The 50,747-nt window shown below is 37.9% G+C and overlaps 3 protein-coding genes across 9 annotated transcripts; 1 reads left to right on the forward strand and 2 right to left on the reverse strand.

Annotated features, from left to right (window-relative positions):
• Window positions 1-9,359: 9,359 nt before the first annotated feature.
• LOC118814546 (PH and SEC7 domain-containing protein 2) lies at window positions 9,360-24,171 on the reverse strand. Of its 3 annotated transcripts, none has more exons than XM_036580195.1 (17): window positions 24,042-24,171; window positions 22,473-22,538; window positions 22,089-22,237; window positions 20,977-21,598; window positions 19,500-19,575; window positions 18,803-19,069; window positions 17,493-18,591; window positions 17,339-17,419; window positions 17,032-17,203; window positions 16,623-16,712; window positions 15,276-15,319; window positions 14,995-15,167; window positions 13,818-13,888; window positions 13,567-13,712; window positions 13,326-13,470; window positions 12,037-12,183; window positions 9,360-10,494 (listed from the first exon to the last, which is right to left on the reverse strand). In XM_036580195.1, exons 4-17 carry the CDS (start codon window positions 21,472-21,474, stop codon window positions 10,195-10,197), a joined length of 3,309 nt encoding a protein of 1,102 aa, XP_036436088.1. In that variant the 5' UTR covers window positions 21,475-21,598; window positions 22,089-22,237; window positions 22,473-22,538; window positions 24,042-24,171; the 3' UTR covers window positions 9,360-10,194. The 3 variants fall into 3 exon arrangements, with proteins under 3 accessions (XP_036436088.1, XP_036436086.1, XP_036436087.1); XM_036580193.1 differs by lacking the exon at window positions 24,042-24,171 and adding an exon at window positions 22,661-22,801 and having other exon boundaries at window positions 10,195-10,494; XM_036580194.1 differs by lacking the exons at window positions 22,473-22,538; window positions 24,042-24,171 and adding an exon at window positions 22,364-22,438 and having other exon boundaries at window positions 10,195-10,494.
• Window positions 24,172-26,395: 2,224 nt separating this feature from the next.
• Window positions 26,396-30,266, forward strand: LOC118814547 (zinc finger protein 436). 5 transcript variants are annotated; one of them, XM_036580199.1, is made up of 3 exons: window positions 26,396-26,547; window positions 27,455-27,806; window positions 28,438-30,266. In XM_036580199.1, exons 2-3 carry the CDS (start codon window positions 27,605-27,607, stop codon window positions 29,931-29,933), a joined length of 1,698 nt encoding a protein of 565 aa, XP_036436092.1. In that variant the 5' UTR covers window positions 26,396-26,547; window positions 27,455-27,604; the 3' UTR covers window positions 29,934-30,266. The 5 variants fall into 5 exon arrangements, with proteins under 5 accessions (XP_036436092.1, XP_036436091.1, XP_036436089.1 ...); XM_036580198.1 differs by lacking the exon at window positions 26,396-26,547 and adding an exon at window positions 26,594-26,750; XM_036580197.1 differs by lacking the exon at window positions 26,396-26,547 and adding an exon at window positions 26,696-26,759.
• Window positions 30,267-36,483: 6,217 nt separating this feature from the next.
• LOC118815071 (proteinase-activated receptor 3) lies at window positions 36,484-41,873 on the reverse strand. The gene is made up of 2 exons (XM_036581004.1): window positions 41,706-41,873; window positions 36,484-37,454 (listed from the first exon to the last, which is right to left on the reverse strand). Exon 2 carries the CDS (start codon window positions 37,420-37,422, stop codon window positions 36,484-36,486), a length of 939 nt encoding a protein of 312 aa, XP_036436897.1. The 5' UTR covers window positions 37,423-37,454; window positions 41,706-41,873.
• Window positions 41,874-50,747: the final 8,874 nt, after the last annotated feature.

Consider the following 50,747-nt stretch of genomic DNA (forward strand, 5'->3'; position numbering starts at 1 on the left):
AGCTCTCATACAACAATGAAGAGCAGCAGTTCTCTATCCTGGTCTTTGAGTGCCACTGCATTGCACAATTTACAATCTTTCAACATGCCTGATGCCACTAATTAACAAGCCCTTCCTGAGGTGAGCTAGATGTGTTAGAGCAGGGGAAACACTACAATATGTAGGACAGAGGTTCTTCAGGATCAGGGTTGGGAGCCTGTGATGTAGTGCAATGAGTGGATATGTAAATGTGATTTACTTTCATTACTGTTAGTCCTTTTAAGATATTTTTTTCATTAATCTGCCCACCTTATATACATTTCCAAGTAATTACCAAAGGTGAGTAGTAGCTGGTTACATTTACTCAGCTAGTCAAATACAATTTTGATGAATCTGTACTTTGAGTATTTTCAAATTATAATACTTTTGTTTGCACTCAGTAACATTATGGCCATTAACATTTAGTTACTATTTTCTTATTTATGTTTCATTCTGTTGTTTCAGTACTTGCTTTGCTGTTGCTCACAAAACTGACTTTTGAGGTTCTTTTTATTTTACGTCAAAATTGCAAACCAAAAAAGTTGAGACAGTTTGTGAAATGCTAATAAAAACAGAAAGCAAGGTTAGTCAATTCTGTTTTACATTCAGAATGTGCTGCTTGCCTGTGCTAGTTGTCTAAAAGGCAGCATATATTGCTCTAAAATGTAAATATCTTTCAGCACTAATTGTGCCTTCAAAGATGTGCCGTTTACTCACTAATACACTTACATACCATAACATATCCTGCACTTTACACTGGTAATAATCTGGATGATCCTTTTCTTCTTTGGCTTAACAACACAACAGCCATTGTTTCTATAAACAGTCTGAAAGGTTTACTTGTCTATACTCACTCGTCAATACACGTTTCTATGGTGCATCAGTCAATTTCAGATCAGCTCAAGCCCAGAGAAGTCGGCAGCATTTCTGGACATTGACATATGACTTCTATTGTGCATAGCACAGTTTTAACTTGCAATTCTGGATGCAGTAGCAAGCGGTGTTAATTGACAACTGTTTGTCAAAGTATTCCTGAGCCGATGTGGTGATATCTATCACAGAAGTATGACAGTTTTTAATGCAGTGGTTTAAGAGACCAAAGGTCACAAACATTCAGTTGTGTTTTTTGGCCCTTAACACACAGAGATTTCTCCAGATTCCCTGAATCTTTTGATGATATTATACGCTGTAGAGGGTGAAATATGTAAAATCCTCGTAATTGCTTGTTGAGGAATGTATATTTACAAAAACAGTGATGTTGATAAGGTCAAACATGAAATATCTTGAAATCATGAAAAATCTCAGGTCAAAGTGGATTTGCAAATCTGCTTTCTGTTTTTGCATTACACATGCTATCTTAACGTTTTTGAAATTGAGGTTTGTAGTTCTATGAATAGTTTGTATTTCTACTGTAGTTGTTTTTAGGAAAACTAATTATTGTCCTTGTCATAATTTTATTGAAGCAGCAATATTTTTACTTTGTAATGGGTTTAGGCTACTCTACCCACCTCTGATAAATACAAAAGCCAAACTTTGTTATTATGATAGTGCTGTAGAGTTTATCCACATTTTAGAAAGCTGTACTGCATCCCTAGTTGCAATAAGTGAGCCATCTATCTGTATACATGAGACTTTATCATGGCATACTTCGTTCACATAAAGTGCCTTTACTATGTTCCTTCCAGGCATGCTAATGTCTCTACACTATAGACTGTGTCTGCAGGATGCTTTCAATTCGACCTGTCTCTCCAGGAACAAAGCAAAACACAGTGTGGTGTCTGTGTCGGGTACGTCTGTGACGCACTGGAGCTCACTCCAGGCAATGTTGTCAGTGGAAGAAGGGTAGCCAAGTGGCGAGGGCAATCTCGGGTCAGGAGCTGTGATGCCCCTGAGCAAAGCAGGCACTTCATGTAAACTGCTTCACTGTGACTGCTAGAGGTCTGGCTATGAAAAGAGGTATTCTGGAGCTAGCATCACAAACAAGTGGGTTAGACTGTCTGCTTAGCAAATAAAATGGAGTTCAATGAAAAAAGGAACTAAAAATGTAAACTGAGCAGATCATGTTCAGTCCAAGTTCTCTCCATGGTTTGTGTTTTGGAGCACAGGCAAGAGGTATGAAAGACCCGAAAGTCAAGTGGACGCCAAAGGAGCAAGTCTATTAGAAATCCTGAGAGCACTTGTAGTGTTAGAGATGTTCCAGGAATTCCACTGATTTTTCAATAATAATAATTGAATTGTCAAGATGTAAACAGTGATTCAGGGTGGTTTGATGTGAAATGGTGCATTGTGGAGAAACGTACCTACTCAGATTTCATTACAGAGTTGGTGATAAGAGAAATATAGCCATTTCGTTTACTATCCAAAATGATCAGTGAAGCCACACCTGTCTTCTGGAAAAATAAGTTTTCTTTGCGGACTACACATCTTCTGGAATTTTGCCTTATGGCAGCCTGCATGCACCTCCCCACCAGACTTTATCTTAAAAACTCATAAAACAAACTTTCATGTAATAACTTTCTGTGAGGTAACTTTTATAGGAATTAAAATTTTCGGATGTCTAGTTCCTTTCATCACCACTGTGAACAATTCTGATTTGGTAAGTTTCTCTAGAAAATTCATTTCACATCAAAACAATCTGAATGGCTTTCTTTACCTGAAAGACTCAGCCTCTCTATGATGCTCTTTTTATACCAAATCATGATACCTGGCCTGTTGACAATTAACCTAATTAGTTGTGAGATGTTCTACCAGGTTTTTTAGCATTACACAACTTTACCAGACTTTTGTTGCCTCTGTCCCAACTTTTTTTTAAACATGTTGCTCGCATCAATTAAAAATGGGCATATATTTAAAAAAAAATAATGAAATTTTTCAGTTTCAACATTTAAAAGATGTGCACATCATTGCATTCTGTTTTATTTACATGCACAGCATGTTTATTTAAAAATTTAAAACACTTTCTAAAGGTATGAGTTTGGTATATGTAAACTCTCTCATGTCCAGTTATCAAGTCAGATGACCAACAGACAAAAAATCAACCAAGGGAATGGTTGTGGACTAGAAAATAGCCCAAATAGTGAATGTATGCAGAAAGGGATTACCTATGGCTAAAGATAAAAAGTAACTCATAAAATGTTCCGGTCGTCAGTACCAGATGGAGAATGTGTGGCAGGGGAGTCATAGAGGCCCTTCACAACTGAAACAAAAAGGGGGGCATGCAGAAGCATACACAAGTGTGCAAAATACTAAAGTACTGATGGCTGAATGCTGAATACATTGTCCTAAATGTGTTCAGTGACATATTCTGTTACAGTACTTAAAAAAGTAATGTATTCAGAATACAGTTACAGTATTCAGAATACATCTTGATGAGGCAGATGGGGAAAAAATCTGTTTATTTTTAATTAATTCACACTCTTCCTCACTGTTACTGATTGGCAAGAAGCAGTTCTGTTAATGTTTAATTAAAAAATTGCTCTTCATGAATGAACTTGAAAATTCTCAACTTCTTTTTATTATGTGCTTCAGTCCACTTCTGCACCCACTATCCCCTGAGCAGGACTGCAGCCTGTCTCAAAAACTCAGCATTTTTTGGAAAGTGTTCTAGGCGACCCACATAAAAGCCATATACTCATATTCTCTGTGTCTTTGTGAGTTGTCATATTATTATTTTCCTTAAATGTAAAAAATATTTTATAAATATTTTCTATAAACAATTCACCATATCCCAGCAACACCATCTCACAAATTTGACTATAAAATGGGTAGCTTTGCGATGTTCACTTTTCTTTTTTATCTACTTCCTTTTTCATTTCCTCAGTAACGGCTTGTTTAAAGCTACACATCCTTTTAGACTTGCACGTTGAGATTTCTTCTCACAGTGGAAGGATGGACAGAACAGCCGTTTTTCAAATGGGAAAAACACAAGTGTTCTGTCCATTCTTTCCCATAGATGTTCCCCTAAAATCTTTTAATACTGTTTATCTGACTGTAACAGTTTTGGTGATCAGATGGTTGTTAGGAACCCACTTTCTCTGTATCTTTTGATCATTTTTGAACTCAGTTTTGGAAACTCCTGTTTTTTCACTTTTTTTCTTTAACTTTCCTCTTCTTTAGGAAAATGAATTATTATAATGGCTGTTTTAACTGCAAATTAAATAAACAAAGGGTGTTCTCTGACTTTTGCACAGTATTGCCAATAAACTGGCACATCACATTTCAGTGTGCTCATGCTTAAGTATGAACATATGAAAGTATTGTAAAGCTATTCTACATACTGCCTTTTCAAAATCAAATGTGAACTGATTACAGATGATTCATTTCCATATACTGAATACATTTTTCCAGTGTTTGTATTTTTTTTTTCACCTCATCCCTGAGCATACAGTTCAGTTTTGGCAACTTTTGTGTACCCGAGTCAGCTTCACAAGAGAAAATTATGACCGAATAACAAAAAGACGAATGTAGGCAGCAGTAAAGCAAGGTTGGGGACAGCAGGGCACAATACAGTTTGCTTTTTGTTTAATGATTTTAAAAATATTTGAGCAAGATTAATGGTTGTTTTTTACAGTCAAACTGCTCATCTCTGCTACAAATGAAAACATAAACTTAATTTCCAGTTCCTATGGTTTGTAAACAATTCAATTGAAAGTATAGCAAGTGCAAACACCCAAGTGCAAACACCAAGTCTTTAAAAAGTCTAGTAAATTGGAAAAACACAAAATGGAATTAATTCAATAGAAATCTAAGTAGTTTGAACCATTCCAACCTAAATACATCAAAACAAAAATTTATTAGAGAAAAGAGAGTGGGTCAAACAGCAAATATTAGCCCAATATAATTGAAGTGTATGTTACTTACACAGCATTTTTAGTATGTTCTTGATGAATCTGTGCATACAAACGTTTTTTTTTTTAATGTGTATGGGGCACATATGGACATGTCCCATTGTTTTGGGAGACATTTATAAGTCTGCTTTACCACTAACCCTGCAGTGACTAGCCTGGCCTGCTCGGTGAGATTTGCTATATTACAGACTCCAAGATACTGAAATATTATAGTTGTGAATATCAGTAAATTAAAAACATTTACGATGAAAAAAGTCGCTTTTATGATATTAAACAAAGTCTTCAGGGAGAAACTGGAGAGATATCTGTCTGATCCTAGTCAAAATTCGTGGATGACGTAGCTATGGGGTTGCAAGAACATGACTAAAAGTACGTTCTACTGGAACCCACTTAACTATAAACTATAAATATTACATAAAATATCCATGTTACATTTTACCCCATGTTAGTTTGCTCATCCCTGTAGAAGCCATCGTTAGGAATTTTTCAAGACGGGCAGATTAGCCGGGAGCCAGAGAGGTAGAGGTAGCGCAAAAGAATGTCAGTGGAGCTTGTTTGCAGTGGCTAAGTGCTGGCCAAGGCCCTTAATGAAGGCAAACCTCTGCTTGCCTTTTTAATTACTCAACCAGGCCTGACAGGCTACCACAAAGCTCTTCAGCCAAGCAGACTAGGGTGAACAAAAACAGGGCCCTCATAGGCTTAGCACCGGCCCAGACTCCCTGCAATCACACAAGGCCGTGTTGGCCTCTTCCACAGTCATGGCCACTATATGAGTGGAGAAGAGCAGTCAGATGGCACTCAGAGGCAGCGGAGCAGTCACGCTTCGCAGGTCCTGCATAGAGCCTTGGTCATGACCTTATGCTAAGACCACAGTGAGGAGGCTGCTTCTACTGTAGGACCACTTCATATAGGCTAAACACAAGCATGAACATAGCCGAGGTGTAGAAAAAAAGCACTTTTTAATCAGGATGAGTGATAATTGTGAATGCCAGTTGTAATGAGCTTTGTTTCTTAATGAGCTTTTAATGACATCAGTTGTGATTCTGTATTTTGACATGGAATGTTCAGAATGCTGCGTTTATCCTTATTTTTCGAACCCTCCTGTGCTTCAGAATATTTCAGCATCCTACAGCAGTTGTGTTTACAGTCTAGTAGCTTGCCATACTATGTCAATTATTAACTTTGTATTTATGCTTCAATTAGTGTTTGTGTTTACTCATCAGAGAGTAAAACCAGAAGTGCGTATATTTATCTTCAGGAGTCATTTTCTGACTCATTGAGGACGTGATGGTGCCTTTCCTCAAGATGTGTTTATACATCAACAGCCTGCATTTAGCTTATCTGATATTGAGCCCTGAGATCTTTATCGTCCTGACACATCCTGAACAATGCCACAGCCTACAGGTACAATCAATCATTCCTTCAATTAAACAAGGCAGCATCTAAAGCATCAGATCCTAATGGCAGGTTGTCAGTCAAATGAAAGGATATGAGTCTCTTCCCTGGACATACAGTGGATCCTTTCACATATTACAGTGACATCCACAAAAACCTATTTGATCCTGGCCCTGCTGTCACAGCAAAGAAAATATATCAGATTTAAGAAAAGCCTGTGTTACTTAGTTTCTTCTTAGGGACTGCTATTAAAAAGATACAAAGCAGTTTGTCACATTGCCTATCTATGGCCTGCCTAAAAACAGACCACCTCTCATGAGGGATACACCGCATAGTTCTTAAAGGGGAATTCCACCAATTTTTCAACATTTCTTTATGGTTCAATTGTCAAGATGTCAACAAAGTAATTCAGAGTGGTTTGATGTAAAATAGTTCTTTGTCGAGAAATATTATTTCTGTACAGCAGTGGTGACCAGAGCCAGGGGTTGCGATGTCTACAATGCAGGCCTAGCCATTTTATTTAGCATCTTAAATGACGAGTGAATCTACACGTTCTCTGAGTTTTTATATGTATTATTGATATTGATAATGGTAAAATTGTGGAAAATCTGAAAAATGTTCTCTTTGGGAACTATCTTGCCTTACAACGTCCTACATGTAGATCTCCACCATAAATAGAAAAATAAATAATAAGACCAAAGCCTTATCTCAAAACTACAACAAATAATGTTTTGTAGGGATGCACCATAAAATTAAGGCCATGCTGGTATGTAATATTTTTCATGTACATATCCACAACACCAATACATAGTATTTATAAAATGTAACAACTGGAACTACATCTACCTGGATTAACATTACAGAGAAATATGTCATTTATTATTCTTTACTCTTGAAAAAGATGACATATTTTGTTTTTGCCACAGAAGAACCATTTTTTGGTCCCTAAAGAACCATGTTTATAAAAAAAAAGGAGATTTGTGAGTATGAAGAACCAAAGTAGTTATTCCATGGCATCACACAAAGAACCCTTTCAAACACCTCTATTTTTTAAGAGTGTAGGGTTACAAAGCTCTAAAATGAATATAATAGACACTTAAGCACAGTAGCCCAACATCACCTAAACATTCTGCTTTTCTGAAGAACAACGTATCAGTCAAAGTGTCAGTCAAATCTAAACATCTGTCTGATATATCATTTTTGGTAAATATCTGCCAATACTGATTTGAATCCAGTATCACCGTTGATTCCTAATGTTTTGACCAAACAAATAATTGGAGGCAGCTTTTATAATCATCTTCATCTGCCTTTAATGAATGAGGATTTAATATGTAAGAATTTGGAATATATATATATATACATATATATGTGTAGGCTATGGAACTGAACCACAGAGTCTAGAGGATAAATAATAGTAGTAAATTAGTTAATAATTATCAGTAAATGATAATATTTAATAGACAAATGATGAATTAGGTCAAATTTTTGGTACGCTGCAAAAAATAGTTTGTCAGTTTAACCTATTCTGTGGTAAAAACAACTTAATTGGTTTTATTCAGCTCAAATAAGTACTTTGAAGGAAACAATGCAAAGCAAAATAAATGAGTTAGATGAAGAAAAGCAATATTTTACTTAAATTCAAACCTCGAAAACACTTTTCTGACCTGAATACGTCTTCTGACCTGTTCTCCTTTTTACAGTGCAAGTTGTGCGCTACATGGAACCAAAAATGACATCATTAACCAGAGATTTCAAATAGATGTTTCTGTTTTGGCACACTTGAATGTTTATGTTTTCGGTTTTGTTTTTGTTCCTAGAAAAAGGTCGTTCTTTCCATTTCAACACATAATGGTCCGATAAATCAAGCTGCAAGAGTATTTTTCACTTTATTGCTCTTTCAAAGAAACGCACATGACTACAGAACTCACAATAACAAATACAGCACCTACAGCTGCACAGGATTTCATTTGTTAATTATCACAATGCTTACCTTTGCCATACTGATGCTGTAAACTAATCACTGAATCTGTTTGTTGTGCACTTTAAAATCTCAGCTGTGTGTTTATGTGGTTGTTTTACTGAATTTAATGAAATGAATACGATCCAACACAACTTTTGCCAAAAATAATCCATTCCAGTCTTTAATCATGTTGCATTAAGGGTTTAACACTGTGTTCATCAAATAAGGTACACTGAAATTACAATGCATGGCAATATAAATCACAATATGATAATTTTGGCCATATCATGCAGCCCTAATAATGGGCTAGATTTATCTTCAAATGGGCACAATGCAGAATACAGAAAGGTTTTTTTTAAAGGGAGATTTCATGTAGCAAATAATATTCAACATAGTTTTTAAATTAATTTATTTCTGTTATAGTAAAAGTGACAAAAAATGTGCAAAACATGACATTTAAAGAAGGTACAAAAACGTTTTTCCTAACAGTCCACAAGCTGCAAATGTGTCATTTCCACAATTCATTGAGATCTCACAGCTTCCTGAGTGCATTTCAGCTTTTTAAAAACTAGCAACTGTTAAAATATTATAGCAGTTCAGATCAGGGGCCAATAAGGGCACCTGTTATGCTGGGCTAAAATTGTTGTGGTGTCATGAAGGTGATATACAGTATTTCTATAGAACACCTGGAGCAATGGCCCTTGCTAAAGGCCTAATTTGATTACCTGTCCAAGATCCCCGTCTTGTGGACAGTATCAGTGCTTAGAATCCAGAGTGATCAAGTCCGTGTATGAAAGATTTTTCACCCTCTATTGATTAAACTCTTTTTACCCGGGGGGTGGTTCTTTAAAGAACTGGTTTTGTAAATAAGATATAATACTATGAAGAACCTTTTTAAAGTTTAAAGAACCTCTACATGAAGATTTTACACCAAATTAAAGTTTTTTTTTCCTAAAACTGCATTTCCAAGAGCCATTTAGGGACAAGTAGTTTTAGTAGTAGAAAAAGTGGCCAACCACTTACATTAACTGTTCAAGTAACTTATGATTTTATTTCAAGGTCTAAATTTAAAAGGTAACATATCCTACATTGTATGGTTTTTCCTTCTAGGTCCATTTCAAATGTTTATGTGGGTTTATTTACCAATAAATGCCAGAAATCTTTTTTTTTTTTAAGTGACACTTTTCCAACTTGTCTTTACCCCTTAAGCAGTTGTGCAACCTGTTATCATCATGGACATTTAAAACTAATATGTAAATATGCTCTGTTCTAATTGGCTTCTTTGAAACACTGCTTAAGTGTCAGTGGGTGGAGTTAAGTGTAGGCTTAGTTTAACTATGACAAGCTTCCTTTATGTAAATGTATTGGTTTTCATGACATTACTTGAACAATTAATTCAAAACAGGCTTTTTTGGTAGCTTAGTTTTCATATTTGAATGGGAGAGCGAATGGTACATCTTGAAACAGTGTTCACAATCTACATCAAGCTATTTTATTCAAATAAAGGCAAGCAAAATTGATTTTTTTCCGATGATGTTGGTTCTCTAAATATCTCTGGATTAGACAGTGGACACCAGACTGAGAAAAAAAATTCAGCAATATTTAATTTGAGGGTGTTTGAGAGAGACTATACCCTTGACGGTCTTGAGAATGTGGTATTGTGAAAAGTGCTCATTTGTACTTAATCTTTTTTTCAGAGTTCTGCTATTTTATTCAAACAGGACTGGATGACTAAAAGCACTGGTTCAGTAACTAATGTTCTATCTCCAGGAAAACTGTTCACAAGAACGCACACTACTGCTTCAGCTTACAGAGGTTAGTTATTAACACATTCTGCTATAATTATCTGTGCATAGAGAGCAACACAAAATGAAGGGATTCCTGCTATTAAAGATGTTTTACAGGATTAAAGCACTGATACTGTAACATTCTGGAATGTACTGTTACAGTCTGTTTCATCAACACTGTACTGTCTCATACCTCCCTGTTACGTCGTGGAATAACTATCTTACGGTAAGTTCGTCTCTCTGAGATGTTGCGCCGTACTTTCACCACAGGCGGAGGAGCCACCTCCAGTTCAAGAGATGGACTGGAATGAGATCTCTTCATCCCTCCATCCAACTCATCATCGTCCTCCTCTTCTAAAGCCGTTCCTCTCCACAGTTCTTGGTCAAAAAGAGAGAGGTCCATCCCACCTGCCATTTCAGAGGCGGAGGAATTTCCGAGTCTCTGCCAGACCTCTAGCATTTGAAGATAAGCCTCATAACGACATCTCTGTGAAGAAAGAAAGAGCAGAGTGTGACATCTAAATGACGAAGTTACTGGGCCTTCACATATTGCATTTAGGTTTAAGAAAGTGTAATGTGTAAAAGGATAGTTTCACAAAAATGTGTGAAAAGGATTATGTCGTAAAAACTCAAATTCAACCAAATTCTCCATTATTCCAAATGTATTCAACCAGCCAAGATATGTATGGTGTCTATGATTTACTTCTTTAGATTTGCACTGGAGCTGAGGCTAACATAGCTAATGGAAGCTTATACTCAATGATGTTACCCACCAGTCTGTATCTTGTAAAATGTAAGCCTAATTATTAAATCATGCAAAGTTGTTAAGTAATCTAAAACAGACTTTCTTTTATCCATTTTTATGCATTTTTCTGTAACGTTTCATGAACGACATCAGCAGGTCTATTAGAGAAAAGTTAACCCTTTACTGCATGGTGTTGCCAAATGGCAACAATAACTTTTGTGTCTGGCTGTAATATAAAAGTCATTTTATATTAAACTGAAGGCTTTCTGAGAAACATGGCATCCTTTTATCTAACTTTGCTGTTGCAATCTGTACTTCTTCACACACACACACACACACACACACACACACACACACACACACACACACACACACACACAAACACAAACACATACATACACCCACACACACATATACACCCACCCACACATTACATGGTGAAGCCAGGCCTTTCAAAGTGTGTGTATTAGCCAATATTTATGTACAAATACTTGACACAATCTGTGTCAGCAGTTTCAGTGTTTTATGAAAAAATGAGGATATTTAATTGCTGCACAGCAAAAGGAGGCGACAACAGAACTGCAATCTGCAGTGCATTCAGTGGAAGTTAGAGAATGCACTTCTTTTGGATACACAGGAAACTGCTTTTTCCACACAGTCTTTTTTTTACATTCCAAGTGGACAGTTTTATCAATATATAATTGTTTTCACATTCCTTTCTATATTCTTGAAACATACAGAATACGAATTTGGCATGTTTTCTCATGCCTTGATGATGAACATGTCCTACGCTTTACTCCCACTGCATGCATTTCAGAATGCAGCTCCACTGTTGTGTGCTGTTGCAACAAATGTGGCAACAAAAACAAGTACACTGTTAAAAATATTTTATTTTTCGAAATTTTAAAAATATTTCTGATAATTATGGCATTTTCAATCAGAAATATCATTAAAAATGAATGTGCATTTCATAATTTCTGCAGTTGAGGGTTTACAAAGCCACATAATTTAGGGGAAATGTGTGATTTTGGCATGCAGTTTGCACAGTGTTAGTTAGTGGGGTGTAGCTTCAATCACTTGTTACCTCTAGTAGCCTCTTAACAAAACTAGGGAAAAACACATCTTGGCCGATCGACTTCATTTGGGGTAAGAGGAAAAGTACGTAAATTATATTTTCCCCCCAAAACTACTTCTCTAAAGTGCAGGTGCTTCTGATGTGTCTCTTCAAAAAGGATCACTATGTATTTAACTGTGTACTGACAAACACACACATTCCACACAAACCTCATGCTGTAGGTACTCCTCTCTCAGTCTGTATTCCTCCAGCTCTCTAGCTTTGGCTTTGCGGCCCTCTGGCGCCCCCTGCTGTAGTGCACTCAGGTCCTCCTGAAAGGACTGTAGCATGGCAGCGTGAGACTGCAGCTGCTTCTCCTATTTGTAAACATAACAGGTTATTTGTGACACACAAACAAGCATTGTAACACTTTCAGAATTTCCTCATCTCTAGTTTCACTTCGTCTATGGAAAGAAAGAGCTAAAGACTCAAATTAACCAGTAACTTTCACAAGAAGTCTAGAAGACTTAGAAAACTGTAAGAATATTGACAGCTAGTCAACACTATAAATACTAATGTTAAAAGAATACATTTAAAGCTTCAGGGCCCATGTCATAGAAAACCATATTTTCTTCACCTTTTTTAAATAAAAGAGTGTGATGTAGTAAAAACTATATTTACATGCACACAATAGCCCGAGTAAATTCGTAGTTAGTCTGAAACTGGACAGAGCCAAGACGTTTACAAGATCTGTAAAAAAGATTAGTCAATTTATAGTGGTGTTACATGCACGCCAGAATAGCCTGCCTTTACAATGTGAAACGTCCCCTTCATGACACAAATAAGTTCATCTACATGAGTTTCCTGCCATTTAAAGGTATCAGCAATCCTGTTTTCTTTTGTCTATTTATGACTAAATGTTTAACATGAGGGAGGTCTCTTTCTCTAGACATAAGTGTGTCCCTTTCGTGACTCATTAAGCTGTCATCACACTAGCAGTACTGCAGAAAAAGCCGCAAAATATCACAAAACCTCAGTGTTTTCGTCAGTGGAACGACCAAAGCACGTACGCATCTAAATTTATTTCAAATAGTCCAGCCGGTATCTGCCTAGATGACATGGGCTAGGTCAACCTTTGTTGGACCACAAGCCATGCTGTTCACATGATCAAAGCTTAGTTAGACCAGCAGTCTTTTCTAATATCGAACCACTAGTCACTGTTAAAAGTTTTAGAATGCACCATTCACTCTCCAGTCTGTACTGTTTACATATGAGCCTGTTTGAATTCATTGTTTTTGTGATGTCATGACAAACAGTTTAGCCCCACTCGTTCACACTGAAGCTATAAGGAGCGTTTCAGCCCAGACTACTTTTTAAATAAGGCATAATCCAAAATATTAAGACAGCTTTTTGTAATTAAAACAACACAAATGTCATAAGTGGACCTTAGAGGAAAAAATAAAAAACAACACGCATCACATCACATTTAAGTCTGTAAGGTGATAAATGAGTTGCATACCAGAGTGAGTGTAGACTGAGTTGCAGGTAGGATGGGTCTGCAGAACTTCCTCTGAGAGCCCACAGCAGCTGGAAAAGGAGGCGAGGAGTACAGAGCAGACACCAAGTTGATTCGGCCGATCCATGAGTTCATCTGTTCTGTTGACCTAAAGGAGACGATATGGGGGAATGTGATGCTCAACATAAGCACTCCAGACAGTGGACGAAAGTGTAGGAGATACTGTACAAGCCAACACACTTACGCTGCTTCAAAGAGGAAGACCCTCCAGTCTGCAGTCTGAAGGCGGAATACATGCGGTCTCTTGGTGTAGTCTTCTGCTCTCTCTGCCAGAGCGTGATGAACACTGAGCACCTCCTCAGAGCTCTGCCAGTCCTTTCTGTATTCGTCCTGAAATAGAGAGTTAACACTGTTGCCACAAAATTACACTAATACTCTAGTATAATGCCTTTACTACACAAAACATTATTCTATAAATTAGAAAAACATCCATACCTTCTGTAGGTAAAGCACCATCCCTTTCAGCACTGCATAAAAAGTCTTCCAACTTCTCTTACCCCACGGAACTGCCATACAGGTAAAAGAAAAATGTTACCACGTCACAACCAAGCAATTAAGAATTACTTAATAAAGCTAACATACTACCAAAGGAAAGGTGCACAGTACAGAAATGTTCTGATTTGTGTTTGTTACCTTGGGTAGTAACAGAACAACATAACAGTGTTACGTGATCGTTAAAAAAAGGCAACTGTATTCTGTAGCACTTAAAGACAGTGATTAAATGCAAACCTAAAAATAAGGTGATTGCTAGCAGGATTACATTAAAACCTATGTTTATCTCTATGAGCTACATTTGTCTGGTAAATGCAGATTTTGCCATGAGGTTTTCTACTCTTTCGTTAAAATAAACTCTCATAAAAAATAAAAAAAACCCTCACAACAAACAATGTGTTTGCTATGGCAACAATGGTAACTTATAACAGATGGCTCCAAGTTAAGCTAAATTTCTCTTTCTTTCATGTGATAAATTTCACTTTTTTCCCCACAGATTATGTCGCTTCTGTCGAAATGGGAGTGATGTTTGTCTGTTTTCTTGTTATAACTGTGTATTTAAATAAAAAATTGATGAAAAGCTTTCCGAGAATGGTAGCATACAGGCGTTCAGGTTCATATTGGCCGATATCGACAGAAAAATCTACACAGCTAAATGAAGTCCATGTCCTTTCCATGAATGCAGTTTTAAGGATAGGTTAAAAAATGGGAATGTAAAGCTGAGGGTGCAAAACATTACAATATTTATTTTTATTCATTAGAAACTACATTTTACTTGAACATCTAAACCACTACACCAAATTATTGAAGAAAAATTTGAAATTTATAAACTAAAGTGAGTACAATAATACATCACCTATTTTGTTTGTATTAATTGTGCATTTTTTCCTGTTTACTTTGTGTTAGAAAAAAAATGTCTTGCTGATTTTTTTCTCCTTCCTCTCTATATGACTTAAAAAGAAGACAAATAATCCAAAAGCAACAGAAAGTAATCAGATTACGTAAGACAGTAATCTAGTAATCCTTTGGATTAGTTTCAAGATCACATTTTTTAACAATTAATCAGTAATCTGTGTCGGACCCTGCTTACCAACTATACATATATATCTTGTTCACTTACTGCGCTTTCCATCTATGTCAGCATGCGCCTTGCGCTTCAGGAAGCCTTTCTGAAACACAGTTGCCTTCTTGTCATGAGCAATATCCTGGAAGGGATTACTCTTTGAACGCAGAGAACCATCCAGTTCGGAGTCCTGCTCCAAGATCATAGATTTCACCAGTTCCTTCTCCTCTCTAGAAGGAAAGACAAATGAAAAGAAAAGGTTACAGGTGAAAACAGAAGCGGCAATATGTGGGCCTACTCCAGGAAGTCAAAGACAAAAACGGCAAAAATGCACTCACACTGCCCACTCAAGTGGGTGATTCTTGATTGAGTGGTAAAGAGTCTGAAAGAGATTTTGAAAAAAAAATAATAATAAGGGGAAAATATTAGTTTAATCAATAATCCAAAGCTCCTGCTCATAGCAAAAACTGCAAACAAAAACAACTGACTTCAGGAAAGAATAAAAACAGTCACTAGAAACCAACATACAATACAAATATCAGAGACCTTTTTCCATTTCTAGCCAAAATGGCCATTTTCAACGACAGGAAAGTAGAAAACATATGCTTAACAGAAAATTACACAGAAGCCAACTAATAACTAAATATAACATCACATTTTTCAGTATTTAGTGTGTCCACCCTTTGCCTTTATTACAGCACCCATTCTTCTCATGAGACTTACTTTTAGTTTTCTAAAGATATTTGCAATGATATTTTTCTACACCTCCAAAGTTCAGTCTTAGAAGTTGATTACATTTTCTGCTTTTTACAATGCAAGTCATCCCAATTATACATTTTGACTCCTTAGTCTATAAAACCTTATTGTATTTCTCAGATGTCCAGTTTCAGTGTTTTAGTGCACATTTTCTTTTTTGTCTATTTCCTTTTCCCAGTAGGAGCTTTCTGACAGCTACATCCTGTCTTCTCACAGTGGAAGGATGAACAGAAATACCTGTGAAGTTTTTCAGGTCTAAAGCAAGAGCTAAGCTTGATTTTCTGCTCTCATTGATGAAAGCTTTAAGTACTTTACGTACTCTCAGGTACATGGGGACAGTTTTGGTGGTATACTAGGTCATGGTTGCTAGGAGTCCCATTTTCTCTGTATCTTAGTAAATTTTTCACTTATTTTCATTTGACTTCCCTTTCCTTATACAAGTTGATTAGTTTAAATCTAATCTCTTCAGAAATATTTCCTTTAGCCACGTTAGATGCACATGAGAAAGAAATTTGCAAGGCAGCTGAGGTGAGCTTGGGTAGTTGCTTGTGAGTGTTATTTGAAGGGTACGCATAAACCCAGTGATACTTTTGGGATCAGCTTCGTTGGGAGGACTGTAACTCACTGGTTTAAAAACTGAAAGGCTGGAAAAGTTGAACTGTCAGTAAGGTTCACAAAAGTAGAGTGGACAAATTAAAAACTGATGGATTTGATATATACTTAGTGTTGGAGACCTTTGTTTTTTTCTTGACAGTGAAAAGTAAGTAAACTTGAACTGGAATTAATTTGCATAGTACATTAAATGATGTATACATAAATTTAAATGTATGTATTTAACTCACTCAAAATTACAGTTTAGTTCAGAAGTCAATATAAAATGTAATAAATACACCTTGGAAGTTTAAAATAATTTGAAGTATTCCTCTTACCTTCAGCAAGTCTTTGTTGAAATTTTCTCCTTCATTCATCCCATCCAAATTGGAAACAAAGTCAGTCATAGACATGGCTTTGCCAACATTCTGATGAAAAGGAAGACAAACATTTTTCCAACTTATGTAGACCAAAGTTTCTTAGGTTCTTTGAGTGATGTCACAGGAGAACTACTCGTGGTTCCCTAAAGAACCATGCTTGAAATAGATTTGTGAGTATAAAGAACCTTTTAAAAGGTTTAAAGAACCTTCACATATGGTAAGGGTTCTATACCTTTATACTTTTATATACCTTATATCTATACATATTTATAAACCATCCACTGAAAGGTTGTGCTCTGGTTGTGCTCTATGGCATTCTACGGCATGGCCTTTAGATTGTCTGTTCCAGCTATATAGCCAAACTTGCCTGTCCATGTAGGTCTGTGTTGAGAAGCATTACAGCACAGGTGAGTGTGAGAACAGATCCCGGCGAAGAGAATGAGTGAGGGTTGCACTGCTGGTAACGGCTGGAGAAGCGTTCCAACACTCGCTCCCTCTCTTGAGTCTCACCAATCAGAACCACCTCTTTCAAAAATGACCTAGGAGCAGGATTGGGCACAACGTCAGAGGAAAATGGGGAGGCAATTCAAATACTTGAAAATGGAAGCATTTATGACTACATTTACATTACATCCCATTTTAATTAAGCTGAATCTGAAGCCAGATGATCTCACCGAAGAGCTTCGTCCAAACTTTGGTCAGTGAAGTCAAAGAACTTCAGGTACTCCTCCCCGACAGCACGACTGAACTCATTGCTAATGTGAAAGAAAAAATGTGGTAAGGGGTGGTTTTAGTAATACAGTAAAACTGTGCTCAGCAGTTACTCACTCTTTGTCCAGATGTCGCACCACATCCGTCCGCTGAACATTTTCAAGTTTGTACAGTCTTTCAGCTAGTTTACGGGCCTCCTCCCTGTCCACAACCTCCACTCTGCCATTCTCATAGGGAACCACAAGTGCTACAGACTCCAGCATCTGTCCCTCCAGTTGTTCTTGGGCTCCATGTGTATGCTCTGCTAATGACTGTTCTGTCTGGCCTGCACACTCTGACTGCTCTTTGTCCTCATTCTGCTGTTTAGACTCAATACAGTTTTGTCTTTCAGTCTGTTGTGGCTGATCTAGTTGGTTGGCTTGCTGTGTTTGTTCTCCATTCTCTAGGTCTGAGAGTGGTGAGGATTCTGTCTCGATGGGACATTCTGATTGTTTTGACTGTTCAGAGTGTTGTGTCTCACTGGAAATTTCTGACTGAGCTGACTGTTCAGAAGGTTCTGCCTCAGTGGAACATTCTGAATGTTCTGACTGATCAGAGTGTTGCATCTCCTTGGAACCTTCTGATTGCGCTGAGGGTTCTGTCTCAGTGGAACATTCAGATTTCTTTGACTCTTCTGAGAGTTCCTCATCAACAGAAATTTCCTGTTTTGACTCTTCAGAGTGTCTCACCTCATCTAAACATTCTACGAGTTCTGACCTTGTTGAACATTCGAGTTGTTCTTCATGTCCAGTAAGTTCAGCATCCATTGAGCTTAATGTTTGCTCTTCACATGTTGCTTCCTCTTGCTTGTCTGCCCACGCTGACCCTTGCATCTTTTCTGCATGTTGTAATTGCTCTAGTTGCACAGCCTCATCACTAATCATATCCAGTGTTGCAATAAACATGACCTGTGCCTTTTCTGAATATCCTGTTGTCTCTGACTGTTCTGATTGTTCTGCTTGTGATACCTCTGTCTCTTGCTTTGGCTCTACTATCTGGCTAACATCACAGGGACAAATGGGTGGTGGCTCTGCTGGTTCTGGTGGGTCTACAACACTGGGCAGATGTGTTTGACCTGATTCTTCTATTAGGTCAGGCTCCACACTTTGTTGTGCATCTTCCTGTACTTGGCCACTTGTACTTGACTGGTATGTAGAATTTTGATGCTCTTCACCTTCTGTGAAAAGTGGAACAGGATTGAATTGGATTTGAATTGATGTAAAATATTGCTTTTGTCATCTAACCTATTTATTTTGCTTGGCATTGTTTCATTAAAAGGTATTTATTTGACTTTCATAAAAACAAGTTTAATTGCTTTAAGTGATTTTTTATGTTGAACTGACAAACCATGTTTCCAGTGTAATGCAATATCACCATTAGACACATACCAATTTTGTTGTCACTGCTTTTTTCATTCCCATCCCCTGTGTAGACCCCCATGCTCTCATTCTCTTTACGTGCATCTCCAAGTGCTGGCTCTGGCCCAGTCAAAAAGTCCTGCACTGTGTCCTCTTCTTCTTCTAGAACTTCTGAACTCTGAAGGCCCAGCTGGGTCTCCAACACCTCCATGCAGACAGAGCTTTCTTTTCCATCTATATTGTTCTCAGATTTCACCGAATCACTATCCACAATAGTCTCTGATGTCTGGGAGGTGTCTAAAAGATAGTAGAGGAATATACTTTTATTTCAGTGCTTTCTGGTCATTTAAAACATTTCCCAGTGACTCATTTGAGAAGATTTGAATGTTGGCGCTTCTTCTGAGGTGCTATTATGCTCAGAGCCCTCATTAAATGGCTAAATAGTCCGGTAACCATGACCTACACATCTTAGTGGAGGTGCAAATGGAAAATTACAGTAGGTGCATCTAGGCCTCCACCTAAACATAAATAAAACAGGAAGTCATATTCTGCCTGCAGAGTGAGGTGTGCTGCTATAAAGAGCCAATATTCAAATTTTACAGCCATGTCACTATGGCCATGATATGAAATGTCAGTACTGAAAACATGATGTCAGAGAAAGGATGAAAGAATGATAACTTCTAACAAATGATATTACGGAATATATCATTCACAGGAGAAGTGCTACCTTTCAATGTCCCTTGGCCTTCCTTGTTTGATGGTGTCGCACATCCGTTCTCATCTATGGCCTGCACATCACATGTCTGTGAGAGTAATAACAAGCATAAACTCTAACAGCGACTAACATTGCAAACTGTGACTGTGACTCTGTCAACTAGCAAGTAAACTTACTGAACCAGCACAGACAAAACAAAATTATGGGCTAAATTACTAATGTGACTGTGAAAAAATTATACACTCTACCTTCAAAGCTGATAACAATATTGTGCAAACATCATACACAACACTTCATTCATTTAATTTTAAGTCAAAATGGCCATTAAGTAAAAAATATTCATTTATCAGCAAAAATAAGGGGGGAAAAAACCTATATTCAACAGAAAATTTTTAAAAATATTTAGTGTGTCCACTCTTTGTCTTTATTACAGCTTGCAGTCTTTTCAGGAGACTTGCTTTCTGCAGGGATAATTTTTCCATATTGTTTTCATAGTTACTTGCAATATTTTGCTTCTGACGATCTAAATAATCCCAAACACACTCAGTGATGTCGAGGGCTGGACTCTGGGGTGGCCAGTCCATTATTCTGTTCTGCTCAATTTGCAAATCTTTTCTGTCCATTTTGATTGCTCAGTGAAGGCTTGACAATTACACATCCTTCCAGACCCATAGCGCTGAGCTGTCCTCTCACAGTGGAAGGATGGACAAAAACACCTATAGATATTTTCAGATTTGAAGCAAGAGTGGAGCTTAATTTCTCCTCTCTCTCAAAGATGAAAGCTTTAGATACGGTTTATCAGACGGTGGTTTTGGTCTTTTGGTGGTTTACCAGGTCTTGCACAGTTGTTTTTTTTCCAATTTTCTCTGCATCTGTTAATAATTTTTTGAACTGCTGTCTTTAATTTACTTTCCTTTGAATTTAACTTGTACTCAATGGCTGGTTTGAGTGGAAATTGAATAAAATAAGGGTGATCCCTAACTTTTGCATAGTACTGTAGTAGGATTGCTAGAGAAAATGAAATTTTCTGGAGTATGATACTCATTTTATACATTTAAACGCTACGAGGTAATAAGTAAAGTTACAAATAGAGACCACAAAATTGCCAGTCCAGAAATTTGTGTTTGGCATCCGACAAAATTATATGTAGATCTGGCAGTAAATATTTATAACACTAACATAGAATAAATACAGACAAATTAACAATACATTGTGATGTTATGTGTGTGTATCAGCTTAACCATTACCAAAGCTGTCTTCAAGAAAGTCCAGCATTTACAGTTACCATCCACTACCTCGTATAGCCAGTCAGTCCTTAATTAAATTACTTCAGGTGTGCTGATGATGGAATTTAACAAATTTAGTAAAGTACTTAGTAAAGAAAAATGAACTCTGGATTCATCTCTAAATTCACACCCACACATTCATATTAAGAGGCAGTGTTCTAGAAGCCAAACCGCACAGTTCTTCCTGTTTGGCTGTTACATACCTGGCAGGAGTTGACTTTGTTTTCTACAGCTGGTGCGTGCTGCAATTCTGCATCAGTGTCTATCTGTCCAGTCTCCTCCTCTGGTATAAAGTCAATCATATCCTCCTGGCTCAGGGAAGGCATGTCAGAGGACAACGGATTAACAGTCCAGTCCAAGCTGGCTCCACTAGAGTTAAGCTCATCCACAGAGGCTATGTCTGAGACTGGGTCTTCTGTAGGAGTCTGTGGCATGTCCCATTGCACTGTGGCACAACTTAAATGCATGCTGGGCACCCTAATGGGGTACATTGTCAGGGAAACCCCATGTTCTAAAGGTTCTGGACCCTCAGGTGGTTCATGTGTTCTGTCTGTGCGTTTTTCTTCTTGGCATCTCTTGTTTTCCTCCTCTATCCTCTCTATGTACCGCTTGGCCTCCAAATAGGGCTGAGGTTTCTCTGCCTCAAAGACATCAGTTTCCTGATAGGGTGGCTGAGCCGGAAGAATGAGATTCCTCTCCATGGTCTGGAATCTCAGATCCTCAGGCAACAAAGTAGAAACAATGAAGAAAGATGAAAAGTTCAGCTCTCAGTGATGACTGTAAGTGGAGCCTCCATCTCAGTCAAAATTACTGGCAACTCCCACACTGAAAAAACATATGGTTAGCAACTTCTGAAGTGGTGCTATCACAGACATATATCACACCTGCTCTAGAGTGAGTGCTATGAGTAAATCTGAAAATACAACATTTAAACGGTAGATCAATCGACCAACTGCTAAACAAGGAACTTTATAACACTTTAATATACACTGTTTGTCAGCAGAAAAACATTGATTAAACCACTGGCTAAGAGCACAAGGCAATGACAAACATTTAAAAGCTGAAGTCCCACTTTTGTTTTTATTTTCTGTTCATTCCTATTTGGTCAACAAGATCTGTATTATGACTTTTAAAAAAAATTATTTTAAAAGTGAAGTCAACATGGCTGCCAGATCAAATTCGATTTTTTGGCCCATCCCCAGCACATGTTTCAAGACGACCAGCCACCACTTAGCCGTTTGTTATATACTACAAGCTATGACTACTTCGGTTATGAATAATATCAAAATGAACAAAAAACTGGACTTGGACTTACCTTCATAGAACTCTCTTTTAGTTACCGGCCATAACCAAACGCCCTTTCTCAACTTCACTTTAAGAGGTGCACAGCGGATGTGCTTTGCAATGACTTTCTGCACAGGCGTCACTGAGACACAGTTACACTTCCTGGCCACAAATAAACCACTACATAGAGAGAGGGAGAGAGAAAAAGAGAGGGTGGTAGGGGAAGATTAAGAGACATGGTGCTGGATTGAGGGTGTGCGTCTGAACAGTTTGTCTTACTGGCGAGATTAAAATTCTTGTAAGCACCTTTTGGCACTGGTAGGGAGAGAGGAGCTTATCGTTATAGATTCTTTATAACATATAAACTGACAGAGTGAAGGCAATGCCTCATTCTCTTATACTTCTCTCTACTCACATCATTTAACCCACATCCGGGTCCATTCTCTCCTTCATTTCCTGCTGGTGCTCACCTCACTGCTTCCTGTAGGGTACAGCCACTCAGTTAGAATGACAAACCAATACCTCAGCCAACAGCTATCAAAGAATGACAGAAAGTTGACGCCCATCAGTTACAGAGCAGTCACTGAACTTTTCTTGACATACCACAACGTTCCTTGCGTGATTTCAGATGTCCTGTCATTGGCCAATCTCACAACAGTCAGCGGTGTGGTATGTGTTGTATAACAACACAGCTCAAGGTTAATCTTAGATGCCTTCAATGTCCTGAGCTGGCATCCCCTGGCCTCAACACTCACAAGGGTTCTCTTTATTTTACACTTCCAGTTTTTCTAGGGAACTGAGAGTCAGACCCTGGCCCACTGATATCATTGCGCAAAACACTTGCAACTGGCTGACTAGCTGTTGTCTTTATGCTGAGCCATTCTGTTATAAATAACCAACCAGCATGACAGAAAGGGATACTACACAAAGAACACACATACAGCTGCTGTCGGAAACAAAACCTTGTATCTCCAGAATGGTGACGTTACAGCAGAAGGAAAAAAAACATTCTAAAATTGTCTATGTCTATGTAGACTATGACTTATTCTATGTCATTTTGGATCATTTTGGTCTGTTGGACAGGACATTGTATCACAGTGTCACTTGCAGCTGGTATTGTCAAATTGTTTCAAAAACCTTCAAAAATATGTACATAGACTTTTTTATTACAGCAATGATATATAAACCTATGAGAAATCGGGTTAAACTGTTAATATGTAAACAGTCACTCAGAGTGTGCCGTTCTAGAGAAACCTGCAAAGTCAGAATTGTTCATAATAGTGGTGAAAGGCTCCTCTAATTTAATGCCTCTAAAAACTACCTCACAAAAAGTCATTACATAAAATGATAACACATACATTGAATGCACGGCATGATGCCTGAGATACTGCTTTACAATAGTTTTGAGATAAGGTTTTGGCCTAAAACTTTAAGGGTGGAGAGGTACGCGCAGGGTGTTATAAGGCAAAATGCACCCCAAACTTTTTTATTTTATTTACCATTATCACCATTACATATACAACTCAGGTTCACTGCTGGTTTTGTAAAAAAAAAAATAAAATACTATATTTGCGTTGTAGACACTGTGACCCCTGGAAAAAAATCCAGGGCAGTAACGCAGTAACTATTATTTTACATCAAACCAGTCTGTACCCTCTGAATGATTCTGTTTACATTGAATTATGCAAATATTTTTAAAATTTGGCGGAATTCCCCTTTAAATTAATAAAAGCCAAATAAATCCCAAATAGTTCCCAGATAAGACATTGTGCACTGTTTGGGTTCAGAAGCCATCATTTTCTGGCTTATGTAGTTCATTATATAGTGAGTAGGGAGCCACTCGAGATACAGCCATACAACAGCATTACAACATTTGAAAAAATACTTATTTTTTTAAATATAAGCAGATGACCCATTAGAGGAGCCCAGCAGGTCTAAAATAAATTCTGCAAGGCACCAAGAACTGCAGTCAGTTGCCACTTACCTCAGTCAACGACTGCTAACATCAGTAGCCTAAACGAAAGTAGAATGACATCAGCTCCAGGAAAGATGCCATTTTTTTTCAAATACAGACAACAAAAACTGTATTAGCTGAACACTTTACACGTCACTGAGAGTTGTTTTTGAATGCCTCTCAGTCATGAATGCTACAAATGCTACCCACTGCTGTAAGCAAATAGAGAAACGCCGGACGCGCGGCTAAGTTACAGCCTGAGGTGCCTTTCAGAAGCCACAAACTAATATAAAGTTCATTCTCCGTGTTTATATCAACAACTCCATTATCAAGTCTGGATATATCTGTCCGGATGATCTTCCCGATGACAAGCTCGACTGAAAGGGAAATAAAGGGGTGAGTGGAAACGTGTGTGTACAGAGAAAACCCAACGAACGAGTGAAAGAGGACACCTGGCAGCAGTTAAGTGTTACAAAGGCGGAAAGATACCTGAGATGAGAGAACTTGATCCACCGCCCACTGCAACTTTACTCCCACAACCGCTAGAGGGCGACTCCCACCTCACTATATCGGTGGAATCGCTGACACGTGGGTGTCACAGTAGATTGGTTTAGCATGGGCTCGCCCTTGTTCAGTATATTTTTGTTCACGATTCCCGATTCCTGTGAACTCTTCGCCCGTTCCCGGAATCTCGCCTTACAGCAACACATATTGAGCATTTTACCCACCATTTTGTCCACCATATTTTTCATATCTATTTAAAAAAAACTTTGTAAAGGAATATTAATCACTGGTTTATTTCCACTATAAAATCCGAGGACCTTTGGTAAATCTTACCTGTAAATTTGTAAACTTATGCTACCAATACACAACACTTCCCCACTTTCAGAACACTTTAATAAGACGCTGATATACACAAGATAGCTGCAGCATACCATTTAACATTAAAGGGCCCATATTCTGTATTAGTCTTGTATTTTATCTTCACCCCCACCCCCACCCAGCCTCACTTGTGACGTTTATGTGGGTTTGTATACTAAAAACAGTCATGGTACATGACCATTTTCTCTCCTCATCCCTTACAATTAAATGGTAATTTTCATATTGTGCCTTTGAGAGTGATATAAACATCCTTCCTAATTTTTGAGTTTGGTTGTTTCTGTGATATCCATTGCTAACAAGATTATAAAATCAAGCACATAGCCATGCAATCAACATGGTAGTAGAATGGGTTGCACCGAAGAGCTCAGTGACTTTAAATGTGGCATTGCCACAGAAAGCCAGACAAATTTGTCCAATAGACAAATCTGGGTTTGGCAGATACCAGGAAAATGCTACCTACCGGAATGCATAGTGCAACAGTTAAGTTTGGTGAAAGAGGGATAACAGTCGAGGGCTGTTTTTCAGGGTTTGGGCTCAGGCCCTTAGTACTTGTGAATTGCAATATTAAAACATTTTTGACAATTATATGCTTCAGTTTGGGAAGTCCCTGTGCACAAAGCAAGGCCCATAAAGACATGGTTTGATGAGTTTGGTGTGAAAGAACTCCAGGGGCCTGCACAGAGCCCTGACCCCAACCCCATTAAACACCATTGAGATGACTTAAAATTTTGATTGTGAGCCAGGTCTTCTTGTCCAGTATCAGTGCCTGACCTTACAAATGCTATTTTGACTGAATAGGCACAAATTCTCACAGACACACTCTAAAATCTTGTAGAAGAGTGGAGACTGTTACAGCTGCGAAGGAGGACCAATTCCATATTCATGTCCATGGTTTTGTAAAGGGATGTCCAACAAGCACACATAGGTGTGACGGGCAGGTGTCCACACACTTTTGGCCATATAGTGTATGTAAATAATATCTGTTTTGATTGGCTGTCCCATGTTGTGTCTCGTTTAAAAAGCAGCGAGATTGTCCTCGCTGCGGAACCAAAAATTCAGGGGGTTCGGCTGGATCTGATCCAACTCCTCCCACGTCGTGTTTTAATTGGTCTGAACTCGAGTGGAGCTGATCAAATGGACAACGAGGGTAGAAACAAGGTGAGCTAATAAAGTGGCTCATCAGGGTTTATAACATTTAATATGATTTTTTAGGCATATTGAGTCATTTTATTAGACATATGGAAATGTGTGGCAGTTATACCAAATCCTTTTAAATGTAAAAAGTCTTTTTTTATTATTATGAAATTCCCGGACTTAGTTGATAAACACAGTTATGTGGGTTATTTTGACCAGTCATATGTCCATTCTAGTGTTTAAAAACCTTCATCGTTTTTAACTAGAACCCGTCCGTCATAAGTACGCTTGATTTGTAGGCCTACAGAACGGACTTTGTACCGGAATGTGAAAAAAGCTTTTCGAGTTGTGACAAATGAGTGAGAACGTCGTGAATCGTGAGCGATTATAAAGGCCGTGTTGTGGCGTTCAGGACAGAGCAACATCGAGAAAAACACAAAGACACCAGCATCACCTTTTGGTTTCCCACAGAGAAAAACGCGGCAGGGCAGACCAATGAAATAAGTCGTAGGAGGACAAAGTAAGCGACACATACTCGTTTAAAGACCAATAGAAATGTGATGATTTTAGATCAGTGAAAAGAAGACGTGGGCGGAGTTGGATCAGGTCCGGCTCCACCCCTTTGGACTAAAGAATCTGCAGCGAGTGATAGTTGAAAGCAGTCCAGGCTGAAATGTTGGGTGCACTCCATTAGCTGCCTGGCACAGAAGCCTGCTTCGCTGTGTGGGTGTGGTGAGTCACAATACAGGGCAGCCAGTCAGAACAGATTTCATTTACATAATAACTCTTAAAGGCACAGCAATAAAAACTGCTTTGTATAATTTGTCTAATAAAGGATAAAAGTGGGAAAATGGTCATGTAAATATTAACTATGGCTGTTTTTGGTCTCGAACGCTCGAACGTTACCTCAGAAGAAAAAAAGTACAAGTAAAATGTAGAAAATGGGAGAAGGGAGAAAGTTGGATCCCTTTTTGAGTCGTTTTGACCCTGTCGTCTTCCGCTTCCTCGTTCGATGTGTAGTTCATTTCATCCATTTCATCTGTTTTTTTTTAACGCTTTGTCACAATGTCTGTAATAAAAAGAAAACAATGCATTCAGTTGAGTTTAGTAGGATGTATTTTATTGTGTCGAAATGAAACATGGTCGAAGCAGAGGCACAACATAACTATTCGTCTCCAAACCTGAAGGGGCGACAGTGGGAGATGAACCTGTTGAACCCGAGTAACTATCCAACCACCGTAGAACAAGTCAGGCTCTCATTAGCTCGGCGGGTCTGTTCACTCAATTCACAAGAAAAAGTCTGAATAGAGATAGAAGACAGAGACTGTATTCGTGTCAGATAATCTGAACAGTTTGTCGTTATGTGCTATCAGTGATAAAGTGCTTTTGACACATTGTCGTCTAATAGTTGCTGCTTTTTCCGGCAGATGGTAACGTTTCTAGCTAGCTTAGCCAAGCTAGCAAGTGAGATCCGTCCGTCTCGACTGTGAGTGCTAAACCAAAGCAAAGGGCAGCCTTCTGAAGGAGCTTTGTGTTTGCCGTAGGAATTTCATCGTTTCTTTTCAGAAGCTGAAACAATGGCGAGCTCAAAAAACCTGAAAGCTTTTCTGGAGTCCTCTTTGAATGAAATATTCAGAGCGACTGTTGGTAACATCCTGGACTCTGTTGATGAGACCCTGTCGGAGTATCAGGGGGAAATTCGGCGAATCATGTCGGAGAACGAAGATCTCAGGAGAAGACTGCACGCGCAAGAGGCCCTGAAAAGCCACGTAAAGACCGGTATGTCATGTTGAACTTTTTAATGGTCATGTTCTCTTATCAAATATCCAGTAGGCTGCACGTCTGACATAATCAGTAATCCATCAAACCTTGTGAAGACTTTTAATATTAACGACGGACAAACCTGGTTTATCCGACTTGCTTTTCTTTTTTCTGTATGATCTGGGTCTCTTTCTAAATTTTAAACCGTAATCCCTCGACCCAGTGTCCTCCAGAAGAGGATAGGTTCACCTTTTGTATTTTGTTTTCCATTAGACTTTCATTTTTCTCCCTCATATTTGGAATGATTCTGATTTCTGTAAGGCTTTACGTAAAGCTGCACTTTATATTTTTACAATTACAGATTGTAGTTTCTGTTTCTCATAATTTTTTAGCTTTTCTTTACCCTGTTCATCAATGGTTAGGACCCCCACAAGACCACCAATGAGCTTGTATTATTTAAGGGGTTGATCATTCTCAGCACTGATGAAATAATGGCATGTTATTGTGTGTGTTGCACAAACTGAACATTTAAATAAAAGAGGGATGAATTGAAACGTATTGTCAGTGAAGTACACCGTTTTTGTAAACAGACGGCAAATGAGGGTTTGTAAGGACAGAACTAATATAAAGACATTATTTTGCTTTGCAGAGATTGAGGATGTTGCTGTTTCTGGTTTGGACCTATCAAGACAAACTTCCCTTCATAATCCAACAAATACATCCATACAGAGCAGTCAAAGAGGCCCAGGCCCTAGGAGACAGTGTGAAGATCAGCCAAGGATAACCAGAGATTCAAAGCCTGGGTTACTGAAGTCATGCCCTCAACCACCAGCAAGTGGAGCACCTCAATTAGACAAACATACGTCAAGTACCATATTAACATATGTAAAGATTGACCCCGACTGTGAAGATGGCTCTGCCATCAACCTCTCAAAGTGTCAGTCGCCTGTTCATTTCACAACTAAGTGTATTAAAGTAGAAAGTCCTGAGGAGAACTGTGTTCCGTCTGAATGTTATAGTCCGATTGGCTTTCCCTTAGACCCCTACAGAGCCAGTGATAGTGAGGTTAAGGTAACCATAGTGTCTGATGCACATTTGGGCAGTTCTGTAAGTGCAGATGAAGGAAGCGATGTGGGTCATGATGAAACTGGAAGGTCAGCATACAGCTTATCAGAGACGGAGATTAATGGTCCGACTGATCATGCTGTAGCGGAGGACCAGTCAGATGCTGGGGTGGCTAAAGAATCAGAGGAGAGACTTCAAGCGAAGAGGGACCCATCAAGACAAAGTCCAACCTCAAAAGAGGTGAAACAAAGCAAGAACTTCCACTGCAGTCTTTGTGGCAAAAGCTTCAGTCGCATGGCGTCGCTCAACATCCACCTGAAGACTCACAGCTCGGAGAGGGCACACACCTGCAGCATCTGTGGTAAGGGTTTTAGTCGAGCTGACCTACTGAGAAACCACAAGCGCACCCACACTGGCGAAAGGCCATTTACCTGTAATTTATGCGGAAAGAGTTATGGGCATCAGGGCCAGCTCCGAATACACAAAAGAATACACACTGGTGAGAAACCCTACTGCTGTCCACACTGTGGCAAACGATTCAACGAGCACAACCAGCTCAAAGTCCACCTACGAACTCACACGGGCGAACGGCCATACGCATGCAGTGTGTGTGCCAAGACCTTCTCGAACGCCGGCAATCTAAGGATCCATCTCAGAATTCATACTGGGGAGAAACCATATTGTTGTGGTCAGTGTGGGAAGAGGTTTAATGGCATGGGTGACCTTAAAACGCACTACCGGATCCACACAGGCGAAAGGCCGTACAGCTGTGACATGTGTGCCAAAACCTTTAGCCAAGCTGGCCACCTGACCATCCACAAGCGGATGCACACTGGCGAGAGGCCATACAGCTGTGGTGAGTGTGGTCGAAGTTTCACAGTGGCTAGCAGCCTCAAACTCCACCAGTTAACTCATACTGGAGAGCGACTCTACAACTGTTCACACTGCAACAAGAGCTTCAGCAGAACTGGACATCTAAAGAGACATGAGCAGCTCCATACAAAGACATGCACAAGCGAGTCATCGCAGACAAAACAGCAGACGTTTCACACTACAGACAAAAAGAAAAATGCAGAATAGTGAAAATGACAGATGTGAATTGTGAATATTGTGGAGATGCCGCAATACTTCAAAAGGTATAACGCAGGACAAAAAAAATGTTGTGTAAATGACTCCGTATATGTATCATTTAACGTGGATATAATTAAGTCCATAATTTAAATGTAAAATGGAAGAAGACGGTAGTGAATTGTTGGCTTGGTGTGTTCAGAAATGTTCTGGCGTAAAGGAATACTTAAGTGAAAAAGCAAATTCACACAATTTCTCCTTACCCCATGTACAATTGATTAGCCAAGACATGTTTGGTATCTGAAGTTTGCTTTGACAAAAGTACAGAAAAAATTCAGGCTTCAAGGTGGTTTCTCCTGGTGTTTTTTAGCTATGTGATGAAGCTTTGCTTATTTTTATGCGTAACAGTGTGCTTAATAGCATCAAAAACCAAATAAGAAAGTCTGTTAGATATTACATTTCATTAATATGGAATAAGCTTCCGTTATGTTAGCTACATTGGCATCATATCTCCATTGCAACACTAAAGAACCTTGCTGATTTACCACATCTGGAGTAAAATTGCATTAGTTTGACCCATTCCTTTAAGAAACGCCAATTTTATTTTAAGTATGCTTTGCTTTTTATCCAGACGGTATGTTCCTTATTACAAAGTCACCAACAGTTTACTTTACTAGCTGTTTTTCTCATTAAGTAATTGCATTTTGATATTGCACGCTCCTTACCCCTTTCATCTCTGCAATGATGATTCATTTGTGTAGTAATTATTATGGTTAATCAAAGGAAAGGGTTAAGATTTTAACCAAAGATGGTTTACATTTTAGGGTAATTAGATCTGAGCGTCACAAGATGTCAACTAAATAGACTAAGCATAATAAATTGCTTAAATGGAGAAGTATTGTCAGGAAGGGCAGTTATGACCAAGCTTTGCTGCTGACAGGCACCCTTATAGTTTTCATTCACTTTAATCTGTTGATGTGTGCAATGTTGTTAAGTACTGAATAACTTATATAGATTCATTATTTGTACAAAAGATTGTAGACATCTGTTCATTCTTCTGAATTTAAGGTAATTAATAGGGAGTTTGTTCCCTTTTACTGCAGTTATTCTTCTGGAAATGTTTATACTAGATGCTGGAACATTGCTGTGAAGATGTGATTGCATTCAGCCGCGAGCATTAGTGAGATCAGTTGCTGATGTTGGATGATTAGTTCTGGATCACAAATGCTACTCCATCTCATCGCACAGTGCTCTATCACTCTAGAGAACGCAATTCCACTTCTCTTCAGCCCAATGCTATTGCTTTTCGATGGAGACTATGCGCAATTGTTTGCACGATTGAACACCAATATCAGCAGTGGTTGCACCTTAAAGTAACTCGGTTCGCTAATCAGATGGTGTGTCTGTATTCTTTTGGACATTTAGTGCAGAAATGGTTAATTTTGATTTGAATTATGTTCTAATTGTGCTGTACAGAATATGCCTTTTCTGTATTTGTTAAAGACATGATCAGGAATTGCTGCAACAGTGTAAGGACACTCATTTTTTAACTGAGGATGTAATAAATGTAGGTGTGTGCTTGTGGAAATATTATTAGAATGCCTCTGTTTGCGTTCTTGAAAGCTGATTGTCATTTGCAGGGAGGTGCTTTTAAAGAAATAGTCGATTTAATCTCTTTTTGCTGCAATATAGTGTTATATTAGAGTGATTGGTTATATGTTGTGTTAAATGGAAGTGTGAAGACTAAAATATACAGATCATAGCACTGTTTGTCAAGTTAGTTAAGCTTTTAGCTGTGTGCATGGTTCCTGGAACTAGCAAGATCCATGCATCATGAAACTCATGAAACATGAGTTTTTGTTACAGTGACTGGAAAGTAATGATCAAAGATGATACTGTATCTAGTTTTTCAGTTGTACTGGATTCATTTCAAACTTGCAGAAGTCCATTCATTTATACAACGTCTGGTATACAGTCCTATGCAAAATTTTGAACACCCCTGGTCATATCACGTTTTGGTGATTTTCTAAGTGCTGTTAAAATACACTACATGGCCAAAAGTATGTGGACACCTGACCATCACACCTTAATGAGCTTGTTGGACATCCCATTCCAAATCAGTATGGAGTTAGCTTTATAGCCTTTGCAGCTGTAACAGGCTCCACTCTTCTTGGAAGGCTTTCTACGAGATTTTGGAGTGTGTCTGTTGGAATTTGTGCCCACTCAGTCAAAAGCGTTTTTGAGGTCAAGTCCTGATGTTGGACGTGTAGACTTGTCTCACAGTCGACATTCCATTCCGGTTCATCCCAAAGGTGATCAGGGATTGAGGTCAGGGCTCTGTACAGGCCACAAAACATTACATTAATGGACTTCGCTCTGTGCACAGGAGCACAGTCAAGCTGGGAAAGGAAAGGGCCATTCTCAACTTTTGCCACAAAGTTGGAAGTATATAATTGTCTAAAATGTCTTTGCATGATGTAGCATTAATATTAACCTTAAGTAGAGCTAAGGGGCTGAGTCCAAACCCTGAAAAACAGCCCCAGACCATTATACCTCCTCCGCCAAGCTGTTGACACTATGCATAGGCTAGCATTCTCCTGCCAGACTCATCCATCAGACTGGCAGTGAAGCATGATTCATCACTCCACAGAATGCATTTCAACTGCTCCAGAGTCCAGTGGTGGCGTGCTTTACACCACTCCAGCGATGTTTGCCATTGCACATTATTGATCTTAGGTTTGTGTGCAACCGCTCGGCCGTCGAAACCTGTTTTATGAAGCTCCCAGTGCACGGTTCTTGTGCTGATTGCATGGTCTACACAGTTTGCATGGTCTACCGCTTCATGGCTGAACAGTTGCTGTTCCAAGACAATTCCATTTCTCGGTAATAGCACTAACAGTTGACTGGGGCAGATCTAGCAGGTAAGAAATTTCACAAATTAGCTTGTAAACTTAATATATTTGTTTTTCTGCAAGTTTTATTGCACAGTTTGTATTTATTAACTGAGGTTAACATATTGGAAAAGAATAAAATATATGTGCCATAACTTTTGCACAGGCTGCAATTTATGTTTTATTTTTTTCCCAATATGTTAAATTAAGCAAATAAACAGTAACTGTGTATGACAATTTGCAGAACTATGTTCTCTGTAGAGGATAAAACGAAATGATATTTGAGCAGGGTTGCCCAAACCTTTGCATATGACTGTGTTTGTTTCTTGGGTTGATAAGCTGTGTTTTGCTACCTTAGATGATTTCTCTGTCTATTCCTGTGCATGTTCTCAGTTGCCCCACATGAAGCAACCTACATTTTGAAGTCAGCGCTATATTTGAGGTCTTTCTCAAGCACAACAGTAAATACAGTGGAAGCTTGAATAAGTTGCAAAAGAGAAGTTTTAGCCTTATGAGTGTGATTGCTGAAGCTTACAGTTGCAATGCTATAAAAGACGGTAGGCTTCATGTAAATTATTGAGATAGAACTTCGTGACAAATCAAAGTGCAGTACTACTTTAGGCTGTGCAGAATATACTGTATCTGATCCTGCAAAGTAACTTTGAAAAGGAAAGTTAACAGGCTTAATGAAAATTGATGTATGTACACATTTTATTGTGTAACATTTATTTGAACATGTAAATGAAACCATTGTTGCAAATGACATCAGATCAAATATAATGTATGTTTTTGACTATTGTTTGAATTGTGATTTTTATTCACCAGAGGCCAGCAATGAATTTGCATTTGTTATACATTTAGTTACTGTTTGGGGTGTAACAGTGCATCGTGATGATGTAGTATCATGATGCAAAAATGAGACAATGCATCGTGGAGAATGGACATTCTATCAATATAGCCATTGAGTGCAGTTGCATAGTTTGAGCACTAAAGCTTGCAAACTATCAGCACCAAAATCAACAACTCACTCCATCCAGGATATAGATCAGTGATGGGACCTGTATACAGGGGCCTCTGAGGTGGCTTAAAGAAAGCACAGTCCACTGCAGATGCAAAAAATAGATAAATAAACAGCCCCTGAATACAAGCCATTTACTGAAGGCTTTCTCAGGTCTAGCTTCTTAGTTTTTGTATTTTAGCTGGAGTTAAGGGCCTCACGAGACCACGATTTATCCCTGACACTATGGGTGTGGGAAATGGAGGTACTAGGGGGGCTGCAGTGTCCCCAGATTTCTGCAACTGCTAAAAATCATTTAAAAAAAATTTAACTTTAAATTAAATTGATTTATATATATTTTCCAAATCTACTGTAGCACTGTGTAAGATAATGCTGAACCTTTTATTTTTATTACTGTTTTGGGATCATGTTGCTAAAGCTAAACCATATTAGCTGTCTAATACTGTTTTTTAAACTATAATTTGCCATGTTTTGAACCTAAGTTTATTTTACCACTGTTATATCTTCAGCTCGATGTGTGTTCAAGCGTTGAAACTTAATGTATAGCTTGATTATGAGCAGGACACAAACAGTTACTGTGCTAGCTATCAACAATATGACTGGTTTCCAATCAGCTTATTTGCATAAAGTTTGTATTTAGTCATTTCTCAACAAATTGTAGCCGTAGAAAGAAGAAAAAAAATGGACAATCGTAATATACTGAATTGTGAACCCAGTATTGAGAATCAAATCTGAATGTGAGTGTATCACTACACATGTACCTACTGTTTATTTTTACAGTATTGTCTAATGTAGGAATAGTCCTGAGCCACAATGGAAGGTCAAAATATACTCAAGTAAAATTAATATAAAATATAAAGATGGAAACTAAAGAGTGAAGAAATAAAATGTGGCATGAGTTTCAGTTAAAAGAAACGTTAGTCAAATAGTTGCTTCAAATGATCAATTTTAATATACAGACATATCAGAAATGAGAAGTCACAGTTCATACAGTCTGAATTTATCAAGCCTCTCTTTCTGTAAAGCTTTTGCAAAGTCTTTCATTTCTGTGAACTACTGTAAACCATGGTATACTGTAAAATGGCCTTGCAGTGAAGACAGCAACAGAAGATGAAAAAAAAAAATTAAAAATGACATACAAAAAGTCATTTAAGAACAGTTACAAAAGTAGAGTGAATATGCAAGTAGATAAAAAGAAAATTTAGTCAAGAAGGATTTTCACAGAATTGTCTAAATTTCTGTGTAATTCAATCATCATGATGTAAATAATGTAATTCAGAGTAGTTTGATGTAATGCGCTGCTCTAGAGAAACTTGCTGACTGAGAATCATTCACAGTGGTGGTGATAGGAACCAGACGTCTGAGACAATTACTGGCTATACAAGATACATCACAGAAACCTGTTAGAGGTAATGGTTAGACATAAACATAGACATTTTGAAAACAATTGGTGGACTGCTCCTTGTATTAGAAGAAAATATTTAGGAAACTTGTTTCATTTAACTGTGCAACTGGGTAAATATAACGTCACTGGGCTTTTCATTAGGATAAAAAGTATTTGCCCTGAATTCATTGACCTTTAATGACTTGAGTGATTGTTGTTCCTTACAGTGATGTAGCAGATTGCGGAGTGCTTAATTCAGTAAGGCATATTGAGACCAGATGTTTTTCTTTTATTATCATTATTATTATTAATAAAACAAGTAGAAACAGGATTTACTAACCAACAATAAATGTCATTGTGTTATCATAAACATATTTACATTTTTGTTTGTCCTTTATTTGTAATTAACCCTTTGCTGCATAAATTATGAAATGCATATGAAAAACGTTTTTGTGATTTTGTATTGAACATTAATAGAAATATAATGAATAGAAATATAAAAGTTAATTCGGAATGAAAAAAATTATATTTCTAGTGTGGCCAAAGGAAGTGTTATTCCTTTACTGACATATGTTGCAGATTGCATTTTCATTGTCACATGCTGTTGCCATTTGGCAACAACTGTGTTTTATTATTTTGTTTGAAACCAATAAAATCTAAACTGGTTTCATGTATGGAAAATAAATTTTAACCTCCCACAGATTGTGTTAAAAAAGATGATATGATCAGATAAAAGTATACCTTCAGTTTCCCAAAGGAAAAGGATAAATTGACTTTTATATTATAGTCTGGCAAAGATAATGAATGAACTTCTTGTTAACATATAGCAACACAAAGCAGTAGAGGGTTAAGTAATATTTAGTAGACCTGATTATGTGGTTTCTGACACTGTATAACATAGTAATCTTCAAAAATAATGAAACAAGGAAGGCATGTGATCAAATATATGTATATCATATTACTAAGAAAGTCTTCCGTTTCCCAAAGGAAAAGATAAAACATTCACTTTTATATTGTAGTCAGACAAAAAAAAATGTGACAAAGTCATTGTTGCCACATGGCAACATCATGCATTAAGGGGTTAAATGAAAATTAACTGTCCACAGTAGTGGATCTATATGCACAATTAAACATCTCCTAGCTAACGAAAATGGATTTAATATTTGGAACATGAGCCAGAACCAACCACACAATCACTCATATACATGTATCTGCTTACTTATTTTTACAATCTGACAATCAAATTCCTTTATATTTTTATGAAAGAGCTTACTCAGTTATAGTGTACACTGTAGGTGTCTCAGTTGTGTTTGTATCCTCAGTCTTTTCGATGATGCAGCAGTTGCAACAGCATGCTGGACATTTTGGCTGCTCCCTAGACAGGTAGAGCATCGGCTGAATGCTGCTGCTGATGTCCATGAACCCAAAGGCTATGTAGTGGATATAACATTTGAACACTTCGGGAGAGAAATAGGCCTTAAATGGAAAGAGAGCAACAGGTGGAAAGTAGTTGAAGACGATGATGGCCAAAATAATGAGGACCATTTTAAAGGCTTTTTTCTTCACCGGATGCATCTCGTCCCGGCCTGGTCCGGACTGCCTAAGGGCCCAAAGTATGGAGATGTTGCAGAAGACCATAAAGGCGAAGGCCGCCAAGATCATGACTGTGAAGACCTTGTCAAAGTTGGGGATGGTTCCCACACATTTTAGCACGGCGTAAGCTAGAGTGATAAGCCACATGACACCAGCGCAAACCGGCCGATGCGGGCGGTCTTTCAGTTTGGTGAAGGTTATTGGGTGTCGTACGGCCATGTAGCGGTCCAGGCAGATGCAGGACAAGAAGAGTGGCGAGGAGTCCTTGATACCGTAGAAGAACCGCAGGACATACCAGGTGCTGCTGGTGGTGAGGTACACCAGGTTGGCCAGCTCCAGCGGCGGAATGAGGCAGAAGAATGTGTCCAGCACAGCCAGGTGGACGATAAAGATGTCCGAGGTGGATGAGTCGCCCTTGTTCTTGTGGATGAGCCACAGCACCATGAGGTTGGCAGGGATGCCCAGGAACATGTTGATGAACTGCAGGCCCAGGTAGAAAAGGATGACCTCAGGCATGTGCTGGCACGTTTCGTACACGGTCTTGTCCACCAAGGAAGCGTTGTGAGAAGGGTGAATAAGGAGCTGGGAATTGTTGATGTCGTTTGGTGACTCCATTGTGCTTAACCTGATGGACCAGACTCTGTGGGCTCCAAAAAAAGGATGAAATAGAAAAAGAATATTAATAGACAAATGCACACAATGTTGTGTACTGTACTCAAATGTAATATGTTAAAAATTTGATAAAGATTCTTAAATAGTATAGAACATTTACATTATATGGAAATTCTTAAACTTCGAAAAAGTTTTTCACACTCGCACATACATTAGCAGTGTAATTTGTCACTCTGTTTGTCCTCTACAACAGAGGTGCTTACTCAAAAACTGAATAGCTGTTTTATGTGACATCTTGTTCACATGAGGCAAAAGGCACTTTAATCTGAGGTGAACACGATGTTATTATCTTTCACCTTAAAATTGTCAACATTACATTCTGTCTAATAAGACTTTGTTAGGTATAAATATTTTTATCATGAATAGAACAAAGCAGCAGTCCTATGTTAAGCTAGCCTTAAGATGTAGCCACTATTAGCACAGATGTCAGTTTGGGGCAAGCTGTCACAAGTTACAAATAGTACCATAATAACTGACACATAGAACGTACTTGAAAGTCATTGTGATATTTTTTTAATAATTATATAACATATGCAGTATATAATTTATATTACCTTATACACTCACCAAGCTCTTTTTTAGGAACACCTTTTTATCTACACTCATTATACATTTTATCAGCTCCTCTTATCATATAGGTGCACTTTGTAGTTCTACAATTATAGACTGTAGTACATCTGTTTCTCTGCATACTTTGTCAACCCCTTTCACTCTGTTTTTCAATGGTCAGGACCCCCACAGGTCCACAATAGAGCAGGTATTATTTGGGTGGGGGATCATTCTCAGCACTGCAGTGACACTGTCCTAGTGGTAGCTTATTAGTGTGTGCTGTGCTGATACGAGTGGATCAGACACAGCAGTGCTGCTGGAGTTTTTAAACACTTTAGTGTCACTGCTGGACTGAAAATAGTCCAACAACCAAAAATATCCAGCGAATAGCTTCCTGTGGGCAGCGTCCTTTGACCACTGATGAAGGACTAGAAGATGATTAACACAAACTGTACTGCAACAGATGAGCTACTGTAGAGAACAGGATAAAAGGGGGCTAACAAAATATGCCAAGAAACAGATGGACCACACTATATGATAAGAAGCGCTGATAAAATGGACAAGGAGTGTAGATACAAGGAGGTGTTCATAATAAAGTGCTTGGTGAGTGTATATTTACATTACATATAAAGCTTAGGGATTTCAGGGATATTAGGTGGACATGACAAGCCTGTAATTGTAATGAGAAATTTTGTTTTGAAAGAATAAAGGAAGGAAGATGGTTAGAAGTGATAAAAGAAAGGCAGAGAGAAGTAGCACACCAGCTGATATAACATTAAAAGAATTGAGGCAGGTGAAGTTACAGAGGAAATCGATCCAGGTACAGCTACGACCCTTAACATAAAGAATAATACTCTAGCAAGATTCACAGTGACTTGGTTTGGGTACTTACTTGCTGAAAAATTCTGCATTACAACTAACCCAACATAGTGTGGCAACTTTCCCACAGAGCGCACCCAAAGTGCACACTCTCTACGTAACTGTCTATAACTCCATACTAAAAGAAGAAATGAAGATGCAATGAATACAAAATATGTGTCTAATACTAATACTGGTACTCATTTGGTATGGCATTTATTGCACTATCATAGATTGTAGTCAAGAAATGTAAGAAAGTGTGACAATATGTCCAGTTTCCCCTCATTGTGCAGAGGTCTTGGGCATCTAAGAATATGATATGTAAAGCTATATATTAGAGCAGTAACAGAATAAGTACAAAACACAAGTAACACATATGCTACTGATGAAATTTAATAAATCCATGCATTGGCTGAAACCAAACCTGTGTTGTTCTAGCTATATTGAAAAAAGAAATTAATAGCTTTTTTATAACCAAAAAAACTTTGGTTATGTTGTATTTATGTTTATTTGTGTTTAGTTTAATCACACTTACTGCTGAGATAAGTAGTTTTAAGCAATGCCCAAAACTTTTCATTATGCTCACTGTTATACACATATTTTATATTTATGCATGCTTCTATTTACTTGGTACTGGTGCTAGTTAATCCCCTAAAATCCTAGGCTTATTACAAACTAAAGCTGATTATTCAGTAATATATGAACTAAAATGCAAACCCTTAGAGTTATTCTTAGGTTATAGAAGTTGTGTAGTAAAACTTTGGACGTGCCAGGGCAACCACATTTTTTTCCACAATTTTCAATATTTCTGCATTATGAAAGGTTCAGATTCTCCATTCTAAAGAAAATTATCGAGTCACAGTGGTGGTGATAGGAACCAAAAGGCTGAAGCATTTATTGCCTCTAAAATTTCCCTTATAGAAACATATTATATGAAATGCGTTGCCTGATGACAAACATTTTACAACAGTTTTGAGATAAGCTTTTGGCCTAAAATGCATTAAAAAAATACATTCAGGGTGGAGAGGTACATGTAAGGCAAAATAATCCCCAAAGAAAACATATTTTTTCATATTTTTACCACTGTTTTTCTATTATCAACATATCATAAAAACTCAGAAGACTCATGTAGGTACACTGTTCGTTTTGGTTGGTTAATAAAACTAGTTCATTGAGTTTACTACAGTGGTTTTATAATGTACCATTTCACATCAAACCGCTCTGAATGATGTTTACATCGTAAACATTTAATTATGCCGAAGATGGAAATCACTTTAAACCATCTCCAGCTATGTATTTCACATGAACCTGTACAATATTGCACATTGTTTTTTGTTTGTTTTTATTTTATACAGTTTATTTGAGTAGTGTGACTATGCAAGTTCATAAAAAATAATTTGTGATGTAAAACTTGTTTAACACTTTTTAGTTTCTTAGTAGTTACCACTAAAACTGCACTTTAGAATGGAAAGCACATCTCATAGTATTAGTGTCTTATTAAACTCTCATTAGCTCTAATCTCCACTAATATGATGTGAATTTAGGTAATAATGATGTGTATTGTGCATCATTACAGCTAATAATGTAATTATTAATGCTTTTCACATAACAGGCCTCCAATTATACCACATAGTGAACAAACCATGTGAAAGTGTGTAAGGACATGGTTCTAATAAACCTAATAAATAATAAACTTTTAACAAATAAAGTGTTACTGAAAAGCACATAAGTAGACAAATGCTACTCTGTTGTGTCCTGTGCTCAAGAGCACATACCTTATTGTACATTGTTGGTATAGCTGCTATTTAAAGCATCTACGGCTATCTATTCTACCTGAGTACAGCACTGTACATTTTTTATTATGTAGATATTTTTATTACATTTATTTTCATTAGGTCTTGATTCATTAAAGTGTTTTCTGAAGTAGAGCACAATATTCAAGATATTTTCTTTATTAGCTTTCATCCAAAACCTACCTCTTCCATCTTTTTGATAATAGCAAGCAAGACAGTTATACCCTAACAAACTATTACAACAGCTTATGCTCACTGAACTAAGTGCTGAATTAGTCTTTAATGCCTTTGTATGAATGAACATGCCTCCATACCTACATGTGACCTCTTCCCCGATTCACTCCATCAACTGAGACCCACTGACCCGCAAATGAAAACAAAGCCACCCTGGCTTGCGACAGTCATGCAAACCAACAATATTTCCTGCTGACTGTTTCCAAGGAAATGCGCTAACATCATAACCACAAGCCTTTACAGATATGGATTTATGACTGTGTGTCTGCTCCACAAAAGCATGAGCCACAGGATCACTTTCCATCCCCAGGCAAAGCAAATGCTTTCATTTTCTACTACAGCTTGCTATGTAGTCTGAATTGGAACTACCAAATAATGATTTATATGTTCCACATTACATTTAAGAGATACAAAGTAGTACCGATTGTGCTGTATTTCAAAATACAGTGTAATGTTAAAAGCTTGCATGTAACATTCTGGAAAAAAACATTCTTGGCTTAGTTTCAATGAGAATGTAAGTAGTATAGAACTTCAAATTATTGCCTTTATATTTGAAAAGACTCTTCACACTCAAAATATCTGGTTTACAAAACTGTCTCTTTAACGGTTCTTTATGGAAGCAAAAGTGGTTCCTCTATGGAACCACTCCAAAGAACTCTTCTGGCACTTCGATTTTTGAGGATGTACTTACGTGCTACACTTGTTACAGTTGAAATAAGATGTGCAGATTAAAGCAAGCTTCTGGAATACTTTTAGGACAGAGAAACCAGAGAGAAGAAGCTGCAGTCTCACCAGTGTTATGGGAAATTATTTCTTCTCTGGCTGAGGTCCACACATGTGAAAGCAGTAATCCAGTTGTTAGGATAATCGCCTGTTCGGAATATGCGCATCTGATTGTCTGTCATAGGACCTCTTCAAACCTCAGGTAAAGAGGACAACCCAGCACCCATGATTCAACACCATGGGGAACCTGAGCACCCAATCACAGTGAAGTCTCCTGCAGAGAGGGGGGAACATGGAGATTTTCCAGCCCAGGCCCTCTTACTATAACCACTATGTTCGCTCGGCATTGTACAGTCTCACTAATTAGTTATTATTCACTGTTTTCTTTTAACTCTTTAGGATTTGACCAGTTTATAGAGTCTATGGTATAAGACACTGCACTGGTTCATTTGGAGAGCATGTTCTGGCAAGTCCTCATCATTCACACCGATTGGCAATGATGCAATTTGCCATTGGAGCCTGACGGAAATTTGGAAGTAAACAACTGATGCAACCGTCCAGTGGTGCCCTCCTGAAATTTAGCGTAACAAAGTGTAATTTGTTACATGGAGGTGACGAAGCCTGCTGGCTAATTTCAAGTCTCAAAGACAGACAGTACTGTGCAAAAGTCTTAGCACTTAAGCAAACTGCTTAAAACCATTTATCTCAGCAGTGAGTGTGTTTTTGTCATTAGAAACAATATATGGCATTATAATACATACAAATAATAAATACTAATGCAGTAAAAAGTAATGCAGATATCTTGTTTTGAGTAAAGTAGCTGAGCTATTAAGTTTGTTTCCAGATTTCACCTCAACGCACCCAGGCATCAGAGATTTTTTCAAATCCATCAGCAGCACATCTAATGTAATTTAATGAAGCAATGATTAGCCAGTTCAGGATTTCAATGATAACTACAAATAATACTGCGCTTTCACAAGGAGAGATTTGGAAATGGTTAACAAAAACACTGACATTCATAAAACCACTACTTATTGTATTAATGTTATTTGTTTTTATTTTAATATCAGTGTTTTCCAAGGAATAAACACTTAGTGCTCACTTAAATATCAGTACTGTAGGCAGAGAGGTTGTTTTTCAAACAAAAAAATAAAAAATTAAAAAATATCTATTCATTTAGCTCAGATCTAGTGAAACTCTGGAGTACCTCTTCAAAATCTCTGACATTTTAACAGCACATAACCAATACGTATGACATGATGCTCTCAGTTTACTGAGAACCAAGAGTATTCTTTTTAGCAAAATGCATTCACACCTAATTTAAAGATGAAGTTTTGTTCAGACTTGTCCACAAAGTCATAAACCTAAAGTGGAATTCCACCAATTTTTCTACATTTTTGCATGATTAAACTATTAAGATGTAATCAAACTCATTCAGAGTGGTTTGATGTGAAATGCTGTTCAAAGTAGTGTTGAGTGTTGAGAGTATGAATATGCTGCCTGATGCCTGAAACATTGTTTTATGATGGTTTTGAAATAAGCTTTTGGCCTAAAACATATTTTGGCAGAGATAAATGTATTGCAAAAAACAGATTTAGCTGTATTTTACCATTATTAACATTACATATAAAACTCCTGTAGATTAATAGGTCATTTTGGATAGTAATTAAAACTATATTGTGTTATAAACATTGCAACCCCTGGTTCCTATCACCACCACTGTAAAGAAATTTTGATGGAATTCCCCTTTAAAGTGGACTTTCACAGGATTGAACCTTGTCATCAAAGATTAGGTTTCATCCATGTTCAGAAAATCATCCCGATATATAACTTGTATTTATGCGCTGATCTCCATAAAAGCAAGATGGCCAAATTTATGAGAAGATTTCAGAGTATGTAGTTGAAAACCCCTGGTTTACGTAATGTCAAATAAAACTGAGTGAACTCCTCACATCACTGCTTCTACACCCATATAAGGAGAGATTCCCATACAGCTGTTACATTCTGTATCAGGACATAAAACATCCCTACCAGAAGAGAATACTTCTATATGCGACTGAACAAGCACATCTCAAGATGGGATTTTGTGTTATATAATTGTTCTTTTGGCACTGTGAATCCAGTCAGCTCTGAGCCAAGTGGTTACTCAAAGCTCTGTCTGTCAGACAGATCAGTTAGATACAGCTAAACTTTGATGGGACCTTCTCTTTTTCAACTGGTCTTGAATAGAAAAGGCCCTTTTCCTCAAATCAACAGTGGTGAACTTCTTCAAACTGACAGTGTCGTCACATTTCTTCTCCCAAACTCAACACAAAGGAGGCCAATTATGCTGAATCCTAACTGAAGATCCCCATGGGTCTTATTAACGAATGCGTGGTGAGTAGTGGGTTTTCTTAAATTGTCAGCCACGGCAGCTGATACATGTTCTCAGGTGTCAAGGCTGGTTCTTTGCAATTATGCTGCAGTCACTATGAATGGTTTGATGTGAAATGGTGCATTGTGGCAAAATTTACAGGCTTAGATGTCTTTACGATGGTGGTGATAGGAACCAGGGGTTGTAATGTCTACCTCGCAAATATAATCACTCTTTGTAATACAAAATAACCAGTGAACCTCCAAGTGTCTTCTGAGTTTTTATATGTAATATTGATAATGGAAAAATAGAAGTAAATCCTAAAAATGTGTTTCACTTTTGGCACTATTTTGCTTTATAATGTCTTGCATATTCCCCTCTGCCAGAAATGACTTTTAAAAATATGTTATAGACCAAAACCTTATCGTAGAACTACTGTAAAACAATGTCATCAGGCAGCATTTGTAACCTTTTTGTGAGGTAGCCTTTAGAGGCACTAAATGTTTTAGGTGTCTGGTTCCTATAACTGTGGCTTCTGACTCAGTAAGTTTCTCTTCTGTTTACATCTTAACAATTTAATTGGAATTCTCCTTTAGGCCTAGCATCTTGCCCTTTGACTTCATGGTTCATTGTTTATTATCAAATCCACTGTACTGGAATTTAAAGTCAACAAATATACTGTAAGTGCCTGACATTCTCCACCAAAAGCTGGGATATTTAAATATTTGTCTACAGACATATTTCCATTTCACTTTGTGGTCTGCCTAGGGACTAAAATAGATCACAGTTTCTTCATTTACATACTGTAAAGGTGGAATATATGTGGTTGACTGCTCTATTCAGAGATAACGTCTGAAAGCCATGCAACCCACCATGTCTCATGATCTTTTGGTAATACTGTCTCAAGCACCACAAAGCATCCTCAAGTTAACAAATGTTAAGCACAAAGCTGGGCACTTTAAACCAGATCCTTCAATCAAGAGCATACTATTTGACATACATATGCTTCATAACAAGAATTCTTCAACCATAGTTTTATAGTTTGATGCTTTAGATGATGTCCAAGTTAATCTCTGTATTACTGAGATCTCAAATAAGAGCAACAGGTCAGTTTAAAACATCTTTTTATCAGTCTTCCAGTTTGTATTGTTTCCATTTATTGTATTGTTTAAAAGCAAGATTGTAAAATCATCTCCAAGTGAAAGAGCAAGTACACTATATAGCCATAAGTATATGGACACCACTCATGATCATTATGATGATGAGTTCAGGTGTTTCAGCCACACCCATTCGTAAGAAAGTGTGTAAAATCATGGAACAGACAAACATTAGTTGGGGTGCCATTTCAGTCAACCCACTATTATTATTTTCGTGTGAAGTCTAACAGCTTATTTGATTTTTTAGCCCTTAATTCAAGTCAGGTGTAGAGAATTCCAGAGCATAATAAATTGTGACCCTTAAAATCTCTCAGATCACCTCCATTAAAGGTCATCGGAAGAAAACCTTATTTGTGAACACATCACAGCAATCAATGTCTGGCTGCAATCTTCAAGAAAAACAGGAACAGCATTTGAGGAAAAGAATACTTTGCCAACTGTTAAGCATGTGGGAGAATATATTATGCTTTGGTCTTGTGTGACACTGAAGAAGAAGAGTTTGGACAGAAGCCAATAATCCAAAGCATACATGGATTTGTATGTTTGTTCATATTTGCATTACAAATTTCAGCAAACTATGTCTTCAATATATGATGCAAAACCACAATCTATAAAGGACACCACTCTGTTCATCACACCTGCTTATGCTGTCATCTGTAAGAAATAGCTGCATTTCTACAGATGACTAGCATATAATCATACATACAGCGATACTTTTGTTAGTCAAAGAAGGTTGGTACACAGAGACGTTATAAATTCTGAATGGGGCAGCTCATAATGCTCAACATTGCAGCTATATTACAGCCTTCTCAGAAGAGTGGCAAGTTCCACCCTTCAATAAAAAATTAAATAAACATTCTGCTTTCCAATAGATTTGGGGTATTAGTGGGCACTAACATTGGGCAATATGGCCTTGCTCTTAGTGGGCAGTGAAATTCATCCCAAAAGTATTGAAAAGGGTTGAGGTCAGGACCATGCCTGGCGTCATGCTGAAATAAGGAAAGAGCCCCCAAAATGTTATATTTTGTTAGTCAAAAGGTAAGCACAATTCTAACTTGGTTAACTGTTTGAGGGGCCAGTATTTGAATACTGAAATCACTATTAGAGTACTCATTGTTTTTAATCACAGGTACACAGAGAAAATATACAGACCAACAATTAAGTGAAAAACTGATTTTAAGTTTTAACAGGACTGTAAACTATTTGCTCATATTTGTGACTATTTATGTATATATATTACACTTCCTTACCGTACGTGCATTGCCAAGGACATGTTGTTAAGGATGTGACTGAGAAGGCAGAAATGGCGCAGCTTTATTGCTACCAAGGCTACTCCAGCTGATGTTAGCTAGAGCCAGAAAAACTGAAAATATACACCAAACAGCCACTTCATTAAGTACACTTCGTTAAAATAGTCCACCAACCAAAAATATCCAGCCAACAGCGTCCTGTGACCACTGATGAAGGACTGTGCAGCAACAGATGAGCTACTGTCTTTATATCTACAAGGGGGACCAACAAGGTAGGTATGTCTAATAGAGTGGACAGTGAGTGGACACAGTGTTTAAAAACTCCAGCAGCACTGCTGTGTCTGATCCACTTGGACCAGCACAACATTCAGTAACACACCACCACGTCAGTGTCACTGCCATGCTGAGAATGATCCACCTCCTAAATAATACTTGCTCTGTGGGGGTCCTGACCATTGAAGAACAGAGGAAAAGGGGGCTAAAAAATTGGCAGAAAAATAGATGAACTACTGTCTGCAATCGTAAAACTACAAAGTGCACCTTTATTGCACTTAATGAAATGACTGATCAGTGTATTTTTTGACAGACTAACATATTGGCACATCGGCCACTGAGGAAAAAATCCCTTTTGGAAAAGATGTGAGCCCTCATCAGCATCAAAGTTTATACCTGTTAGCTCTACTAACTTGGCTCATCTGAAGCAGCCTCATCACGAAAACCTACCAATTTCCATGGCTTTTCTGAATTATAAAACATAAAAAAGTGTCCCTCTGCACACCGGTGCTGTCATCTAAAAGGGTAAGCAGCCCTACATTAATTTTGGCTGAAACTTCCACTAAAGTTTGAAGAATCTAAGGTTTTAGACCAATTTATCTTAGAACTATACCTCCAAGCCAAGAACCATTTAGAAACCTTTGCTTTTCAAGAGAGCGGCTCATCCTCTACTGTACAAACGGGCAGGTCAGACCAGAGAAGTAAAATCGCTAAAGGCACTCGGGAAACATTAGCAAGTTCTTTTGTCAGAAAGGCAGAAAATAAAGGATGATGGATGAGCAAAGAACAGAGAGACAGGTAAGCGCTGAGGGCACTGCTTGTTTTTATAACAGAAAAAGAGCAAGAGAGAGAGAGAGAAAGTGGACTCTGAAACTTGTGCAATGATTACAGGAATTGTTAGTATTTTATGACTTCTGTAATAATAATGTTTCAAATTAAAGGGCCCATTTAGCAGAAAACTGAATTGTTTTTGAAAAGTTTGATGTAATGTCTGAAAATTATCAACATTTTAAAAACTTTCGCTCCTCAGTCCATATGGTCCAAATATGAAAACTATGTACATCTCATTTCCAAAAAAGTTGTGACGCTGTGCAAAATGTAAATAAAAAAAAACAGATTGCAATAATGTGCACATCATTTAAACCCTATATTTAATTGAAAGTAGTAAAAAAAAGCAAAATATCAAATGTTGAAACTGATAGATTTTCTAAATATATGATGTATGAATTGATGAATATATTTTGAATTTGATGCAAGCAACATGTTTCAAAAAAGTTGGGACAGGCAACGAAAAACCTGGTGGAACATTTCACAACTAATTAGGTTAATCGGCATCAGGTCAGTAACATGACTGGGTATATATCACCCAGAGAGGCTGAGTCTTTCAGAAGAAAAGATGGGCAAGAGTCCACCACTCTGAAAGACTGTGCGGTTCAAATAGTGAAACAATTCAAAAATAACATTTCTCAATGTAAAATAGCAAAGAACTGGAGGTTTCATCATCTACACTACATAATATCATTGTAAGATCCAAAGAATCCAAAGAAAGCAAGGGACAAGGCAAAAACCAGTTCTGGGTGGCCGTGATCTTCATGCACTCAGGCAGCACTGCATTAAAAACAGACATGATTCTGTAGTGGAATTCACTCCATGGGTTCAGGAACACTTTTGAAAATCATTGTCTGTGAACACGATTCATTGCTGCATTCACAAATGCAAGCTAAAACTCTACCACGCAAAGAAGATCCAGCACCCAGAAACAGGATCCAGAAATGCCACTGCCTTGTCTGGTCCCAAGCTCATTCAAAATGGACTGAGGTGAAATGAAAAACTGTTCTGTTGTCAACAAATCAAAATGTGCATTTTTTTTGTTTTTTTTGGAAACATGGATGCTGCATTCTCCAGGCTATAGAGGAGAGGGACCATCTGGCTTGTTTTCAGCACACAGTTAAAAAGCCAGGGATGGAATGGGGGTGCATTAGTGCACATGGCATGGGTGACCAGCACATCTGTGAAGACAACATTAATGCTGAATGATATATACAGATTTTGGAGTAACACATGCTGCCATCCAGACAACATCTTTTTCAGGGAAGACACTGCTTATTTCAGTAAGACAATGCCAATCTACACTCACTCTTGCACACATTGCAATGGCATGGCTCCATAGTAAGAGTCCGGGTGCTAAACTGGCCTGCCTGCCATCCAGACCTGCCACTCATTGAAAAAATTTGGAGCATTATGAAATGAAAAATACGACAAAGGGGACCCTGAACTGTTGAGCCGCTGAAATCCTATATCAAGCAAGAATGTGAAAACATTTCACTTTCAAAAAGGCAATAATTGGTCACCTCAGTTCCTAAGTGCTTACAGAATGTTGCTAAAAGAAGTGGTGATGCAACAGTGGTAAACATGCCCCTGTCCCAACTTTTTTTAAACGTATTGCTAGCATCAAATTCAAAATGCACAAATATTTTTCAAAAAATAAAATAAAATGTAGTTTCAACATTTAATGTCTTTGTACTTTTTCAATTCAATAAAGCGTTAAATGATTTGCTCATTGCATTCTGTTTTCATTTACATTTTTGCACAGTGTCCCAACTTTTTGGAAACAGGGTTATACACATATCCTCCCATTCAGCCTGCAGGTGGGCTTTAGCCCCCCATTCACATTAAAGTTATAAGGAGTGTCTCAGCTTGACTACTCATTGAAGGAGGCACAACAAAAAGGCAGCCAATCAGAACAGATTTACATAAATGGTCTTATGGTCACTGTAATAAAAACAGACTGTTTAATTAAGGGGTGTCCAATCTTATCCAAAACAGGCCAATCTGGCAGCAGGTTTTCATTCCAAAAAATAAGGAGCACACATGATCAATTAAATGAACACTGAGACCAACTGATTAAACCAGTGGTGTCAGGTGTACTCTTGCTTGACTGGAATGAAAACCTGCAGCCACACTGGGCCTTGGTGGACTTAAAGGAACCTTTTATAAAAATGATAAAAGGCTTATTTATATCTTTGCTGTTGTAAACAATGGTAGCATATAATTTGGGTTACAATGGACTGTGAAAGCTGCTAAGTTCTATAATGTATGGATGTGCCAAATCAGCTCCCTTCACGTTGCGATCACTGTAATATAATAATCATTAAAATAAGCTTCCAAAAAAACAAATATAATTTTTGTCTGCTAAATTCATAGCTTATAGTAGCTGTTTCATGCCAAAAAGAATTAGGTAAATAAACCTAGTTCTGCCTCTTAAGCTCCTTGTTTCTTTAAGTAACTTTCTACAACAGGCTAGTGGCAGCACGTCTAACAACTCCTTCACCCAGGCCCTGCGCCAGAACTAAATCATAAAGTGGAGCATCCCATAACCATGAGCTACTTGAGCAAACTACTGACGTCTAAGCACTCAAAATGCCATGGATAAGGTTATGTTAGCTCAAGCGATGCTCTATGTGGTGAATGTGAAGTATATGAAAAGGCATTTTCACCGATAGGAAGGCAACAATATAGAAATACTGGGCTGATACGGATAACTGACCTTTAATACAGTATATGAACAAAAGTACTGGGACACATCTCGAATTTGGGTGTTTCATTGAGTCCCATTGCAACAGGTGTATACAATCAGGCAACTAGCCATGCAGTCTGCCTTTACAAACATTTGTGAAAAAATTGGCCGTTCTAAAGAGCTCCATGAATTCGAGCGTGGTACTGTAATGGGATGCCACCATTGCAACAAGTCGGTTTGCAAAATTTCTTCCCTTCTAGATATTTAACGATCAACTGAGAGTGGTATTATTGAAAAGTGGAAGCGTTTAGGAACCAGAGCAACTCAGCCATGAAGAGGCAGGCCATGTAAAGTTACAGAGCGGGGTTGTCGAGTGCTGAGGTGTATAGTGCGTGAAAGTCGCCAACGCCAGTGCTGACTCAATAACTGCAGAGTTCCAAACCTCCTCTGGCATTAACCTCATTGCATGGGTTTCCATGGCCAAGCAGCTGCATGCAAGCCTTACATTACCAAGCACAATGCCAAGCGTTGGAAGGAGTGGTGTAAAACACACCACCACTA

Source organism: Colossoma macropomum, unplaced genomic scaffold, assembly GCF_904425465.1.
Source record: "Colossoma macropomum unplaced genomic scaffold, Colossoma_macropomum, whole genome shotgun sequence".
Classification (NCBI taxonomy): Eukaryota; Metazoa; Chordata; class Actinopteri; order Characiformes; family Serrasalmidae; genus Colossoma; species Colossoma macropomum.

What these genes read in the sequence shown, in the direction of transcription:
- LOC118814546 (XM_036580195.1), bottom strand. Translation starts at nt 21,474, where the DNA reads ATGGAGAGGAATCTCATTCTTCCGGCTCAGCCACCCTATCAGGAAACT. An exon ending in AGTTTGGACGAAGCTCTTCG is followed by an intron (nt 17,204 to 17,338) that starts GTGAGATCATCT and finishes TCCTGCTCCTAG; the next exon opens with GTCATTTTTGAAAGAGGTGG. An exon ending in TCAACAAAGACTTGCTGAAG is followed by an intron (nt 15,320 to 16,622) that starts GTAAGAGGAATA and finishes AATCTCTTTCAG; the next exon opens with ACTCTTTACCACTCAATCAA.
- LOC118814547 (XM_036580199.1), top strand. Translation starts at nt 27,605, where the DNA reads ATGGCGAGCTCAAAAAACCTGAAAGCTTTTCTGGAGTCCTCTTTGAAT. An exon ending in GAAAAGCCACGTAAAGACCG is followed by an intron (nt 27,807 to 28,437) that starts GTATGTCATGTT and finishes TTTGCTTTGCAG; the next exon opens with AGATTGAGGATGTTGCTGTT.
- LOC118815071 (XM_036581004.1), bottom strand. Translation starts at nt 37,422, where the DNA reads ATGGAGTCACCAAACGACATCAACAATTCCCAGCTCCTTATTCACCCT.